This window comes from Lampetra planeri, chromosome 64 (assembly GCF_965212315.1).
Source record: "Lampetra planeri chromosome 64, kcLamPlan1.2.h2, whole genome shotgun sequence".
NCBI classification, from domain to species: domain Eukaryota; kingdom Metazoa; phylum Chordata; class Hyperoartia; order Petromyzontiformes; family Petromyzontidae; genus Lampetra; species Lampetra planeri.
In genome coordinates, this window is record NC_136170.1 from 4,178,820 (window position 1) to 4,250,908 (window position 72,089).

The 72,089-nt window shown below is 53.6% G+C and overlaps 2 protein-coding genes across 4 annotated transcripts in view; both read right to left on the reverse strand.

Moving 5' to 3' along the window:
• Positions 1 to 21,890: 21,890 nt before the first annotated feature.
• DHCR7 (7-dehydrocholesterol reductase) lies at positions 21,891 to 42,601 on the reverse strand. Its single transcript, XM_078619692.1, has 8 exons — positions 42,448 to 42,601; positions 33,060 to 33,184; positions 30,813 to 31,035; positions 30,565 to 30,655; positions 28,924 to 29,137; positions 27,964 to 28,168; positions 27,139 to 27,270; positions 21,891 to 25,956 (listed from the first exon to the last, which is right to left on the reverse strand). Exons 2-8 carry the CDS (start codon positions 33,176 to 33,178, stop codon positions 25,492 to 25,494), a joined length of 1,449 nt encoding a protein of 482 aa, XP_078475818.1. The 5' UTR covers positions 33,179 to 33,184; positions 42,448 to 42,601; the 3' UTR covers positions 21,891 to 25,491.
• Positions 42,602 to 44,707: 2,106 nt separating this feature from the next.
• Positions 44,708 to 72,089, reverse strand: part of NADSYN1 (NAD synthetase 1) — a 138,673-nt gene continuing 111,291 nt past the window's right edge. Inside the window, exons 18-22 of one of the 3 annotated variants that reach the window (XM_078619690.1) lie at positions 66,719 to 66,788; positions 63,881 to 64,009; positions 62,958 to 63,134; positions 59,839 to 59,928; positions 44,708 to 44,820 (exon numbers count right to left, since the gene is read on the reverse strand). In XM_078619690.1, coding sequence (XP_078475816.1) covers positions 59,887 to 59,928; positions 62,958 to 63,134; positions 63,881 to 64,009; positions 66,719 to 66,788 — 418 coding nt within the window. In that variant the 3' untranslated portion in view covers positions 44,708 to 44,820; positions 59,839 to 59,886. Of the gene's footprint in view, positions 44,821 to 57,940; positions 59,929 to 62,957; positions 63,135 to 63,880; positions 64,010 to 66,717; positions 66,789 to 72,089 lie in introns of those variants that run through there. The other 2 variants (XM_078619689.1, XR_013588857.1) reach the window with 2 other exon arrangements.

Genomic DNA, 72,089 nt, shown 5'->3' on the forward strand with positions numbered 1-72,089 from the left:
TTCCTCTTTCCGTTTGTGAAGGTCACATCCGGTAGGTTTTCCATCCGGCACAGGTCATGATCTGCCTTTGTTTATCGGCAGTGGCGACTGAGGGGTATGATGGAGAGCTCCGTGGAGGGGGACCGAGAGGGGCCATGTCATCCCCAATGCCGATGGGGGGCGTTCTCCCTTCTCACTCCCGCTCTCACTCTCTCTCACTCCATCTCTCTCACTCCCTCTCTCTCACTTCCTCTCTCTCTCACTCCCTCTATCTCTCTCTCTCACTCCCTTAGGAATCCCTGAACGAGATCGTCTGGACAGCCCTGTCACCCTGCAGGAGCTCCACACCGCTGTGAAAGGGCTCGCAGCTGGTAAAGCCCCAGGGATTGACGGCCTGCCAGTTAAGTTTTATGCGGCCTTTTGGGATGAGCTTGGCCCTCCAGTACTGGAATTGTTGACGGAGAACCTGCAGAAGGGTGAACTCCCACAGAACTGCAGGAGAGCAGTGGTCTCCCGGCTGTCCAAGAAGGGGGACCTGCGCCTCATCGAGAATTGACGACCCGTGTCCCTCTTCTGCGCCGACTACAAACTCTTCTCCAAGGTGCTAGCAAACTGTCTCAAGACAGTGCTGGGTCAGCTGATCCTGCCGGACAGTCGTATTGCATCCCGGCCGGTGCTTATACGACAACATCGGTACGGTCAGAGACGTAATCTCCCTTGCAGAAGCGCACAACATGGACTTGGGCCTCCTCTTCCTGGATTAGGAGAAGGCCTTTGACAGGGTGAGCCACGAGTACTTGGATAAACTCCTAACGTCGCTCGGCTTTGGCCAGGCCTTCATCTCGCACGTTAGGCTCCTGTACACGGGCACATTCAGCCTCTTGAAGATAAACCAGCGGCTCGGCACCCCTTTCCCTGTGACGAGGGGGGCTGCTGTACACCTTGTCCATTGAGCTACTGCTATGCCACCTGAGACGAAATCTATCTGGCTTCAAGGTCCCGGGACCTGAGAATGCGGTTGTCAGGCTCTCGGCTTACGTAGATGACATATGCGTCGTGCTCAATGACGCGCATGACATCTCCGCGCTTTGCCAGGTGGTTGCACTGTACGAGAGGGCCTCCTCCGCCAGGGTCAACTGGGCCAAGTGCGAGGCCCTGTGGTTGGGCTGGCGAGGCGTTGTTCGCTTTGTGATCCTCCCAAGAGGAGTCAGTTGACAGGCCGACGGAGTCAAGTGCCTAGGGGTTTGCCTGGGGAAACCACATGTCACTCTGAACAACTGGACTGAGCTGGCTGAAACAAATCGAGGCTAAATGACTGACATGGGCACACCTCGCTCCGCAGATGTCCTTTAGGGGCCGAGTGCTCATCGCTAACACCCTGGCAACATCCGTGCTGTGGCACAAGACCAAGGCCCTCCAGCCTCCTGCTTGGCCACTCACCAGAGTCAACCGCTCACTCGCGCACTTCGTCTGACATGGGAAGCACTGGCTCAGGCCGGGGGTTCTTTGCCTGCCATTGGGTGAGCGTGGCCAGGGTCTGGTGGATGTCTCCGCCAGGGTCATGAGCTTTAGGCGCATGGCCGTCAGGCGGCTGCTGTACGACCAGGCAGATCTTCCCTGGAAGGAGCTCTTCCTGATGGACTTGAGCCTGGTCGACTACACGAGGCTGCCAGGTTATTACCAGAGCCTTTTGGACGCGTGGCGGGAGCTTCGAGTGGAGCAGAATGCGTGCGCACTATGACCTCGCACAGTTCCTGAACGAGCCCTTGTTCTGCAATATCCTCTTCCAGGGGATCAGAGAAGAGGGGACCCTGGTTATATGCCTCACATCAGTAGGGCTGCAGGCCCACCAGCGCAAGTGGAAGTCTGCAGCTGAGATCGCCAGCACTGCGGGACTCTGCTCCATGCTCCCCGGGGAGACGTTGGTGCGGGACGTCGCTCCGCGCCATGAAGGAGCTGCGCCTGAAGCTGGAGGCGCCGGGGGATGATGGGCCCCCCTCCTCCTCCTTCCCGGAGTTGTGCTTCTCCTGCACGCAACCCCCTAGCCACAGCAACTCCGAGATGCTACTGAAGCTCCGAGGCTGCAGGAACGTGCCCCTGAATAGCGCCCCAAACAAAGTGCTCTACACGTGATGTGTCAAGGTGCTGCATTCCCGGGACCTGGCCGACCTACCGAACACAACATGCAGAGACCATTTCTCTCCCTCATTGTGGCTGCCCCCCCCCCCAGTGGAAACAAATGTACAAGTCTCCCGTAGCCAAACGCTGCGGTGACTTCCAGTGGAGATTGGCACACCGGACGTTTCCATCGGCCGTGTGGCTCAGCCGAATCTCATCAGGAGTAACAGATTTGTCAATTTTCTGCGGTGCCAGGGAGGATCTGCCCCACCAGTACTTACGCTGCCAGCGGCTCAACCCAATGTTCCGCCTTTTGGGGAACATCTTCAGGAAACTGGGGTGCCCTTATACAACAGCAGCTTCGTATATGGGGTGCCTTACCTGGCTAACAAGCGCCATGACCTCGCCAACTTCGTCTGTGCTCAAGCGAATATGTCAGTGTACAAGCTTTGAAAAAAGATGCTGCAAGGTGACGCTGGTGGCTGCTCTGTGCTTCCAGTGTTCAGGGGCCTGCTCATGGCGCGGCTCTGGCTGGAGTACGCGTACCACACACATGCCGGTGATGTGCGGTCTTCTTCAAACCCTGGGGGGCCGGAAAATCCCTCTGTACCAGCGTGGATGGCACCCTCATCGTCACATTCTAATCTGCTCGCTTTTCGCCGTGGCGTGCGCGATGACCACCATCACGTGACTTTTTGTGTTGGGCGCGGCGCATTTAGCGCCACAGCGCGTGGATTTATAGTGTTTGTTACTTGTTTGCTGGTGACTTTGTATATTTCGTATTGGAATCGCCTCCAGTGCTGTTCCTGCTGGCGGCAATAAAAGTTGTTTAAAAGTCAAAAAGTCTCTATCTCACTCTCTCTCTCTCACTCTCTCTCTCACTCTCTGTCTCTCACTCCCTCCATCCCACGTTCCACGTCTCCCGCTGAGTGTACAAGCGTGTATGTACACACGTGCACACAAGTACACAAAGATAAAGAGCCCCCGTATAGTCTTAACAGACTGTAGGGGCAAGTGCTGTTAGCGAGCACCTATGAGAGCCGGAACGGTACACGAGGTTGTGGGTGGCCAGCACCACGCCCGACCCCGCCTTTGTCTCCCCAGTGGCGATGTTTACACCTCACCAGGTACTCATTTGAGGCTGAGTCGACCTAAGGGGAGGCCCAGAACCGGTTCAGATAATCGTAACCGGTGGTGTTGGCCGTGAGCGGGAATCGAACTTGGGTTGCCGGGTTCATAGTGCAGCGCGTTAACCGCTGCACCACCGCTCCCCCAACACACACACGTGCATAGACACACGTGTACACACACGTGCATAGACACACACGTGTATACACACGTGCACGCACACGTGCATAGACGCACACGTGTACACACACGTGCATACACACACACGTGTAAACACACGTGCATACACACACGTGTACACACACGTACATACACACGTGCATAAACACACACACACGTGTACACACACACTAATCGTTGCATTTGCACGCGTGCATACGCATGCAAAACAGCAGCGGCTGTTAAGATTCCAGTCTTGTGCTGCAGAGACACGAGGATTCTAAAATGGCAATGCGTGTGTGCGTACACACAAACACAGACAAAGGTGCCCCGTGTAACCCACACTGTTTATTTTGGGCAAGTGCTGTTCGCGAGCACCTATGCAGGCCGGCACGGGAAACGAAGGGGGGGGGGTCCGCATTTGTGCCTGCCCGGCCGCCTTTGTCTTCCCATCGCTGCATCAGATACTCATTTGAGTCGACCTGGGGGAGGGCCCGAGACCGTTGGAATCGAACTCGGCTCGTTGGGTTCGTAGTGCAACGCGCGAACCACTGCACCACTGCTCCCCCACCACACACGGGCATCCTCTGATTCGTTCCCAATGGCTCCATTCATTTAAATTGCCCCCGTTCATTCATTCACGTCAATGGCCTCCGTTCATTCATGTCGATGGCCTCCGTTCATTCATTCATGTCGATGGCCTCCATTCATTCATTAATGTCTGTGGCCTCCGTTCATTCATCTCCATTGCCTCCATTCATTCATCTTCATGGCCTCCACTCATTAATTTCCATTGTGTCCATTCATTCGAATCCTCAATGAATCCTTCAATGATGCCAACACGTCTTGCAGAAGAGCCGTCATTGTCTTCCTTCGGAGGTCACGTGTGCGGGGAGCGGTGGCACTGCGCTAACAAACCCCGGCAGAGACCCGAGTTCGATTCCCGCTCACGGCCGCCAACATCGATGACGATTATCTGAACCGGGTCCCTGCCCCCCCCTAGGTCTAATCAGCCTTAAATGAGTACCTGGTGCGGTGTGCATTAAACATCGCCACTGGAGAGACAAAGGCGGCCGGGCGTAGCGCTGGCCACCTTCCTCCTCGCTACGCGCTAACAGCACTCGCCCCAAAAGTCGGTTCACCACGTTCAATCCACTGCTGGATTGATTATTGAACAATTCATGTCCACCGTCTCTCACGATCCACCCAGCTTCTGCCTTACACACGTACTGCAAGGCAACCGCAGGCACCATTACGTAATCGGCATCCAATCCGAATGGGGGATAATATCTGGGCCAGAGAGGACGGGCAGAGTCGCACAGAGAGGTTCTGGAACCATCGGGAGGGTTCCACGAGGGGGCGTGGCTAGAGGCGGAGTTTAGCTCCGCCGGGAGGGATTTAAGGAAGATCGGGGCAGGGCTCGAGGTCGGTGTGGGAAGCCTGGGTTCCGGACCGCGTCGCTGCTCATCCCCTCGCCACGGGCCACGTGACGGATCCTCCAACGGAGCTCACCCCTCCTCCCGGCACGCCGTCAGTCAGCGGCGAGGCCGGGAGAGTGGAGTGAGCCGCAGGGGTGCTCTGAGAGGGACACCTCGTCTACGGTGTTGAAAAGAGGGAAATCACCCGGAGGAGGAAGGAGCGGAGCTGTGCCGTACTACCGTTAATTAAAGAAGCACTCTGGAGGAGTCGTCCGCCATTGCTCACGCGAAGGGGACGCCCGCCATTACGTGCGCAGAGTCGCCCGTACGGCAGGACGCCGCCATCTTGGACAGTGCGGCGAAGGCGGGTTCGGAGCCCGCCATTTCTGACGAGCCGCGTGCGGTGAAGGGTGCGGCAGCCGCTGCTGTCGTACGGGGCAGTGCCGATCGCGGCTGTCGACTTCCTCATGTTAAGGAATTCATTGCAGCCGGTGGTGACTGGAACGCCTTCACCTGGAGATTCAAAGCGGCCTTCCGTTCGGTCCACTGGACGGAGGAGGACGCTGGTCACTCTACCGACCATGTTAGATGACGACGCTCTGGCAGTCTTCAGGTCTATTCCTCCAGAAAAGAGAGCAACAAAGTGAGTATGCCGGGATGGCGGAAGTTTATGAGCCACCTTCAGACACACAGAGGAAGTTTATGCAGCATAAGCGAGGTAATTCAGAATCTCCCCTTGCCTACTTTGATGGCGTTGGCTATGGCCGCCTACCCCGATTTGCTTGTCCGGCGCACGATATTTTTCCCCTCTTGATCTGTCTTTGGGGTTTTGGCAGCTACCCCTGGACGACTCGTCAAAACCTAAAACTGCGGTTCGCACGCCTCAAGGTCTCTTTCAGTTCAACTGCCTTCCGATGGGCTTGAATTCGGCCCCGGCCACCTTTCAGCGGTTAATGGAGTTCGTTTTGACCGGCTTACAGTGGAACACTTGTCTCATTTACTTGGACGACGTTATTGTGTATAGTCGCACTTTCGACGAACATCTGTGGCGATTGCGCTCCGTTTTTGATAGAATGCGCTCCGCTAACTTGAAATTTAAGCTGGCCAAATGTCACTTACTGCAGAATTTGGTACGCTATTTGGGTGATATCATTAGTTCCGAGGGCATTGCCACGGACCCTGAAAATACTGCCTGTGTCCGCGATTGGCCGACCCCCACGAGTTTGGGGGATGTGCGCAGCTTCGTGGGATTTGTGTTATACTACCGTAGATTCGTGCCGCGCTTCGCTATGGTCGCTAGGCCATTGCACGCGTTGACTACTAAAAATAAGAGGTTTAAATGGGGTCCGGAGGAAGAGGCTGCGTTTTCTGCCCTCCATGAACAGCTGGCTAATTCGCCTACGCTCGTGTATCCTGATTTTTAGATACCAGTTCTCCTTGACGCTGATGCTAGCGATACGGGCATCAGCGCTGTCTTGTCTCAAATTAAGAATGGTGTGGAAAAAGTGGTCGCGTATGGCAGCCATGTCCTTTCGCCTGCAGAACGTCGTGATTGTGTTACCCGGAGGGAACTTTTGGCCATTGTTTATTTCGTCTGCAAATACAGGCCTTACCTCTATGGCAGGGAGTTTGTTGTCCACACCGATCATGCGGCTCTTCAATACTCCTTGAAAATCCAACAGCCGGCTGGCCAACTCTCTCGTTGGCTAGAAATTTTGCAGGAATTATCTTTCAGCATTGTTTACCTTAAAAGCTCTCGCCATTCCAATGCAGATGCTTTATCGTGACTGCCACAACCGCCTCGTTGCCCGTGTTTGTCTGGGACGAGTCGTTGTGGACCCATTGCCTTACAGACGAGTATGGCAATGTCTGCAGTCACCGCTTCTGAGCCTCTAGACACGGGTGCACCGGTTGACAGCATGTTGCAGCTTCCTCGCGCCGTAAGGATGCGCAAGCAGCTCCTTGACGACTCCTTAGGGCAGGGGTGGGGAACCTTTTTTCTGCCAAGGGCCATTTGGATATTTATAACATCATTCGCGAGCCATGCAAAATTATCAACTTTAAAATTTGCCTCATATTTCGTCAAACATTGAGTTAATTCACCCCTAATGTGATGGCTGGAACTGCTTCTCTTTGGTGAGGCGTATGATGTTAGCTGGTATTGATGATGTTGCTACTCGCAACTGCTTTTCCAGGTTTGCTCCTAGATTTATTGAATTTCGAGTCCCGCCTGCGGTTGCCTTGGCAGGGCCAGATGGAATGATTTTGCGGGCCTTATACGGCCCGCGGGCCAGACGTTCCCCACCCCTGCCTTAGGGAATCTGCGGCGTCGGGCAGGGCACGCGCAGGTGACTTCCGCTTCTGGCGAGGGTGGTCGGTTGATTCTTCACGATGGCCTTTTAATGTGGAGGCAGGAAACGTTGGATCGTTGGCAGGTTGTCATTCTTTTTAACCTCTGGGGCGGCTTGGTTCGTGCGCTGCATTGGAAAAAATTGTTACACTTTGGAGTTCAGAAGTCACTGTTGACATTGCAACAGGATTATTATTGGCTGATAGCCGATGTCTCCAAATGTATCCAATCTTGTACGGCATGTGCTCAGAGAAAACCGCCACAGCAGAAATGCCACCCGCCGCTGCAATCTATTTCGGTCTCGCGTATCAATGAGTTGGTGGCACTCGTTGTCTTAGGGCCCTTTCTAGTCACATCTAGAGGGAACAAATTCCTTTTGGTGGGTGTTGAATATTTTTCTTGCTGGCCGATGGCTTGACCGCTACCGGACCAGTCGGCGGCCTCCATTGCCGACGCGTTTTTGAACGGGTATGTTATGGATAAAGGTGCTCCCGAACAGCTGCTTACGGACCAGGGTCGGAACTTTTCCTCTAAATTGTTGCGCGAGGTCTGCGATGCTTTGTGCATTAAAAAAATCAGAACGTCGCCATACCACCCTCAGACAGACGGAATGGTCGAACGTTTGAACAGGATCCTGTCTGCCATTCTCTGTCAGATGGTGGATACCAGGCAGGCAGATTGGGATCTGCATGTGTCGAGCGTGCTCACTACGTATAGGATGGCCCCGCACGCTTCCACGGGATTTTCGCCATTTTTCCCTATGTATGGGCGGGAGAACGTACCCCCTATAGATTCCCAATTGGGTGCACCGATTGCTAACACTAAATCTAAACTGCCGGAAAACGTCTGCGGTTCCTTGCCGTGGATTTCTGAGGCACGGGAGGTTGCTAAAATCAACACCGCCAAGACATAAGCGCGCAATGAACGTTATGCGCACAGATCTGACCATCACCTGTTAAGGTCCGTCGGCGACAGGGTTTGGGTACATTGCCCTCAAGTGCCCATTGGCACCTCCCCTGAGCTGCATAGGCCCTGGCACGGACCTGTGGAGGTGGTCGAAGTCAAACGTCTTCATTGTGTGCGTATCCGGGCGGGCCGCCGTCGTTGGTTCGTCCACCGCACGTTGTTGAATCCATTTGTCCCTCCTTGGCTTGCTCCTTCATCCTCACAAATTGAACTGCCGAAGTCTGATGTGTCTGACGAACCTGGGGCAACACAGGTGCGTGATGATCGCTCGGAGGGATCTGTTTTACTGCCCACAGTATCCGAGCCTCTGACTACCGACGTGAGCTGCGACCCCGAGCGGGCCGACCCTGCTGCGAAGGAGCCCTCCGCTCCACCATCGCTCATCCTGCCGCCCGGCGTGCTGACCACAGAAGAGCAGGAGGCAGTTTCTGTCGCTGGTCCAGCATCGCGGACTCGCTCCAAGACGCTTCGATTTCGTTGAATTCGCCACATGCTGTTCTTATACCCTTGTTTTACTGTGTTCATTCGTTGTATTCTCTTGTTAATGGTTACAGCGACAGCAACACGCCCGCCGTGCCCTCGATTCCCGGCACTGGCTTCCGATACCGCAGCGGAATAAGCATCTGCGAGCCAGGTGGAATGTCAACCGAAACCTCGGACAGCGCCTGCACCTGGCGGTCAGGAGCGGACTGGCCCCACGGTGACGGCAAGAAGGAAATTTTCTGGCCCCCCGGTAATTCAATACAATTCTGATCCACCCTTATCTGAATGGGCATTTTCGCCAGGAAATCGGTCCCCAATAAGCATGGCACCGCGAGGGACCTGGAGATCAACACTGTCCCTGAAGCCGAAACACCCCCAACCGATATACTCGCGTCCACCTGACCCACAATGCCCATACTCCCTCCGTTCGCCGCTATGCACGAGTCGTAAACCGGTCGTACCCGCCCCGGCGGAATGGACAGGAGATGGAATATCACGTCGGAGATAATGGTCGCGGACGCACCCGAGTCCACCAAAATGCGCACGTCGACCCCTTGGATCGAGCCTGGCACAGTCGACGACCCAGTAGCGGCCGCAACCACCCTCCGTGCCAATTTCCGCCACTGCGTCAGCGAGCGACGCGGATCTCTCAGCGCCCCCCCGTTAGGAATGTCTCCCGGACCGCATACTGACGGTGATGCATGAGATGACAGGCCTTGCCGGGTGTCTGATGCGTACTGACTTGCCTGACATGGTTGATTTTCCTGCATCGCGTCCCTGGCAGGGACCTCCGGCTGGAGAGGCGGCCGAGAGCGACCCCAACACTCCCTCACGAAGTGTCCCCGACGGCCGCAGTGAAAGCACGACGAGTCGGCTCGTCGTCCGGCTCCCCCTCTGTCTTGCCGATCCCGCAGCGGTGGGCCCGAGTGCAACTCCACTCCCCCTCGAGTAGCCCACTGTGCCGATGCTACCGCCAGCTCCTCAGGCCCCATCTCGCCCCGTACGTAGATGGCTTTGGACGGATCCCACCCGGCGGCACCACCTTCGATGTTGGGGCTCCCCGTCCAGGCCGTCACCTGCTTCCACCGGCGTAGGTTGAATTGCGCGTCCCGGCACTTAGCCGCCATCCGGGAGGTCAGCTGCTCATGGCCGCACACCGGCATGGGGATGCCCAAATCCCTGGACAGCTCCAACATCTTGCCCAATATTAAAGGCTCCAGCAAGTCGGGCTCCGTGTCCGGATATGCGGCCATAGCCAGCTCTAACACAGCGCCCCGGAAAGCCACTGGCGATTCTTCTGGTGCCCGTTGCCGCTGCACGAATCTGCGATGTGCGTCGTCTGGGGGCTCGTAAGCTTCTGCCATTTCCTCGAACACTCCTTTCAGCGTCGTCTTCCTCGCAGCCTTGATGGAGCGGAAGAATATCACAGACTCGTCGTCCAGGAGCGTCGGCAGGACCTCCAAGGCTTCCGCATCCGTCCACTTGGCGGATCGGACCGCCGCCTCAAAACGGCAGGCAAATGCACTCCAATCCCCGCCAACTGAGAACTCCTTAACCATTGTCAGACGATGGCTGTGGGTCCCCGAGTCGCCGTCTCCCGCTGCAGGTGTTCCACGCGGTGGCGACAAGATGGCGTCTCCATGCGGTGGGGGCAAGATGGCGGCTTCCCGTGGTGGAGGCGACAAGATGGCGGCTTCCCGCCGTTCGTCCCCGACCACACCCAAGATGGCGGCGTCTTGCCGCGTGTCGGAGAGGGCGGGAAGCGTCGCACAGGCCCCAATGGCGGACGGCTCGGCCCCACTCAAAGGCTCCCCGCATTACACATATGTAACCAACCGTGCTAATTGGAGGTGCGGGAGAAGGATAACAAACTATAGGTCTCTGTGTGAGTCTATGGTTCTCTGTGAGAGCCTATGGTTCTCCGTGTACTGAGTCTATGGGTCTCCGTGTATAGAGTCTATGGGTCTCTGTGTACAGAGTCTATGTGTCTCCGTGTACTGAGTCTATGGGTCTCCGTGTATAGAGTCTATGGGTCTCTGTGTACAGAGTCTATGTGTCTCGTGTACATAGTCTATGGGTCTCCGTGTACTGAGTCTATGTGTCTCCGTGTACTGAGTCTATGTGTTTCCGTGTACTGAGTCTGTGTATCCGTGTACTGAGTCTATGGGTCTCCGTGTACAGAGTCTATGGTTCTCCGTGTACTGAGTCTATGGGTCTCTGTGTATAGAGTCTATGGGTCTCTGTGTACAGAGTCTATGTGTCTCCGTGTACTGAGTCTATGTGTCTCCGTGTACAGAGTCTATGGGCCTCCGTGTACAGAGTCTATGGGTCTCCGTGTATAGAGTCTATGGGTCTCTGTGTACAGAGTCTATGTGTCTCGTGTACTGAGTCTATGGGTCTCCGTGTACATAGTCTATGGGTCTCCGTGTACTGAGTCTATGTGTCTCCGTGTACTGAGTCTATGTGTTTCCATGTACTGAGTCTATGTGTCTCCGTGTACTGAGTCTATGGGTCTCTATGTACAGAGTCTGTGTCTCCGTGTACAGAGTCTATGTGTTTCCGTGTACAGAGTCTATGGGTCTCTGTGTACAGAGTCTATGTGTCTCGTGTACTGAGTCTATGGGTCTCCGTGTACATAGTCTATGGGTCTCCGTGTACTGAGTCTATGTGTCTCCGTGTACTGAGTCTATGTGTTTCCATGTACTGAGTCTATGTGTCTCCGTGTACTGAGTCTATGGGTCTCTATGTACAGAGTCTGTGTCTCCGTGTACAGAGTCTATGTGTTTCCGTGTACAGAGTCTATGGGTCTCTGTGTACAGAGTCTATGGCTCTTGGCTGCCCGCTGCCTCGCTCGTCTCGACCACGGGGAAACCATCGCCCCGCGCGAAGATGACAATTCAAGGGTGGTGCAGTAGAGGATTCCGATGAACAAGGGGGTCAGGTAGGTTACAACAACAAATACGATACAAAAACACGATACGAGTTGCAAGGTATAGCGAAGGTGAACAAATCTAAATGGCTCATTGGCCCCAATGAGCCATTTAGATCTTCTTTCAGAAGTGTCCTGGATATCGTAACAAAACATTGCTCAAGGAAGTGGGATTATCGCCATCATAGTGTGGAAATGTATAGCCGCTCACACTGCACCAGGTACTCATTTGAGGCTGAGTCGACATAAGAGAGACCCAGGACCGGTTCAAATCATCGTCACCGGTGTTGGCCGCGAGCGGGAATCGAACTCGTGCCGGCCGGGTTTGTAGCGCAGCGCGGCTGACCGCTCCGCGCCCGGCTCTCCGCGTGACACCAACACGGGCCGTTGCGCGTCGTCGCTTTAACATGTTCTCTGTCCATATTTTGTTTGTTGCGGTTGCACCCGACTTAAGAGCCGCATGGCTCACAGGGCTATACCGAATAATTAAAACTTGAATCTTGAAAACGTGCGCCACTCACTCGTGTGCGATTACTGCCCCCTGGTGGTGTGGAGCGGTTACTGAGCGAAACTCGCACGGTGGTCAACCACCGCGCTGCAGCTCACAAATTAACTCACTCACTCATGCACCCACTCACTCAAACACCCACTCACCCACTCACTCAAACACCCACCCACTCACTCAAGCACCCACTCACTCATTCATGTACCGACTCACTCAAACACCCACTCACTCAAACACCCACTCAAACACCCACTCAAACACCCACTCAAACACCCACTCACTCATTCATGCACCCACTCACTCAAACACCCACTCACCCACTCACGCATTCATCCATTCACCCACTCACCCACGCATCAATTCACCCACTCACCACACTGCAGGTCTCCCCCTTCCCCTATACAGACCACGCGAGTAGCGATAGAAGAGTGAAGGGGTGAGCGAGTGAGGGGCCGTCCATAAATGACGTCACGCACCTAGGGGGGGGGGTAAAAAATTTGTGACGATGTGTGACGAGGGGGGGGGTTTGAGAAATGTGACGTCACATCAAAATGCGCAACTGTAATGAAATATAGACGACACGTTCTACTTAATTAGATTGATGTAGGAGAAAACATTTATCAAAAAGTCTGAGTGTAGCGGCACATTACATACGCACTACAATGACAATAGTTTAAAGCGATATGAAGCATGATATTTTGGGGGGGGGGGCACAGCTTTGTGACGTCATATTTTAGGGGGGGGGGTCTGACTTTTTGTGACGTCGTGTGACGAAGGGGGGGGGGGGGGTCAAAAATCGTCCAAAATCGCGTGACGTAATTTATGGACGGTCCCTGAGTCCGTGAATATGTGGGTGTGTGAGTGAGTGGGTGAGTTGGTGGGTGAGTGGGTGGTTGAAGCACACAAAGCCTCGCCGCTGAAACCATCATCACGCGAACTCCTCTCGTCATCCTCACGACAACTTCTGGCTGGCCGTCGAACAAAGACGGTGATCACCGGATCATTGCGTGGCGCTTTCAGAAGCTATATACACTACACTATACACTACATTATACACTACACTATATACTACACTATACTACACTATACTACACTATACACTACACTATACAGTACACTATACACTGCACTATACACTGCACTATATACTACACTATATACTATACTACACTATACACTACACTATACTACACTATACACTACTATATACTACACTATACTACACTATACACTACACTATACTACACCATACTACACACTACACTATACTACACTACATACTACACTATATACTACACTACATACTACACTATACTACATACTACACACTACACTATATACTACACTATACTCGATACTGCACACTACACTATACTACACTATACTACACACTACACTATACACTACACTATACACTACAATATACACTACACTCTATACTACATACTACACTATACACTGCAATACACTATACACTAAACTCTATACTGCACACTACACTATATACTACACTACACACTACACTACACACTACACTTTCCATCGAATAAAGACGGTGGTCACTAGATCATCGCGCGGCGCTTTCAGACGCACTATTTCCACGGCCGTCTGGAACGCTCTTCCCCGCCGATGTTAGTGTAGTGGGTTCTCACACGACAGAGACGGTGAAGTAGAGGCAACAATATTTATTTTAACTCAACGCTTGATACGGGGCAACGTCTACAACACTAAGAAGGGGTAACGGCCCCTTCACTCGTACTACACTAGGAGACACCCCAAGGCTACCTGCCTATCCACCTACGCTCCCAGGTCCTCCGCTAAGGGCTCTAAGGGAGGCTACATGACCTGGCCCAGCCAAGGCGCACCGCTGGCTTGCTCTGCCCGGCCCTGAGAAGGACTGCGGGTCAGAGGAGTCCCAGGGTCAAGCTAGCCGGTCTTCAGTCTTCAACTGGGTCTTTGGACTTTGGCTCGCGAACACTGCCCCTAGGTCTCTGGCTCCCCGTCTCTAATACCAATTCCCCACCGAGTGGCGGGGTTCTGAGGGATCACAGCACACCCCGCAACCCACACCCGTTGGGAGGGGCGTGGGGGATCCAAAGCCCACACAGCCCCCTGCGGGTAAGCCAAGGGTGGTAGCTGTAACCGATGTGTGTTTGTCCCGTAACACCACGACATTAGGAAGCCCACTGGGAGCTGCGCTGCACTTTGAAATCGTCGTCTACATTTGTAATGCGAGCGCAAGCGGGGTTCGCTGCTGGTCTTTGGACCAATCATACGGCCCGGGGTATTGGGGGGCGGAGCCAGTATGGGGGCGTATGTGAAGGTCCCCGCTCACCTCGGGTCCAATCGGAAGCGAGGTGAGTGGGGGCGGAACCTAGGGGCGGTGCCAGCAGGGCGCGATGGGGAGGCGAGATCTGGAAGGTTCGGAAGGGCGTGGTTTGAGGGAGGAGACAGGGTCACGTGGTGAAGGGGATATAGGTGGGAGCCGGAAGGGCTCCAGGTCAGTTGTTGGAGTGAAGAAGGGGGACCACGTTGTGTGGCCGGAGGGAATCCGCGCCATCAGCCACGTGGCTGCAGGGGCTTTAGCACACCGTCGGCCAGCGGTGTGCGGAGCGGGGGGAGCGGGAAATACTGACAAAAGAGCGCGTGCAGGGTGCGTCGCGAGGAGCAGCTGGTCCGGTGTCGGGACCAGCGGGGTGCGGGTGTTAACCCGAATAAAGAGTGACGGAGACCAAGCAGTGCGTGGCGAAGTCTTTTATTACACTGGTGCAAGAAGTGGTTCGAGATGTCAAAGCATCTCAAAAAGAAGAATCAACCAACGCCTTCTTCGGATGACGACGGGGACCTTCCTCCAGCGGTAGCGGTCCCGGACATGGAAGGCGCGGAGGGGACGGCGGCAAGCGACACTGCGGGAGTGCAAGATGTCGTCGCGGGAGCCGGCCCGTCTACATCTTCAGGCGCCGAGGACGGCTGGTGGCACGTGGCGGAGCAGATTGATTCGCTATGGGCCGTTTTGCTGGACTTGGTCACCCTGGTCGCGACGGCGCCGGGACAACCACGCTTCGGGCCTCTGAGGGGAGAAGCTTCGGGTGGGCCCGAGCCATCCGCCATTGCGGCCTCTGCGAGGCTTCCCGCCTTCTCCGACACGCGGCAAGACGCCGCCATCTTGGGCGCAGTCATGACAGACTGGCGGGAAGCTGCCATTTTGTCACCGCCGCGTGGGACGACCGCTTCGGGTGACAGCAGCGGCGGGACCCGCAGCCACCGTCTGAAAACTTTAAAGGAATTTGCCGTTGGTGGGGATTGGAGCGCATTCGCTTGGCGTTTCGAATCATCTGTCCGCTCCGCCAAGTGGACGGATGAGGAGGCCTTGGAGGTCCTGCCAACGCTCCTCGATGACGCATCTTTAAAGTTTTTCCGCTCCATCCCGGCTGCTAGGAAGGCGACGCTAAAGGGGGCTTTCGACGACATGGCAGAAGCATACAAGCCACCGGACGACGCTCATCGTAGATTTGTCCAAAGACAACGGGCACCGGAGGAATCACCCGTGGCCTTCCGTGGCGCTGTGATTGCGCTGGCCATGGTCGCGTACCCCGAGACCGAGCCCGACTTGTTGGAGCCCTTGATACTGGGGAAGATGTTGGAGTTGTCCAAGGACCTGGGCATCCCACTGCCCGAGTAAGGCCATGAGCAGCTAACCTCCCGGTTGGCGGCCAAGTGCCTCGACGCGCAGTTTAACTTGCGCCGTTGGCCGCAGATGGCCGCCTGGATGGGCAATCCGGCCGTTGATAAAAAACCCGTTGGTTGGACACCATCTTCGTCCCAGACGATGCGGGGCCTGGAGATCTCACTGCGGCGGCGGGCCAGTGGATTCCACGGATGGGAATGGTGCCACGTGAGGGGCCCTCGTCGGCGGATCGCCGGGACGCTGTGGGGGCCGGGCGGTGGGCCGACAGGGCATGTTACCGCTGCGGCCGTCTCGGACACTTCGCGCGCGACTGCCGGGGTCGACCTCATCCACCTTTTCGCCCGGAGTCCCCGACCAAGGACGCGCCATCGACGTCGGATGGTGACCCGTGTCAGGCAAGTTGGTACGCACAGACACCCGGCAAGGCCTATCACCTCATTCATCGTTATCTGCGTGCGTTCCGGTGCCTGTCTTAACGAGGGGTCTCTAATTAATTCGCATCGGATGGTGACGCAGTGGCGGAAACTGGCTCGCAGGGTCGTTGCGGCCGCCACAGGGTCCTCTACCGTGCCGGGCTCTATACAAAGAGTCGACGTGCGGATTTTAGTTGATTCGGGCGTGTCCGCCACTATCGTCTCGGACGTCATTTTCCATCTCCCATCCATTCCGCTGTCGCGGGTACGTCCGGTTTTCGATGCCTGTGTTGCCGCTAACAGGGGGAGTATGGGCATCGTGGGTCAGGTGGAAGCACGCATTTTCGTTGGGGATGTGTCGGCTTCGGGGACGGTGTTGATCTCCAGGTCCCTCGCTGTACCTTGCGTATTGGGGACCGATTCCTGGTAAAGATGCCAATTAAGATAAGGGTCGATCAGGGTTGCATTGAGTTACCGGCGGGCCGTAAGATTTTCTTTCTGCCGTCGCCATGGGGCTGGTCTGCCCCGGACCTCCCGGTGCAGGCGCTGTCCGACGTCTCGGTCGACATTCCTCCGGGCTCATAAATGCTCATTCCGCTGCGCTATCGGAAACCCGTGCCTGGGGTTCAGGGGGCGGCGGGTGTGTTGCTGTCGCCGTCCAATGCTGTTACGGGCGGCTGGGCGCTAGTCGCAGCCCGGACGATTGTTTGTCCTGGTCCGCCTCCGTTTTAGCAAGTTTTAAACGGAGGCGCGGACAATGTTGTGGTGCCAGCCGGTACAGTCTTGGCCCATGCCACTACCGCTTTTACAGCCCACGCTGAAGGGGATTGCCAGGGTCTCGTGGCGGGGGTTTCAGCTTCTACGTCACTGGACTATTGATGGATCGCTGGGTTGTGTCAGGAAAACGCATCCCTGACTGTGTACCAGCGGTCCGCGCTTCGCACGCTGCTGTCCAAATATTCCGACGTCTTTAGCAAGGATGATTTTGATCTGGGACGCACCTCGCTGCTTTCCCATCACATTGATACCGGGGATGCTAGTCCCATACGTATGAATCCGCATCGGTTGAGCCTCTCGGAGAGGGATCACGTCCGCGGCGCAGTGGATGATATGCTGGCCGCTGACATTATCTCTCCATCCAACAGCCCATGGGGTGCTCCGGTTGTTCTGGTGAAAAAGAAGGATGGTAGCCTGCGATTTTGTGTGGATTTTCGGAAGCTAAATAAAGTGTCGGTTGCAGACGCGTACCCCTTGCCGCGTATTGACGATTCCCTCGATGCCTTGTCTGGGGCGAAATTTTTTTCGACCCTCGACCTCTCCTCGGGGTTCTGGCAGCTTCCCCTGGACGAGTCGTCGAGGGAAAAGACGGCTTTCCGTACGCCGCAGGGGCTTTTTCAATTTAATTGTCTCCCGATGGGATTGAACGCCGCCCCTGCTACGTTCCAGAGGTTAATGGAACTCGTGTTGACCGGCCTGCAGTGGGACACGTGCCTGATATATTTGGACGACGTCATTGTTTTCAGTCGCACGTTTGAGGAGCATCTTCAGAGATTGGATGCTGTTTTCGCTAGGGTGCGTTCCGCTAATTTGAAATTTAAGCCCAAGAAGTGTCACCTTTTGCAACACTCTGTGCGCTATTTGGGTCACATTGTCAGCCCTGATGGTGTGGCCACGGACCCGGACAAGACGGCGTGCGTTCGGGACTGGCCGACTCCGGCCATGGTGGGTGACGTACGTCGATTTGTCGGGTTCACTTCCTATTACCGCAGATTTGTGCCAAATTTAGCTACGATTGCTAGGCAGCTGCACCTCCTTACGGTGAAGAATCAGCGGTTCAAATGGGGGCTGGAGGAGGAGAAGGCTTTCGCGGTCTGCGCGATCGATTGTCTTCAGCGCCGATGCTGGATAACCCTGATTTCGCTTTGCCCTTAATTTTGGACACCGACGCTAGTGACACGGGTATTGGCGCCGTCCTATCGCAGTGTAAGGGGGGAATCGAACGTGTTGTGGCTTACGGGAGTCGCGTTCTCTCTCCGGCTGAGACACGCTATTGCGTCACCCAGCGGGAATTGTTGGCTATCGTGCATTTTGTCCGCCAATACCATCTGTATCTGTATGGCCGGAAATTCATTGTTCGCACGGACCATGCGGCTTTGCAATACTCCTTGAGAGTTGACCAGCCATCTCGCCAGCTGGCACGATGGCTGAAAACTTTGCAGGAGTTCTCGTTTGACATTCATTATCGTAGGGGTTCGCGTCACGCTAATGCGGACGCGCTCTCCAGACTGTCGCATGGATCCGCCTGCGCGTGTGCCTCGGGCACGAATAGGTGCACGCGGGTTCCACAGCCCCCGCGGCCGGTCATATCCGCTGTGGAGAAGCCCGCAAACTCCACGTGTCCGGAGCCGGTTGATGGGGTTTTGAATTTGCCGCGTTTTGTGTGGGTTCGGGAACAATTGCTCGATGACTCTCTTGCGGCCTTGCGGAGTCAGGCTGCAAAGTCGAAGGGGTGTCCGTAATCTGATGGCATGCCGGGAGCGGCTCTCCGGGACGGGTTGTTGATGTGGAGAGAGGACTTGCGGGGTCGCTGGCGCCTGGTCGTTCCGTTGTCGTTGCGATACGAGTTGATTCGGATTCTGCACGCTGAGAAGTTGTTACATCTCGGGGTGCAGAAAACCTTGTTGACGTTACAACGTGATTATTTTTTGCACGGCATGATGACTGACGTCGTTGGGCACATTCGGTCGTGCCCCCACTGTGCCCGGCGGAAGCCGCCCTAAACAACCGTATGTTCCCCCAGTGCAGTCGATTAAAGTGACGCGGGTGAACGAATTAGTGGCGTTGGACATTCTGGGGCCCTTTCCCCCATCCGCTCGGGGAAACAGATTTTTGTTGGTCGGAGTCGAATATTTTTCGCGATGGCCAATGGCTTGGCCTTTGCCCGACCAGTCTGCGTCGTCTATCATGGAAGCATTCCTGTTCAGGTACGTGATGGACAAGGGGGTGCCGGAACGACTGCTCACGGACCAGGGGCGAAATTTTTCTTCGAACCTACTGCGGGATGTGTGCGACGCATTGGGAACTAAGAAAGATCGGACCTCTCCATACCATCCACAAACTGATGGGATGGTTGAACAGTTGTCGGCCATGTTCTGCCATACGGTTAGCAAGAAGCAGGCCGATTGGGATTTGTATTTCCCGGGAGTGCTCTCCGCTTACCGGATGGCACCGCATGCGTCGACGGGGTATTCACCTTTCTTTTTAATGTACGGTCGCGAGAATGTACCGCCCTGTGGAGGTGCGAGTCCGTTCAGCGCGTGGCGGAAGCGCGAGACGCGGCCCGATTGGCTACGGCCAAGACCCAGGCCCAAAACGAACGGTGCGCCCGGCGCTCTCATCGTGTGTCCCCTTGGCGGGTGGGGGACATGGCCTGGCTCCACTGCCCACAGGTGCCGGTGGGGACCTCCCCTAAATTGCACAAACCCTGGCATGGTCCAGTGGTGCTGATTGAGGTTCCTAGTCCCCAGTCTGCACGCGTTCATGTTGGGTCGCGCCGTTGGTACGTCCACACGTCCCGTTTGAAGCCCTACGTTACCCCTCATGTCGATGCGTCATCTCCTGACGTTGCCTTGCCGGTGTCTGTCGCGTCCAACGTGCCACTGCCCTTGCTTGTTCAACCTGCAAGCGCGCCTGTCGTGCCTCTTGTCGACGGGCCGATGGTGATGCTACCGGACACGGGGATTTCTGCACCGGGTGGGCCTACCACTGCGACGGGAGCACCTGTTTCCGCTGCCTCTTCGACCCTGCCGAGGCTGCGGCTGCCAGGGGCCCCGATTTCGGGCCTGTCAGATGCGCGGGATTCTGCAAAGGACGGGCCTCCACCAGCGGCGGATGATTCAGTTTCCGTCGCTCCTCACACCCCGTCCGAACTGCGGTCTCCAAGGGCGCCAGTTCTCGTGAAGGACGGGCCGGCGGCCCACACTCGTTCCAGATCCCTTCCCTTTCGTTGATTCTATTCGTCGTTAGTGTTGTTTCCGTCATGTCTGTTGTGGCCTGTCGCTCGCATTATTTAATCCTGATTCAGCCGGGATGGCTGGTCCTTTACATCAGGGGGGGGGTCATGTAATGCGAGCGCAAGCGGGGTTCGCTGCTGGCCTTTGGGCCAATCATACGGCCCGGAGTATTGGGGGGCGGAGCCAGTATGGGGGCGTATGTGAAGGTCCCCGCTCACCTCGGGTCCGATCGGAAGCGAGGTGAGTGGGGGCGAAACCTAGGGGCGGAGCCAGCAGGGCGCGATGGGGAGGCCAGTTCTGGAAGGTTCGGAAGGGCGTGGTGTGAGGGAGGAGACAGGGTCACGTGGTGAAGGGGATATAGGTGGGAGCCCGGAAGGGCTCCGGGTCAGTTGTTGGAGTGAAGAAACGGGACCACGTTGGGTGGCCGGAGGGAATCCGCGCCCTCAGCCACGTGGCTGCAGGGGCTTCAGCACACCGTCAGCCAGCGGTGTGCGGAGCGGGGGGAGCGGGAAAGACTGACGGAAGAGCACGTGCGGGGCGCGTCGCGAGGAGCAGCTGGTCCGGTGTCGGGACCAACGGGGTGCGGGTGTCAACCCGAATAAAGAGTGACGGAGACCAAGCAGTGCGTGGCGAAGTCTTTTATTACACATTGACAAACTCGTTTCTTAAGAGCTGATGCTGCTGCTTGTTGTTGTGTTTAGTTTGTTGTCCTTCCCCCTGCACCTCCGGTTAGCGCGGTTGGCTAAGTACGGTGCAACGATCCCCCGTATAGACTTAACAGACTGTTATGGCAAGTGCTGGGTGACCAGCACCACGCCTTACCGCCTTTGTTTCCCCAGTGGCGATGTTTAAACACCGCACCAGGTACGCATTTGAGGCTGAGTCGACCGAGGGGACACCCAGGACCGGTTCAGATAATCGTCCACTGGTGGCCGTGAGGGGGAATCGAACTCGGGTGGCCGGGTTCGTAGCGCAGCGTGCTAACCTCTACATCACTGCTCCCCACGAAGATCAAGGTACACAGAGTGCATGCGATGAGCATGATGTACGTATGTGCCGGGCCCCCCTCTCTCTCAATCTCCCGGTGCGGCAGCTGAAACGTCGCGGGCCAGTTTTGGTGTCATCGGGTTCACTCCCACCACGGTGAAGTCGACGTGCCGTGGTGGGGTAAAGTGTGGGTCACTTCCCACCTCCTATTCCCAAAACATGTCCAGCGTGGAAGAGTAGACCAAACGCCGGCTCCTCTCCAGAGCTCGGCTCTGCTGCACCTCCGGTCGGGGTCGGCCCCCAGTGTTGCCCCTCGGTGAGTGGGTGGGTAGGCGAGTGAGTGGGTAGGCGAGTGGGTGGGCGAGTGAGTCGGTGAGTGGGTGGGTGACTAGGTGAACGAGTGGGTGAGTGAATGAGCGGGCGAGTGATTGGGTGAATGGGTGGGTGAGTAGGTGGGCGAGTGGGTGATTAGGTGAATGAGTGGATGGGTGAGTGAGTGAGTGGGTGAGTGGGTGATTAGGTGAATGAGTGGGTGAGTGAGCGGGTGGGTGGGTGGATGAGTGGGTGGGTGGGTGAATGAATGGGTGGGTGGGTATGTGGGTGGGTGGGTATGTGTGTGGGTGAGTGGGTGGGTGACACCGTGACACTGACACCGCGACACACTGACACCGTGACAGACACCGTGACACTGACACTGTGACACCGACATTAATTGAAAATCCGGATATAAAAAAATGACAACACACGACACCGCCAAAATCTAAAACGTTTATCCGAAAGCAGTTACACTTGATTAGGAAATTCATCAACACCACCACCATCATAACAATAATAATTGTATTATAACTATTATGATTGGAACTGCCACGTGAAACATCGACTCCACACACAAACGTCTGTCCCGCGCACCCCCACGTCACACGCAAGCTGCAGGAGCCACCGCTGGCAGAAGACTCCTCCGCTACGGGGGAAACTTCAGAGCCCTCTATCCGGGTATTTGGCCTACTCTTCCACGTGGGAGAGTAGGCCAAAGAGGTGCGAGTCGCACCCACATTTCACCCCACCCACATGGGTATGATTGGTATCCGTCCGTCGCTCCGACGTCAATTGGGGTCGCCGTGGAGGCGAGGAGATGTTGGCTCCCTCGGCTGGTGTGCAGGGCGTGGGTTCGATCACGACCCTGGCAATGCCTGCTGCTGCTGTGTATTTGTAGTTTGCTTTGCGTGTCTCTCATCATCATCATGACGGTGGTGAGATGTTAACTACCTTCCCTGGTATGCAGAAGGTCGTGGGTTCTATCACGACCCTGACGCCTGCTGCTGTATATTTGGACTGTGCGTGTCTCTTTCTCCCTGTGGTCCTGAAGGTTTGTTCCTCTTGCACATTTAGAATCAACGTCACGCGTTCAGAGCAATTTGTCTGCTGCTATAAACTTTCCACGCGATGATAACGATGATGAAGAGTCCACTTCGGCTGAGCTATCATGTGGTGGCCAGGTCGCTTCTGAAGAAGAGCCGCTACATAGCAACTCAGTGGGGCCTTACAGCTGGTAACATAAACACAACAGTTTAGTTTAGATTCAATGCGCTTTTGGGTTGTTATTTTATCGTTATTTTGATTCAGGTAAGTCTCACCCAGTCTCAAGACCCTCTTGCAGGAGAGTCCTGCTTCACAGGTAAGCGGGCGATGCTGCTGCTGCTGTGACCACGATTGAGTGATTTGCCCGGGGTTATTCCTCGGCACGGTATATCTCAATGAGCAATGGCGCTTCCTCGGTGTGTGGTCGATATCTCAGCTCTGGGCAACCCACCTAGAACAAGGGGAGCACGTAGCCACTATGCGCGCACGCACGCACGCAGACATGCACGCAGACGCGCATACACACACGCGCACGCAAAGACAACGATCCCTCCACCCCCATAAAGCTGCTAGTGAGCAGCACCTCTGAAGGCCGCCACAACACATTCACTCACACTCGCTCACATTCACTCACACACACTCATTCTCACACTGTCACACTCTCTCACACTCTCTCAAACTCTCTCACATTCAGATTCACTCGCACACCCTTACCAACACCAATACCCACCATTCGCCTCGATGTGACGGTGACGTCACCAAAGGCGCATGTGCCAGGCCAGGTGCACTTTGAGGCCACGTGAAGTGTCAAAGGCTCGCTGGCAGGACATCACAGGAACAGACCCAGCAGGTGCCATGGGTTGGCTGAGATGACTGGCAGATGCACACAACTGTACCCCCAACAATGCCGTATTTTAGCCACCCGGTGTTCCGCTCGTTGTTGTGAGCCTCGCTCCTCTGCCCTCCGTTGTTGTTGGAGGGCGACTGCCTCCAATTGCCCAGTAGTGTCCTTCATGAGCCTCCTCCTCCACAGAGGCCGATCTTGACACTGCTGGTACCAGTCATTGGCAAGCTGCTTGGGCATGTGATGTCTGGGTATTCAGGCTACACGACCCAGCAACCGCAGCCTCGCCTGCCAGAGGAGCTCTCCAGATCTACAAGCTCCTCACACAATCCAGCCTGCAGGTTAAACCCAGGATGGATCGTAGGCAGGGCCAGCCTGAATGTGTTTAACTGGCTCACTCAATCACACACACACCCAGACCCACTCACACCCACTCCCGCTCACACCCACTCACTTTCACTCACACATACACTCACACCCACTCACTCACACCCACTCACTCACACACCCTCACTTTCACTCACAAAAGACAAAGATCTCCCCGTATAGATTGTACCAGACTGTTGGGGCAACTGCTGTTAGCGAGCACCTATGAAGGCCGGCACGGTACACAAGGGGGTGGGTGGCCAGCACCACGCCCGACCGCCTTTGTCTCGTCAGTAGCAATGTTGTTACACACCGCACCAGGTATTCATTTGAGGCTGAGTCGACCTAGGGGAGGCCCATGACCAGTTCAGATAATCGTCACCGGTGTTGGCCGTGAGCGGGAATCGAACTCGTGTCACACCCACTCACTCACACTCACTCACTCACACTCACTCACACCCACTCACACCCACTCATACACACCCACTCATACACACTCACTCACACCCACTCACTCCCACTCACTCACACCCACTCACTCACACCCACTCACTCACACCCACTCACTCACACCCACTCACTCACACCCACTCACTCACACCCACTCACTCACACCCACTCACTCTACAGAGGGGGGGAGCAGAGGGGGGGAGGCTGCACAAACTCCAGACAAAAAGCCGGCACCTGGGTCCGGAAACAAACCCCTGGCGCTTCTCGCCACAAGGCGGCAGCATCCCCACCACCACCAACACCACCGGGACAGCCCTAAAAGAGGCACAGCACCGTGACTCTACAAGAGGTACGGTACACAGCACCGTGACCAGAGGTCGCAATCGGGTACCCGATACCCGTACCCTGCCCGATACCCGGCTACCCGTACCCGGCTGTGTACGGGTAGCCGTTTGCGACCCTGGTGCGGCCGGGTACGGGTACGGGTAGGCCGTGAGTCACTGGTGAGTCACCGTTTGTCACTCATTTTGGGTAGGGTACGGGTAGGGAACGGGTACCCGTACCCAGCCGGGTACGGGTACCCATTTGCGACCCTGGTGTGGCCGGGTACGGGTAAGGAATGAAAACCCGTTTGCGACCTCTGACCGTGACTCTACAAGAGGTAGGGCACACAGCACCGTGACTCTACAAGAGGCACACAGCACCGTGACTCTACAAGAAGCAGGGCACACAGCACCGTGACTCTACAAGAGGCACACAGCACCGTGACTCTACAAGAGGCACACAGAACTGTGACTACAAGAGGTAGGGCACACAGCACCGCGACTCTACAAGAGGTAGGGCACACAGCACCGTGACTCTACAAGAGGCACACAGCACCGTGACTCTACAAGAGGTAGGGCACACAGCACCATGATTCTACAAGAGGCAGGGCACACAGCACCGTGACTCTACAAGAGGCAGGGCACACAGCACCGTGACTCTACAAGAGGCAGGGCACACAGCACCGTGACTCTACAAGAGGCAGGGCACACAGCACCGTGACTCTACAAGAGGTAGGGCACACAGCACCGTGACTCTACAAGAGGCACACAGCACCGTGACTCTACAAGAGGCACACAGCACCGTGACCCTACAAGAAGCAGGGCACACAGCACCGTGACTCTACAAGAGGCACACAGCACCGTGACTCTACAAGAGGTAGGGCACACAGCACCGTGACTCTACAAGAGGCACACAGCACCGGAACTCTATAAGAGGCACGCAGCACCGTGACTCTAGAAGAGGCAGGGCACACAGCACCGTGACTCTACAAGAGGCACACAGCACCGTGACTCTAGAAGACGTAGGGCACCATGCGGTACGGCACGGCATCCGTGTAGCTGCGCCAGTCGGCGCCGTACTTGGCCGAGCAGCGGTGCTCGTCGCGCACGCAGCGGTGCACAAGCAGCACCCCGAGGTAGACGGCGTAGAAGTAGGGCAGCAGGTGCCCTCCGCCGCACGCCAGGCAGTACGCCAGCGCGCCCATCAGGTCGCCCGTGTAGTTGAAGTGGCGCGCCAGCCCCCAGAATCCCGACGCCAGCAGGCGGCTGCGGTGGCGCCGCCCGTCGGCGGAGGCGTAGGAGCACTCGACGGAGCGCGGGGGGGATCCCCAGATGAGGCAGCGGCCGTCCGTGCGCCGGAAGAGGTCCTTCTGGTGGTTGCTCACGCGGAACACAAAGTAGCCCGACAGGCCCAGCAGCAGCACGCCCACCGCGGCCGGAGTGGACAGCCGCACCGGGTTGTAGACCAGGTAGAGGCCCTGCAGGAGCACGCGCAGGGTGGGGAGGGGGTTAGGAGGTAGCAGTAGGGGCAGTGAGATGTTGACGACCTCGCCCAGTATGCAGGATGTCGTGGGGTTGATCCCAACCCCTGATGCCTGCTGTATATTTGGAGTTTACGTGTCTCTCTCTCTCTACCCGTGGTCGTGTGGATATTTCTTCTCCGGGCCCTCCAATTTTTCCCCTCCACATTTAGAATCGACATTACTCGTTTAGAGTATTCCTTTCTTGCTATAAATTTCCACACGACGATGATAAGCTGCTTCATTGAGCTATCATGACGTGTGATAGCGAGGGTCGCTTCTGAAAAAGAACTACACAGCTCAGTGGGGCCTTACCTGGTAACAATAAAAAAAATAGTAAAACAACGATTAAAATATGATAGCGGGTTGGGTTGGCAGAAGGGAGTAGGGATCGGGGTAGTGGTAGGGATCGTTGAAGTGGTTGGGGTTAGAGGCGCCTCACTGCCTGAGGCCGATGAAGTCTGACTGGCACAATTCAACATCGACTTACGTCGACTCCTGAGCTGCGATGTGCATCCCTCCGAGACCCACCAGCCAAACACGGCCAACATTCGCGCCCCGTTCCTCTCTCGAGCGACAATCACCGTGCAGTGATCACAGCCCTCCATCACCAAGCGGCAGAGCCATCAACGTTGCCCCGTCGTGAACAAAGTTTCGACCGCTACGGTGATTGATCGCTTAAGTCTACATGCCCCAAGTCGTTTGCTGTCATTGTGGCTTTAGTTTCCAGGTGTAGTCGAGCGAGATTCGTTTCACAAGCTCTGAGTGGGTTACTCATTTCCCACTGTGAATAACGACCGTGATCGTCACTGTTAGCCTGACAGACGCACACATGGATGCACGGATGGATGGACGGATGGACAGACACAGGGACACACGGACAGATGGATGGACACAAGGACGGATGCACGGACAGACGGATGCATAGAAACACGGACGGAACGCACGGATGCACACACAGACGAAAGGTCACGTGGATGGGACGCACGGACAGACACACGGACAGACAGACGGATGGACTCACGGACAGATGGTCAGACACATGGACAGAACGCACGGACAGACGGATGCACGCGCAGACACTCCGAGCGCGCAAACACTCCGAGCGTGCGTGCTGCGTAGCGAGCACTGGCTGAGCACCTGCAGCGTGTAGAGGTAGGGCAGCCAGACGCAGTCACCCCAGCCCAGATACCAGCCAAAGTGGTCGTGGCAGATGTCTATGGTCTTCAGGTACCACGCTTCGTTCCAGAAGAAGTCCAGCACGTAAATGGCCTGGGCGAAGAAAAGCAACCCAGGCAGTGCGTGTCAACCCAACTCGCCGCTTTAGATGCGGCCCGTTGTTGATGTGTTTAGTGATTAGTTTATTGCTCTTCTCCCCCCCCCGTACCTCCGATTAACGCAGTTGACTGCGTGTGGTGGTGCGAAAGAAGTTCAACGCACACACATACAAACTACTATACGCTACACTATACACTACTATAGACTACACAACTATACAATACACTATACACTGCACTAAACACTACACTATACACTACTACACACGACACTACAATATACTACCCTCCTATATACTACACTACTAGACACGACACGAAACACTATACCACTCTAGTACATTAAGAGCTAATTTATTGGAGTGCTTTTTGTGTTTAGCGCACCTGGCTACATACGGTGCAAAAGAAGTTCAACGTACATCCTTCTAAGGAATGAATACGCTGGCTAGGAGATGTTAACTACCTCACCTGGCATACAAGAGGTCGTGGGTTCGATCCCGACCCTGACGATGCCTGCTGCTGTCTATTTCAGAATCAGAATATTTATTTAGACTGCAGGAGGAATCCGATAAGCTACAAAGCTCTTTGTAGGGGCACGAGGTCTGAACTTTACAACAACAACACTATACACACAAACGTGACAGTAGTGCAATGTACACCCCCCGCGTGTCGCCCCGCGTGTCCCTACCTGCAGCACGTTCACGAGCACCATGGAGTTGGTGACGTGTCCGTGCAGCTGCTGCTGCTTGGCAGCGAACGAGAGGTTGATGAGCGTCCAGGCCACGATGCCCGGGCGGCCGTTGAAGAAGAGCTTGAGGTCGAACCAGCGGCCAATGCGAGGGTTCAACTCGATGCCCATCATGAAGTCGTAGAACACGTTGCCCGTGAACTTGCTGCCAGCGGGAAACAACAACAACAACATGAACAACAACATGGACAATTACACAACCAATGGACAAAAACAACAACACAAACAACCGAGCGAGGATCTGTGAGTCTGTGGGTCTCTGTGTGAGTATGTGGGTCTCTGTGTGAGTCTATGGATCTGTGCGAGTCTATGGGTCTCTGTGTGAGTCTATGGGTCTCTGTGTGAGTCTATGTGTCTCTGTGTGAGTTTATGGGTCTCTGTGTGAGTCTGTGGGTCTCTGTGTGAGTCTACGAGTCTCTGTGTGAGTCTATGGATCTCTGTTTGAGTCTACGAGTCTCTGTGTGAGTCTATAGATCTCTGTGTGAGTCTATGGGTCTCTGTGTGAGTCTACGGGTCTCTGTGTGAGTCTATGGATCTCTGTGTGAGTCTATGGGTCTCTGTGTGAGTATATGGGTCTCTGTGTGAGTATATGGGTCTCTGTGTGAGTCTATGGATCTCTGTGTCAGTCTACGGGTCTCTGTGTGAGTCTAGGGGTCTCTGTGTGAGTCTATGGGTCTCTGTGTGTGTCTACGGGTCTCTGTGTGAGTATATGTATCTGTGTGAGTCTACGAGTCTCTGTGTGAGTCTACGAGTCTCTGTGTGAGTCTATGGGTCTCTGTGTGAGTCTATGGATCTCTGTGTGAGTCTATGGGTCTCTGTGCGAATCTATGGGTCTCTGTGGGAGCGACTCACTCACAGTAAGGAGTGGTGAGGTAGTGACCCACCCAGCCAGCGACTCACCAGTCTGCGGCGTTGCTAGGGAAGACGTAGGCCTTGAGCATGGCGAAGGCCGAGACGCCGTATCCCAGCAGGTTGGCGCACCACAGCAGCGAGCCCCAGTGGTCGAAGACGATGGTGGGAGAGAACCAGTGGAAGTAGGTCGCGTTGGCGGCCCACAGCAGGTGGGTGAGCAGCCAGGCCTGCAGGCCGTTCACCTGGTACAGCACCACCGCACCTGCACCACAGGGATGGCGACGGTGATGGTGGTGATGGTGGTGATGATGGTGGTGGTGGTGATGATGGTGGAGGTGGTGATGGTGGTGATGGTGATGGTGGTGATGGTGGAGGTGGTGATGGTGACCACGGTGATGGTGGTAGTGGTGGTGGTGGTGGTGATGATGATGGTGGAGGTGGTGATGGTGGTGGTGACCACAGTGATGGTGGTGGTGACCAAGGTGATGGTGACGAGAGTCGATCAGGGCGGCAGGATGGTGGCAAAGTGGTGAGACTCGGGCCTTGCGGCGAGAAGCGCCTGGGTTCGATTCCTGACTTGGGAGCATGTGGGGAGTCTGGGTGTTCTTACAGTGAGTGTGAGTGAGTGTGAGTGAGTGTGAGTGAGTGTGAGTGAGTGTGAGTGAGTGAGTGAGTGTGGGGAGCGGTCGTGGTAGCTGTTAGTGCTGCGCTACGAACCTGGCGATCCGGGTTTGATTCCCATCCATGGCCAACACCAGTGACGATTATCTGAACCGGTCCTGGGCCTCCCCTAGGTCGACTCAGCCTCAAATGAGTACCTGGTATGGTGTGTAAACATCACCACTGGGGAGAAAAAGGCGGCCGGGCGTGGTGCTGGCCACCAACCCCCTCGTGTGCAGTGCCGGCCTTTATAGGTGCTCGCTAACAGCACTTGCCCCAACAGTCTGTTAAAGGCTATATGGAGAATCTTTGTTTTTGTAGGTGAGTGCGTGGGTGAGTGTGGGTGAGTGTGGGTGAGCATGGGTGAGCATGGGTGAGCGTGGGTGAGCGTGGGTGTGTGCGTGGGTGTGTGCGTGGGTGAGCGTGGGTGAGCGTGCGTGGGTGAGTGTGGGTGAGTGTGCGTGGGTGAGTGTGGGTGAGCGTGGGTTAGTGTGGGTGAGCGTGGGTGAGCTTGGGTGTGTGCGTGGGTGAGCGTGGGTGAGTGTGCGTGGGTGTGTGCATGGGTTAGCGTGGGTGTCTGCGTGGGTGAGCGTGGGTGAGTGTGCGTGGGTGAGTGTGGGTGAGCGTTGGTGGGTGTGGGTGACCGTGGGTGTGTGCGTGTGTGAGTGTGGGTGAGCGTGGGTGAGTGTGGGTTAGTGTGCGTCGGTAAGCGTGGGTGAGGGTGGGTGGGTGAGTGTGGGTGGGTGAGCGTGGGTGTGTGCATGGGTGTCTGCGTGGGTGAGCGTGGGTGAACGTGGGTGAGCATGGCTGAGCGTGGCTGAGTGTGCAGTTGGTGCAGTGCGATGTGAGTATTTAGTTTGTGCATTCACTGGTGATTGTTGTTTGTTGTTATTTGTCGCGGTATTTGTTGTTGTTATGTTTTGTTGTTGTTTGTTGCATTCTTTGTTGTTGTGTTATTTGTCGCCATGTTTGTTCTTATTGTTGTTTGTTTTTGTCGTCGTCGTGAGCGGCGTAGTGCCGTGCGGCTACCTGCGGGAGTTCGTGCCCCCTCCTGCACCCCACCGGCGTAGCCGGGAACCAGCTTGTGGCAGACATCAGGCAGGAAGCGGTAGAGGAATGCCTGTGGCAGACACGCGGGCACACAAGGTCACACAAGGTCACACAAGGTCACACAGCATGTGGACTAATCTCCATCTGTTCCACGCACAGCGTGTGGACACCCCCCTCTCACTCGCTCTCACCTGGAAGGAGATCACCCCCCGCTCGCTCGCTCTCACCTGGAAGGCGACCCACAGGAGGTAGACAGCACCAGCGGTGGACGTGATGGAGGGCGAGCGTGCCCAGACGTCGCGCAGGGTGGAGCGGCCCGAGTAGAGGTGGAGCAGCGGCTCAGCGAGCGAGCACTGGTACTGGTCGCAGGCCGTCACAAGCGCGAAGACGAGCAGTGGGGCGCAGAGTAGCAGCAGCACCACCGCAGACAGGGACAGCCAGTCCACCTCCCTGAGTCACCCACACACAGTCACCCACACACAGTCCACCTCCCTGAGTCACCCACACTGAGTCCACCTCCGACCTAAATTCTGGACCGGTTTCGATGTTCAGTGTCTCGTCAGCAGCTTGCGAGACGCCATGCCGGTGAAGAGCCCGACGGCAGTGAGCAAGTCCCCGTATCTCTTAGAGATGGGTCCTGACCTGCTGATGAGGCACTGAATGTGGAGACCGGTGTGGTGCAGGGGCGGACGTGGGAAGCGGGAGGTGGGGTGGTGCGGTGTGTGTGGTGTGTGGTGTGATGCGATGTGCGTGATGTGCGTGGTGTGTGTTGTGTGTGGTGCGTGTGTGTAGTGTGGTGTGTGTGGTGTGTGTGGTACGTGTGGTGTGTGTGGTGCTTGTGGTGTGTGTAGTGTGGTGTGTGCAGTGTGGTGTGTGCAGTGTGGTGTGTGCAGTGTGGTGTGTGCAGTGTGGTGTGTGCAGTGTGGTGTGTGCAGTGCGATGTGGTGTGGTGTGTGTGTAGTGCGGTGTGGTATGGTGTGTGTCATGTGGTGTGTGTGGTGTGTGTGTGTGGTGTGTGTGTAGGGTGGTGCGGTGTGTATAGTGTGTGTGGTGTGTGTGGTGTGCGTGGTGTGTGTGGTGTGTGTGGTGTGTGTGGGGTGTGTGGTTCATGTGGTGTGGTGTGTGTGGAGCGGTGTGATGCAGTGTGTGTGGTGTGTGTAGTGTGGTGTGGTGTGGTAAGATGCAGTGTGTTGTGGTGCGGTGTGGTGCAGTGTGTGTGTGTATGGTGTGTGTGTACGATGGGGTGTGGTGTGTCTGTGTGTTGCGGTGTGTGTGTGTACGCTATGGTGCAGTGTGTGTATGGGGTGTGTGTACGGTGCGGTCTGTGTGTACGATGCGGTGTGTGTCTGTGGTGTGTCTGTGTGCTGCGGTGTGTGTGTATGGTGCGGTGTGCGTGGTGCGGTGTGTGTGGTGCGGTGTGTGTGTACGGTGTGGTATGTACGGTGCGGTGTGTGTGGTGTGGTGTGGTGCGGTGTGTGTGTACGGTGTGTGTAGTGCGGTGCAGTGTGTGTGGTGCGGTGTGTGTGGTGCGGTGTGTGTGGTTCGGTGTGTCGGGTGGTGTGGTGTGGTGCGGTGTGTGTGGTGCGGTGTGTGCGGTGCGTGCGGTGTGTGCGGTGCGGTGTGTGCTGTTCGGTGTGTCGGGTGGTGTGGTGTGTGTGGTGCAGTGTGTGAGGTGCGGTGTGTGAGGTGCGGTGTGTGTGGTGCGGTGTGTGCGGTGCGGTGTGTGCGGTGCGGTGTGTGTGGTGCATTGTGAGGTGCGGTGTGTGCGGTGCGTGTGGTGCGGTGTGAGGTGCGGTGTGTGTGGTGCGGTGTGAGGTGCGGTGTGAGGTGCGGTGTGAGGTGCGGTGTGTGCGGTGCGGTGTGTGCACTGCGGGGTGTGTGGTGCGGTGTGAGGTGCGGTGTGTGAGGTGCGGTGTGTGAGGTGCGGTGTGTGTGGTGCGGTGTGAGGTGCGGTGTGTGCGGTGCGGTGTGAGGTGCGGTGTGTGCGGTGCGGTGTGTGCGATGCGGTGTGCGGTTTGTGCGGTGCGGTGTGTACGGTGCGGTGTGTGCGGTGCGGTTTGTGCAGTGCGGTGCGGTTTTTTGCGGTGCGGTGTGTGCGGTGCGTGTGTGTGGTGTGTCTGTGTGCTGCGGTGTGTGTGTATGGTGCGGTGCGTGCGGTGCGGTGTGTGCGGTGCGGTGTGTGCGGTGCGGTGTGTGTGGTGCGGTGTGTACGGTGGTGTGGTGTGTGCGGTGCGGTGTGTACGGTGCGGTGTGCGTGGTGCGGTGTGCGCGGTACGGTGTGTGCGGTGTGTGTGGTGCGGTGTGTGTGGTTCGGTGTGTACGGTGCGGTGTGTGTGGTGCGGTGTGTGTGATGCGGTGTGTGTGGTGCGATGTGTGTGGTGCAGTGTGTGTGTGCGGTGTGTGTGGTGCGGTGTGTGCGGTGTGGTGTGTACGGTGGTGTGGTGTGTACGGTGGTGTGTGCGGTGCGGTCTCACCAGGCGCGTCCCCACTGCCCGGCTCCACAGGCTGCGTCCGCACTGTCACCAGGCCCAACGCCGTCCGGGTTCCCAGCCTTGGGCCTCCTCCTCACCGTTGCAGCGTCGCTCGCAGCCATCACGCCCTGCAACATCAACAACGACAACAACAGTCACGATATCAACTACATCAACTACATCAACATCGGCAACAGCATCATCAACATCGCCAACAGCAACATCATCAGCAGGTGAGAAAGAAATTCATCAGACAATCTGTCTCCCTTGAACCACTGCTGGTGAACATGCCCAGATGTGAGGGTCAAGGACTCTCTCTCGGTCGTGGTGTGAGTCGTAAAGGTCACGGCTCAGCTGTCAACAGCTGTCTACAGCTGCACCTTGACCACAGGTGCACAGGGCTCAGCTGTCAACAGCTCACACCCCACTCTGCACCATCTGACTAGCACATACACACAAAGACTCACACAGAGACCCACAACACACATTCAGAAACACACATTTAGCGTATTTGGATACTGTTATTCATTTACCACGTGATAAGATACTTCATTGGGCAATCATTTGTGATAGCCACGTCACTTCTGAACAAGAGCTATACAGCTCAGTGGGATTTCCTGGTACATTTTAAATAGCTTAGTTTCATCTGCATCACCAGCCGTATGGGAAAAATAAGTCTCAATGGTATTGGCCAAGGCCACATCTCCAATGCTGCATGGGGTGCCGCGGTGGTTCGGAGATGTTGACTACTTCACCTGGTATGCGGGAGGTCGTGGGTTCGATCCCAACCCTGACGATGCCTGCTGCTGTCTATTTGGCGTTTGCGTCTCTCTTTCCCTCTCCATGGGCGCCGTCCATAAATGACGTCACGTGATTTTGGACGATTTTTGCCCCCCCCCCCCAGTCACACGGCGTCACAAAAAGACAGACCCCCCCCCCCATAAATATGTCACAAGCTCTGCCCCCCCCCTCCCAAATAAATACATGCTTCAAATCGCTTTAAACTATTGTCATTTAATGTGGCGCTGCACTCTGATGTTGTAGGAGAAAATATGTATAAAAAAGTCTATTTAATTAAGTAGAACGTGTTGTCTATATTGATTTAAAGTTGTGCATTTTGATGTGACGTCACATTTCTCAAACCCCCCCACCCTCGTCACACATCGTCACAAATGTCTGACCCCCCCCCAGATGCGTGACGTCATTTATGGACGGCCCCATGGTGGTTTGCGTGGATGTTTCTCCGAGGAGTCCTCCGGGTGACGACAAGGCACTTCGTTGAACTATCAGTTGTGATGGGCAGGTCGCCTCCTTAACAAAAGAGCCACTGCAGAGCTCATTTGGGGCCTTTACCTGGTGAAGTAAAGAACAATTGGGATCAACCAATTGTTCTTTACGATGAGGATCTTGAGACTCGGCGAGGCTCTCCTTGGTAAGCAGCTCATCATAAATAAATAAATGATACCAACGAGGTGACCTTGCTTCTATGAACCAAGTGGGCTGCTCTTTGAACCCGAGGAGATAACGCTGGGGATCTAATCAGCTAATCAGAGGGCGCCCGGCCCAAGGGGGCATTAACTGAGCCACCACCACCGCCACTACCACCGCCGCCACTACCACCACCGCCACTACCACCGCCGCCACTACCACCACCGCCACTACCACCACCCTAATACCACCCCGCCACTACCACCACCGCCACTACCACCACCGCCACTACCACCACCCCAATACCACCAACCCAATACCACCACCGCCACTACCGCCACCCCAATACCACCACCGCCAATACCACCACCGCCACTACCACCACCGCCAAAACCACCACCGCCACTACCACCACCCCACTACCACCACCGTCACCGCCACCGCCACTACCGCCACGACCACCACCGCCACTACCACCCCTATCACCACTGCCACTACCACCACCGCCAAAACTACCACCGCCACTACCACCACCCCAATACCGCCACTACCACCACCGCCACTACCACCACCGCCAAAACCACCACTGCCACTACCACCACCGCCACTACCACCACCGCCACAACCACCACCGCCACAACCACCACCGCCAAAACCACCACCGCCACTACCACCACCCCAATACCACCACCGCCACCGCCACTACCGCCACTACGGCCACGACCACCACCGCCACTACCACCACCGCCACTACCACCACCCCAATACCACCACCGCCACTGCCACCACCACCACTATCACCACCACCAATACTACCACCGCCACTACCACAACCCCAATACCACCACTGCCACCGCCACTACCGCCACCACCGCCACGACCACCACCGCCACTATCGCCACCCGCCACTGCCACCACTATCACCACCGCCACTACCACCACCCCAATACCACCACTGCCACTACCACCACCGCCACTACCACCACCGCCACTACCACCACCGCCACTACCACCACCGCCACTACCACCACCGCCACTACCACCACCGCCGCCACCGCCACTACCACCACCGCCACTATCACCACCGCCAATACCACCACTGCCACTACCACCACCCAAATACCACCACCGCCACTACCGCCACCCCACTACCACCACTGCCAAAGCCACCACCGCCACTACCACCACTACGACCACCGCCAAAACCACCACCGCCACTACCACCACCCCAATACCACCACCGCCACTACCGCCACGACCACCACCGCCACTACCACCACCGCCACTACCGCCACTATCACCACCGCCACTACCACCACCGCCAATGTAAGGGCCCCACTGCTTAGCCAGGAGTCAGCTCAGCAGGGAGTCGGCTCAGTCAGGAGACTGACACGCTCGCAGCCCATGCATGTGTGTGTATGTACACACGCGCATGTGTGTACATACACACACACAAACATGTGTGTACATACACACACATACATGTGTGTACGTGTGTGTGCAGCCTGTAACAGACTGTTGGGGCAAGTGCTGTTAGCGAGTAGCAGCACCTGTGAAGGCCGGCACAGCACACGAGGGAGTTGGTGGCCAGCACCACGCCCGACCGCCTTTGTCTTCCAGAGGGGCGATGTTTTACCACACCATTCATTTGAGGCTGAGTCGACCTAGGGGAGGCCCTTGACCGGTTCAGATAACTGCCATTGGTGTTGGCCATGAGTGGGAACCGAACCCCATGTCGCCGGTTTTGATTCAATGTTAATAATATACTATAATGCAATGTGAATTATGTACTATAATGCAATGTTGATACTGTCATGGTTCATTATAGAGTTAGAAATACCGCTCATGTTGTACGCATGTTGAATTTCTCTCGCATCGCACGTAGCCAACCCTGATAATCGGATGTGCGGGTGGGAATTGACAACAAAAACAACTCTTCATGTGGCACACATTGCCATGCCCGATCAGCTTCTGGCTCATCATCATCGCGTGGAAATTGATAGCGGCCACAAACTCTAAACGCGTAGTGATATTGATTCTAAACGTGGAGGGGAAAAAAACCGGAGGACCTGAAGAAAAGTCCACGTGACCACGGGGAGACCCCGAGAGAAACTCCAACTATACAGCAGCAGCAGGCGTCAGGGTCGGGATCGAACTCACGACCCGTGTACCAGGCGAGGTCGTGAACATCTCACAGCCACCGCCGCACCCTGCGCTGTGAACCTGGCGACTAGAGAGTTTGATTGTCGAGCATAATCACCAACAGTGGTGACGATTCATCTGAACTGGTCCTGGGCCTCCCCTAGGTCGACTCAGCCTCAAAAGACTTCCTGATGTGGTGTGCAAACATCACCACTGGGGAGACAAAGGCGTCCGGGCGTGGTTCTGGCCACCCACCCCCTCGTGTGCCCTGCCGGCCTTCATAGGTGCTACTCGCTAGCAGCACTTGCCACAACAGTCTGTTTAGGCTATACGGGGGATCTTTGTCTTTTTTGCCTAATCTCTCTTACCGGCACCACGGGAGTCAGAAACACAAACAACTCGCAATGTCTCCTTCATCTGTCTCTCCACATTCAAATAATATAAAGTATTCACATAAACAGATACCCAGAGACTCACACACAGACATATAGACACACACACAGATACCCATAGACTCTCTCACACACACAGACCCATAGACGCACACACACACAGATACCCTTAGACACTCATAAAGAGACCCATAGACACAAAGACCCATAGACACACAGTGACCCATTGACTCACACAGAGATCCATAGACTGTACACAGAGCCACACACTCACACAGAGACACACACTCACACAGAGACACCTAAACTCACACAGAGACACACACACTCACACAGAGATTCACAGACTTACACAGAGACACACAAACTCACACAGAGATCCACAGACTCACACAGAGACACACAAACTCACACAGAGATCCACAAACTCACACAGAGACACACACAAACTCACACAGAGACACACACACACCCACACAGAGACCCATAGTCTCACACAGAGACCCATAGACTCACACAGAGACACACAAACTCACACAGAGATCCACACTCACACAGAGACACACAAATTCACACAGAGACACACACACACTCACACAGAGATCCACAAACTCACACAGAGACACACACTCACACAGAGACACACATACTCACACAGAGACACACACACACTCACACAGAGACCCATAGACTCACACAGAGACACACAAACTCACACAGACTCACACACACACCGACACAGAGACACACACACACTCACACAGAGACCCATAGTCTCACACAGAGACACACACACACCCACACAGAGACACACACACACTCACACAGAGACCCATAGTCTCACACAGAGACCCATAGACTCACACAGAGACACACAAACTCACACAGACTCACACAGAGTCACACACACACACTCACACAGAGACCCATAGACTCAAACAGAGACACACACACACTCACACAGAGACACATAGACTCACACAGAGACACACAGAGACACACACACAGAGAGACACACACACACCCACACAGAGACACACACTCACACAGAGACCCATAGTCTCACACAGAGACCCATAGACTCACACAGAGATCCACACTCACACAGAGACACACAAATTCACACAGAGACACACATACACTCACACAGAGATCCACAAACTCACACAGAGACACACACTCACACAGAGACATACATACTCACACAGAGACACACACACACTCATACAGAGACCCATAGACTCACACAGAGACACACAAACTCACACAGACTCACACAGAGACACACACACACACTCACACAGTGACCCATAGACTCACACAGAGACACACACACACAGAGACACACACAAACTCACACAGAGATCCACACTCACACAGAGACACACAAATTCACACAGAGACACACACACTCACACAGAGATCCACAAACTCACACAGAGACACACACTCACACAGAGACACACATACTCACACAGAGACACACACACACTCACACAGAGACCCATAGACTCACACAGAGACACACAAACTCACACAGACTCACACACACTCACACAGAGACCCATAGACTCACACAAAGACACACAAACTCACACGGAGACCCACACACACTCACACAGAGACCCATAGACTCACACAGAGACACACAAACTCACACAGACTCACACACACTCACACAGAGACCCATAGACTCACACAGAGACACACAAACTCACACAGACTCACACAGAGACACACACACACACTCACACAGAGACCCATAGACTCACACAGAGACACACACACACCCACACAGAGACACACACACACTCACACAGAGACCCATAGTCTCACACAGAGACACACACACACTCACACAGAGGCCCATAGACTCGCACAGAGACACACAGAGACACACACACACCCACACAGAGACGCACACACACTCACACAGAGACCCATAGACTCACACAGAGACACACACACACCCACACAGAGACACACACACACTCACACAGAGACCCATAGTCTCACACAGAGACCCATAGACTCACACAGAGACACACAAACTCACACAGACTCACACAGAGTCACACACACACACTCACACAGAGACCCATAGACTCACACAGAGACACACACACACTCACACAGATACACATAGACTCACACAGAGACACACAGAGACACACAGAGACACACACACAGAGAGACACACACAAACCCACACAGAGACACACACACTCACACAGAGACCCATAGTCTCACACAGAGACCCATAGACTCACACAGAGACACACAAACTCACACAGAGATCCACACTCACACAGAGACACACAAATTCACACAGAGACACACACACTCACACAGAGATCCAAACTCACACAGAGATCCAAACTCACACAGAGACACACACTCACACAGAGACATACATACTCACACAGAGACACACACACACTCACACAGAGACCCATAGACTCACACAGAGACACACAAACTCACACAGACTCACACACACTCACACAGAGACCCATAGACTCACACAGAGACACACAAACTCACACAGACTCACACAGACTCACACAGAGACACACACACACACTCACACAGAGACCCATAGACTCACACAGAGACACACACACACCCACACAGAGACACACACACACTCACACAGAGACCCATAGTCTCACACAGAGACATACACACACTCACACAGAGACCCATAGACTCGCACAGAGACACACAGAGACACACACACACCCACACAGAGACGCACACACACTCACACAGAGACCCATAGACTCACACAGAGACCCATAGACTCACACAGAGACCCATAGACTCACACTTCTCTCCATCTGTCGGCCCGGGCTCTCAGACCCCCCCCCGTCCCCAGCTCCCGCTGTGTGCACGTGCGCGTCGAACGCCGGGAGGTTGCATTCACCACAAAGGCAAAGCTCCCCCCTAAAGGCTAGGCAGGCTGTTGGGGCAAGTGCTGCTATAGCGAGCAGCAGCGCCTATGAAGCCTGGCACGGCACACAAAGGGGGGGGGGGGCAGTACCAAGATGGATACTCCACGCACCGCGCCAGCTACTCATTCACTGCTGGGGAGACCTAGGGGAGGACCGGTTCAGGCAATCGTCACTGGTGTTGCTGGTTATGAGCGGCTCTCCATAATGACATTACACACCCGCCCATTACACACTCACACACCCATCACACACACACCCATCACACACACACATCACACACACCCATCTCCCACACCCATATCACACACCCATCACACACACACACCCATCTCACCCATCACACACACACCCATCACACACACACATCACACACACATCACACACACAGCACACACACACCCATCTCACCCATCACACACACACCCATCACACACACCCATCTCACACACCCATCTCACACACTCATCACACACATCTCACCCATCACACACACACCCATCTCACCCATCACACACCCCCATCTCACACACACACACATCTCAGACTCCCATCACACACACACACACATCCATAACACACACACCCATCACACACACACCCATCACACACCGATCACACAGAAACCCATGTCACACACACACACCCATCACACACACCCACCACACACACACTCATCTCACACACACACCCATCTCACTCACACACCCATCTCACACACACACCCATCTTACACACCCATCTCACACACCTATCTCACACACCCATCTCACACACCCATCTCACACACACACACATCACACACACCCATCACACACACACATATCACCCATCACACACACCCCCATCTCACACACACACACATCACACACACCCATCACACACACACACACCCATCTCACATACGCATCTCACCCATCAAACACACACCCATGTCACACACACACACATCACACACACACTCATCTCACACACACACCCATCTCACACATCACACACACACACCCATCTCACAAACACACATCTCACACACACACATCTCACACACACACACATCTCACACACACCCATCTCACACATCACACACACACACATCTCACACACACCCATCACACACACACCTATCTCACACACACACCTATCTCACACACACAGACCGCACACACCACACACACACCACACATACACCACACACACACACACAACCCGCACACACACACTCATCCTAAAAACACACACATTCACTGTCAATGTTTACAGTTTAAACACGCACCCATCACATGCTCCCATCACCCCCATCACACGCTCCCATCACCCCATCACACGCTGCCATCACACCCATCACTCCCATCACACGCTCCCATCGCTCGCTCCCATCACTCCCATCACCCATCACACGCTGCCATCGCTCCCATCACACGCTTCCATCGCTCCCATCACACGCTCCCACCCATCACTCCCATCACCCATCACACGCTGCCATCGCTCCCATCACCCCATCACACGCTCCCATCACACGCTCCCATCACCCCATCACACACTACCATCACTCCCATCACCCATCACACGCTCCCATCACCCCATCACACGCTCCCATCACCCATCACACGCTCCCATCACCCCATCACACGCTCCCATCACTCCCATCACACAGCTCCCATCACTCCCATCACCCATCACACGCTCCCATCACCCCATCACACGCTCCCATCACCCATCACACGCTCCCATCACCCATCACACGCTCCCATCGCTCCCATCACCCCATCACACGCTCCCATCACTCCCATCACACACTCCCATCACACGTTGCCATCACCCCATCACCCAGCTCCCACTTACATCACACAGCTCCCATCACCCATCACCCCATCACACGCTCCCATCACCCGCTCCCATCACCCCATCAAACGCCACTTACATCACTCCCATCACACGCTCCCATCACCCATCACACAGCTCCCATCACCTATCACACGCTCCCATCACCCCATCACACGCTCCCATCACGCCCATCACCCCATCACCCAGCTCCCATCACCCCATCACACGCCACTTACATCACTCCCATCACACGCTCCCATCACTCCCATCACACGCTCCCATCACCTATCACACGCTCCCATCACCTATCACACGCTCCCATCACCCCATCACACGCTCCCATCACTCCCATTACCCCATCACACAGCTCCCATCACCCCATCACACGCTCCCATCACTCCCATCACAGGCTCCCACTTACATCACTCTACTCTGCAGTTGCTAAGCACAGGCCCGCAAGGACCACACATCGCCAAGCGTGCGAGCAACACGCAACACGATCGATTGCGCGAGATTCTTCGCATCATCATCATTGTTGTTGTATCACGATACCAGCTTGACAATGGCGGGGCCGGCCAGCAACAAGCAGCACTAACTCAATGGGAGTCGTAAATAATGTGAAGACGGCACGCGAGCTGCGCTTTCTTCTCTCACCTGCTTCGCCTTTCCCTCTTCGTCTCTCCGCGTCGTCTCCCCGCGTGTCTCCAGCTCGTCTCCACGCGCGCCTTTGTCTCTCCTCCGCCGTGGGGCGTCGAGTTCTTATCAGGGGGCCGGGGCTGAGGCTCTGATGGGGCGGGGCTAGCGGGCGTGGAGGAGGGGGCGGGGTCAACGAGGGCGCCCCGCCCGACCGCCCCACGTGACCCTGGCGCGCGAGCTCCTCGCTTGCCCACCCCCCCACCCCCATTGGCTGGCACCGCTCTCCTCACCGCTCGCGCGCTCATGAATATGCAAATTGCAGGAGGGGTCGGGGAAAAACAAAGATAAAGATACCCCGTGTAGCCTGAACAGGGGCAAGTGCTATTAGCGAGCGCCTATAAAGGCCGGCACGGCACACGAGGGGGTGGGTTGCCAACACCACGCCCGGCCGCCTTTGTCTCCCCAGCGGCGATGTTTACACACCGCTACACCAGGTACTCATTTGAGGCTGAGTCAACCTAGGGGATGCCCAGGACCGGTTCAGATTGTCGTCACTGGCGGTGTTGGCCGTAAGCGGTCGCCAGGTTCGTAGTGCAGCGGAGCGCTCACGCGCATTGCGCATGCGCAGTGAGCGTTCACGCGAGCCCCCCCCCCCGAGGCGGCCATGTTGCCCAGGGAAGTGTCCACGTGAAGCTTAATGCCACGCGACTTCTTCAACTTGCAGACCCCTCGTCAGCGCCCTACCTTACTAGAGACCAACTTGGACATTATTGGTCACCCCGTGCCCATATCAATCTCAACGTTCATCCTTCAAAGTCCCATCACAAGGGAGAAACACAAATAGACATTTATTTTTTGCCCCAATTGAAACGGCTGTACGAGATGGTTAAACCGACATTGGTTCAAAGAAGCCCAACTGCTGACGAGACCCCACATGTCAAACAACGTTTCGCTGGTGTTGAAACCAATGCTAGTGAAATAGCATCTCTCAGAAGGTGATGTGGCTAAGTGGGAATGTGTAAAATACTTGGATAGATTTCGTTTTATGTGGAGGGACAGCTACTGCAGCTAACGAGGTGAATTGCCTATCCAGTTATCCTGGCAATGTTCTTGCAGCGACTTATAAGCATAGACCAGGGGTCGGCAACCCCTTCAAAGAAGAAGAGGCGCCATTGTTATTTTTGATCTTTGAACAAAATATTTCGCATCACACGCAAAGCTGCTTCTTTGTGTGGGTCTCTGTGCAAAGCCCGCTGAGGTATTAACTTGTTTTTCAGAAGTGACCTCCACAAATGATAGCTTAACAAAGTGGCCCATCATTTGGACATTTACAGCAGCAAATTAATCTACAATCTCCATGCATGTTTCTAAATGTGGAGGGAAAAGCCAGAGGACCCGGAGAAAAAATGCCACGCGACCACGGGGAGAGAGAGACACCGCAAACTCCAAATATACAGCAGCAGGCGTCAGGGTCGGGATCAAACCCCCGAACCTCCGGTATGCCAGGCAAGGAAGATAACATCTCACCACCACCTTGTAATAAAGTAGGCACTGATAATGGGTTGACAGGTATAAATTGGCGACAACAAAATGCACACCAATCGAACTACCATTGTTGAAGAATAACTAAGGGGGAGTTGAGGGGGAACACACAAACTAAATGGACCCAATAATGGTAGGTTTTTACCCTTTTAACTGGTACAAAACAGTTTTGTACCAGTTAAAAGGGTAAAAACCTACCATTATATTTTGCCACTGGTAAAAGAGATCTCATAGTGTAAATGGACCCAGTTTATTCCATCACCTGTACGGTGTAATGACGCCAGAATGTGTGTTGTCGTCTGCTCTCTACCTGCTGTGTTTGTGCCCGCACCTCCGATGGTTGAGTGCTGTATTTGTCTGTGTATGGGTGATATGTTTACCTGTCTTGTACTTTTCACACCTATGGGGCTGTCCATAAATGACGTCACGCACCTAGGGGGGGGGGGGGGGGGTCAGACATTTGTGACGATGTGTGACGAGGGAAAGGGGGTTTGAGAAATGTGACGTTACATCAAAATGCGCAACTTTAAATATAAACAACACGTTCTACTTAATTATACTTTTTAATAAATGTTTTCTCCTACAACATCAGAGTGCAGCGCCACATTAAATACGCACTACAATGACAAGAGTTTAAAGTGATTTGATGCATGTTTTATTTTCAAAATGGAAATATGGTTTTCGGGGGGGGGGGGGGGGCAGACCTTTGTGACAAAGCAAGCTGTTGCTGTTCAGCCGTCGGTGGTTGATGGCGTTGTGATCACCAACATCGAGCACATCGCTCTGGGGCTGTATCTTGCCATCTTGCGAACGAATTGTGAAGAGGAGCATTCTGTTTCGAAGCTAAAACTGATAAAGAAAAAATGTCTCCGATCAACCACAGGACAGCAACAACAACACCGCCCTGTCGTCCCTTGCACGACTCTCGATTGAGAATGAGATTGTGCCAAAATCACCATTTTAAGATTTTCTTTGCTAATTTTGCAATGAAAAAATTTCAAAAAGTTTATCTCCGGTGTAAAAATTCTCTCACCGTATGAAAAAACTGATTGGCATTGACAAGACTCTTTGTATATACAATGTGTTACATATACATATTGAAGAAGATATCTTGGCTACATTTTTTATATCATACATGCAAACAAAAACACGGTCACATTTTTCCTCATACAAAAAATAACACGGTCACATTTTTTTTTGATAGGCCCTTTAGTTATCGTTCGCCCTAGGCAGAGTTCCTACTGTGGCCTATTGGATAATACGGCCCTGGTGGGTCGGTGAGTGGCTGAATGAGTTAGTGGGCGAATGAGTGGGTGAATTAGTGGGTGGGTGAGTGGATGGGTATGACGAGTAGAGGGTTGAGTATTTATGTAGTGAATCACTTCTGAGACACATAGTCGGAGGCAACACACGTTTATTCTACACCTTTGCACACTGCTCACACACGGGTCAGAACAGCCAGCACGCTGTCTGACCCACGATGCCGGAGACGAAGCATCTTGGGTTCTATTCCACCGACAGACAGCCCTTATCCAGCCTCGGGACTTCCCTTTTATGCCCCCCGGCATGACCTGGCTCTGCCCTCGGCCACACCCCCTTCTGGAACCCACCAGAAGGTTCTGGGCTATACCTCACGTGTCCCCTCGGTCACCTTTGGCCCCACATCCTTCACCCCGGCCTATCACGAGCTCCACCAGCCGGCCGGGGTGCCACGTCCTCATGTCCCCTTCTTGCCAGCAGCCAGCGCCACGCGCCCGTGTGACCCACTCCGTGGCATTGCTCTGCTGGCAGAACGGCTGCCACGACCTGCTCTCCGGCAGGTCGGCCATTACGGCCACATTCCCTCTCTCTGTCAGTAACCAGCGCTACGCGCCGGAGTGACCCATTCTATGTCACTACATCCATACTGCAGTGGTTCTCAACTGGTGGGGTACGCGGATCCCCTGTGGAGACAGTACGTGACAATGTGTCCCAGAGTGTTATGTGAGGTGATTTATAAATGTGTGGGATTATACACGAGTCATTACATACTACACTAAACTGCTATTTTACCAGGTTTTATACTGGTGTAATGCGGGCGTAAACGGCTTCGCGGATATAACGTCATGGGGGGGAGGAGTTAGGTCACGTGTGAGAGAGGGGTGAGGTCTTAAGGGAGAGATACCGGAAGAGACGGGAGAGTGTGGGAGATAGAGTTAGAGTGAGGCCACGTAGGGCGGAGGTCGAGGAGTGGCGAGATCGCCACACACACGGAGAGTAAGACTTGGCACCGTCGGCCAGCGGTGACCAAGCGCGGAGGAACGACGGGCAGCGGTGGTGCTGCAGTGAGGGCAGCGGTAGAGCTGCAGTGAGGGCAGCCGGAGGACTGCACAGGGGATTCTGCAGCGGAGCTGCAGAGGTGTGGAGGCTACGGGAGCGAGGGCAGCTATGGAGCTGCCAAGGGGAGAGCTCTGAGCGAGGGCCGTGTGGGACAAGTGTAAGAACCCGAATAAAGGACAACGGAGACAGACCCAGGATCGAGTCCTTTATTACACTGGTAGGAACCTCCTGGTTACACCAGCCCACAGGGGATTAGTGTCCGTCCGTCGTGCAGGGAGGGGCTGGGTGGGGAGGGTGGGGAGGGGCTGGGTGGGGAGGGTCGGGAGAGCTGGGTGGGGAGGGTGGGGGGTGGGAGAGGTGGTGCTGGGTGGGGAGGGGCTGGTCACCCGGTGGTGCCCTTATAAAACTCAACGTTTCACCCACTCATGCCGGCTTGTGCCCGCCCTCACAGTCGGCCATATTTGCGGAATACACCACGCCGCAGTTGACCCTGGCCATTGACCGAGCAACCCAACATTCCTACCAGCTCCCTCCGCAGGAATGTGTTTCCACCAGATTTTTTATTGACACCCATCTCACACACACACACACACCCATCACACACACCCATCACACACACCCATCTCACACACACACCCATCACACACACCCATCACACACACACCATCTCACACAAACCCATCACACACACACCATCTCACACACACCATCTCACACACACACCATCTCACACACACACCATCTCACACACACACCCATCGCACACACACACCCATATCACACACATCTCACACACGCCATCTCACACACACACCCATCTCACACACACCATCTCACAGACCCATCACACACCCATCATACACACACCATCTCACACACACCCATCTCACACACACACCCATCTCACACACCCATCCCCCACACACCATCTCACACCCATCTCACACACACACCATCTCACACACACCCATTTCACACACACAACCATCACACACCCATCTCACACACACACCCATCACACACACCATCTCACACACACACCCATCATACACACACACCCATCTCACACACACCATCTCACACACACACCCATCATACACACACCCATCTCTCACACACACACACACACCATCACACACACACCATCACACACACACCCATCTCACACACACCCATCTCACACACACCATCTTACACACACACCATCTCACACACACACCATCTCACACACACACCCATCGCACACACACACCCATATCACACACATCTCACACACGCCATCTCACACACACACCCATCTCACACACACCATCTCACAGACCCATCACACACCCATCATACACACACCATCTCACACACACCCATCTCACACACCCATCCCCCACACACCATCTCACACCCATCTCACACACACACCATCTCAAACACACCCATCTCACACACACAACCATCAGACACCATCTCACACACACACCCATCATACACACACACCCATCTCACACACACCATCTCACACACACACCCATCATACACACACCCATCTCTCACACACACACACCATCACACACACACCATCACACACACACCCATCTCACACACACCCATCTCACACACACACCCATCACACCCACACACCCATCTCTCACACACACACCCCATCACACACACACACACCCATCTCACACACACCATCTCACAGACCCATCACACACCCATCATACACACACCATCTCACACACACCCATCTCACACCCCCATCCCCCACACACCATCTCACACCCATCTCACACGCACACCATCTCACACACACCCATCTCACACACACAACCATCAGACACCATCTCACACACACACCCATCATACACACACCCATCTCACACACACCATCTCACACACACACCCATCATACACACACCCATCTCTCACACACACACCATCACACACACACCCATCTCACACACACCCATCTCACACACACACCCCATCACACACACACACACACCCATCTCACACACACCATCACACACACCCATCTCACACACACACCCATCACACACACACCATCTCACACAAACCCATCACACACACCATCTCACACACACCATCTCACACACACACCATCTCACACACACGCCATCTCACACACACACCCATCTCACACACACCATCTCACAGACCCATCACACACCCATCATACACACACCATCTCACACACACCCATCTCACACACACACCCATCTCACACACCCATCCCCCACACACCATCTCACACCCATCTCACACACACACCATCTCACACACACCCATCTCACACACACAACCATCACACACCCATCTCACACACACACCCATCACACACACACACCCATCATACACACACACCCATCTCACACACACCATCTCACACACACACCCATCATACACACACCCATCTCTCACACACACACACACCATCACACACACACACCATCACACACACACCCATCTCACACACACCCATCTCACACACACATCCATCACACACACACACACACATCTCTCACACACACACCCATCTCACACACACCATAACACACACCCATCTCACACACCCATCACACACACACACCCATCACACACACACCATCTCACACAAACCCATCACACACACACCATCTCACACACACACCATCTCACACACACACCATCTCACACACACACCCATCGCACACACATCTCACACACACCATCTCACAGACCCATCACACACCCATCATACACACACCATCTCAGACACACCCATCTCACACACACACCCGTCACACACACACACCCATCATACACACACCCATCTCTCACACACACACACACACCATCACACACACACCATCACACACACACCCATCTCACACACACCCATCTCACACACACACACCCATCTCTCACACACACACACACACCATCACACACACACACCCATCTCACACACACACACCCATCTCACACACACACCCATCTCACACACACACCATCACACACACACACACACGGGGTGCGGTGTCTCACTCGACACGGCCACGGCTCAAGTGGTACCATTTATTTGTCTTCACTGTTCACAGCGTCGCCCTCAACCCAACTGCTGAAGTCTGGCCCAGGGGCACTCCCTCCCAGAGTGGCAGCTGTCCCCGTGTGGCACAAGGTGTACGCAGCACCAGAAACCCGTAGACTCACAGAGACCCACAGACTCACACAGAGACCCTGCAGACTCCCACAAAGATCCATAGGCTCACCACACAGAGACCCTGTAGACTCACAGGAGACTCAACAGAGACCTGTAGAAGCATAAACAATCAAGGCTGCGATTTCCTGCTCACATGAGCAGCAATGATGATGCATTGGTGGCCGTCACCTGTTTACAGCCCTGCAGTCAGCAGCGTGAATTCCACATTGCCTTGGCGGGGACAAAGTGGTGTTCATTTGATCGACCCTGGACGAAAGGGATGATGATGATGGGCTGAGTCCAACCTCTCTCCCCCAAGACCGGGAGTTGAACTCACTCCCTTTCCCGCTTGCTGCATGGCCGCTCGCCCTACCATGGAGCCTTCACCCCGGGAGTGTTCTCTCTCTCCGTTGGGGTATAAATTAAAATACTCACTACAATAAGATCCCTGGTCATTAACAAAAGCACACCGTGTGGTGTGGTCGCTCGTCGCGACCGCGTCGTGGCGCGCCCATGGGAAAGCACCAGGACGGGACAGCCGCCATTCGCCACTAAGTGGCGGTGACGTCACCACGGCGCTTGTGCCAGGCTATGTGCACGTTAAAGCCACGTGAAGTGTCGATCGCCCGCTGGCAGGAGGTCACGGGACAGACCCAGGTGCCATGGATCGATTGACTGAGATGAGTGGCCGATGTCCCACCTGTGCCCCCTACTGTGCCAACTTGCTGTGCTTTAGCCACCCGGCGCTCCGCTCGTTGTTGTGAGCGTCGCTCCTCCGCACTCCGTTGTTGTTGGAGGGCGACTGCCTCCAACTGCCCAGTAGCAGCGTCCTTCACGAGCCTCCTCCACAGAGGCCGATCTTAACACCGCTGGTACCAGTCATCGGCAAATCCACTCAGCTCCACATCCTCTTGTACCACATCACTCCGTCTCCTCTCTAGCCCGTGCCGCACCCGTTTAGGATATGACAGACACACACATGCAGATCCAATTCCCGAAAGAATGTCAATCCACAACAAGTCACAGCTAAAGAATACTCAGGGTGATTCCCTGTCGTTTTTTACAATCGTGTCTTTAAAAATCAGCTATTTTGTACAGCAGGATTTTCCCTGGGAATAGAATTGGTTTTGTTTGGGTTAGAATGCGTAAATATAAATGTTGTGTCGTTAAACCTGCCACCACCATCCGACGCAGTCAATCAGTCAATCAGGTTTGTGACGTAAACGAAACGTGGCCAAATAGTTACTGATAACGGCACAATTATAACATTCAGGTTACAGAAACATGAAGCAGACAGAGGGGGTGGCCGTTGTACCAATGTGCGGACAAAGAAGGATACACGACTCCATTGGGCAATGTGAGTCTATGTGTAATGTGAGTCTATGTGCAATGTTAGTCTATGTGCAATGTAAGTCTATGGGCAATGTTATTCTATGGGCAATATTAGTCGACGCTGACTCTTATTTGTACTAATATACAGGAAGACAATTCTGGCTGTTGCCTGATGATGCTGGCGAATTACTGGCGAAACGTCGCGGTACTCGAATAGTATACTACACTACTATGCACTACACTATCATTGTAAATGTTATGGTGGGTTTACTCTCCAACACACAACCGGTTAGTACTGAACTAGTATACTACACTATACACTACTATGCACTACACTATCATTGTAAATGTTGTGGTGGGTTTACTCTCCAACACGCAACCGGTTAGTGCTGAGATAGTATACTACGCTATACACACTATAATTGTGAATGTTGTGGTGGGTTTACTCTCCAACACACAACTGCTTAGTACTGAACTAGTATACTACACAATACACTACACTGCACACGACTATACGCTACACTATAATTGTAAATGTTGTAGCTGGTTTACTCTCCAACACACAACTGGTTAGTGCTGAACTGGTACGGAATTGGCCACGTGTTGTTTACTTGACAAACCTTTACTGATTGGCTGTGTCGGGCGGTTGCGGGTTTAACAACAAATTGCTAATTACGCAATCTAACCCAAACAAACCTCCATTATGGACAGATCCGATTAGGGAAAGAATATAAAGCCACGCAAATCACTGCAAAGAATACGCACAGTGAGTCTGTGTTGCTTTTAAATCGCGTCATAAAACTCACCATTTGCACTGCAAGCATTCCCTTTAACTTAAGATTTTAAAAAAACCAATTCTGTTGTCCGATTGGATTACTCTTCAATTATTATTACTAGTGTAATGCGGGCGAAAGCGACCTTCCGGATGTGACGTCACGAGGAGGCGGAGCCAGGTGACGTGGGTGAAAGGTAGGGGGTCCTTAAGCGGGTAAACCGGAAGGAGAAGGCAGTCGGGGTGTGAATGGAAAGGTGTGGGGCCACGCGGGCGTACGAGCCGAGGGGGCACCGTCAGAAGCGGGAGCCAACCCTGGGAACAGTAGGGAGCTACTGGGAGGTGTAAAGCTGCAGATAGAGATAGGCAGTAAGGCTGTGTGTGAGGAGCAGCGGGGTGGCTGCCAGGAGTCGCAGGAGCGACGAGAAGGCGAGACAGCACGAGGCCGTCAGAGCTGCAGCAGGAACAGCCAAGGGAGCTGTGTGAGAGTACAGCAGCGGAGCTGCTGTGGGGCTGCAAGAGCGACAAGAACAGCAGCGGGGCTGCTGATGTGGACTGGAGTGACATCGGAACCAGCACAGAGAGAATAAGAGAGACAGCCGTGTGGGGACGCAGTACGGACCGAATAAAGGACACTGAGCCAGATATCGTGGTCAAGTCTTTTATTACACTGGGGTCAGAAGTGAAACGGCATGTCTAAGCAAGTAAGGAAGAAAATTCCCCCGGCGCCAGCATCGGCTTCTTCGTCCGACGACGACGAATTCCCTCCGACCACGGATTTTGCTGGGGTGGTGGAGGAGAGCCCTGCTGAGGCGAGCACGGGGACGGGCGTGGAAGATGTCGGCGCGATGGCGGGTCCGTCAACAACATCGGACGCTGAGCAAAGATGGCAACAGGTGGCAGAACAACTGGAGACACTCAAGGACGTCCTGGCGCATCTGTGTCACCTCGTTACGCCAAGGACGACGATGGAACGAGAAGGTGCTCCACGGGCCGCCACGTTGCCTGCCCTGCCGCCGCCATTGGCCACGCGGCAAGAAGACGCCATCTTGCGCGCTCCGCGGCGCCAAACCGCCATCTTGGCCACGCCGCGGGCCGACGCCATTTTGAATTTACCTCCACAACAACCATCATTGGAAGACGGCGTGAAGAGGAGTCGGAGTCGCCACCTTACTACGGTTAAGGAATTCTCTATCGGGGGCGATTGGAGCGCTTTCGCCTGCCGATTTTTGGCGGCGGTTCGTTCAGCAAGATGGACCGATGCGGAGGCCTTGGAAGTGTTGCCGACTCTACTGGACGACGAATCTGTGCGATTTTTCCGTTCCATAACGGCCGATAAGAAGAAGACGTTATGTGGAGTTTTTGAGGAAATGGCCGACGCCTATGAGCCACCTGACGACGCGCATCGGCGATTCGCTCAACGACAACGAGCACCCGAAGAATCGCCCGTGGCGTTCAGGGGTGCGGTGTTGGAGCTGGCCATGGCAGCATATCCTGACACGCCACAGGATCTGCTCGAGCCCCTCATATTGGGAAAAATGCTGGAGCTGTCTCGGGATCTGGGGATCCCCATGCCTGTGTGTGGGCATGAGAAGCTCACGTCCCGGGCGGCAGCAAAGTGTCTGGACGCGCAGTTTAATCTCCGTCGCTGGAAGCAAGTGACGGCATGGACGGGTGGGCCCGTCAAGGAAGGAGGCGCGATGGGGTGGGACCCCACAAGGGCGATCTATGTGCCGGATGAGCGGGGTCCACAGGAGCTGACGGCTGCCTCCTCTCCATGGCCGGGACGCGGAAGGCCGGGGCCGCGCGCTACGCCATCGGGACGGGGCCGCCGGGACGCAGGACCTGCGCTTCGGCGCAACGAGGCCGATTGCTTCCGCTGCGGCCGTAGGGGCCATTACGCCAAAGATTGCTGGGCCCGCTTCCCGGGTCCGCCGCAGCAGGAGCCCACAACACCGGACAAGCCGACCAAGGAACCTCCGAAACAGGCATGTCGGCACGCACCAGACACTCGGCAAGGCTTTACACCTCACCCACCACCTGTGTTGCGCGATCCTATTGTTGTTGTTAAAGAAAGGCCATCGACGGGGCCTTGTCATTCAGTTACGCAGTGGCGCAAATTGGCACGGAGAGTTGTCGCGGCCGCTACGGGTTCGTCCACTGTACCGGGGTCCATACAAGGTGTGGACGTGCGCATTTTGGTCGACTCGGGAGCGTCTGCGACTATTATATCGGATGTCATTTTCCATCTGTTGGGCATTCCGCCGGGGGCTGTGCGTCCGGTTTATGGGTCTTGCGTCGCTGCAAACGGGGGTAGTATGGGGATTGTGGGCCAGGTGGATGCTAAGATATCTATAGGGGATGTGTCGGCTTTGGGCGTTGTGTTAATATCGAGATCTTTGGCGGTTCCTTGCTTACTAGGCACGGATTTTTTGGCTAAGATGCCCATTTTGATTAAAATCAATGAGAATTGTATTGAATTGCCGGGGGGCCGTCGAATCTCGTTTCTGCCGTCGCCCTGGGGGCGACCTGCTTCGGCCGTACAGGTGCAGGCGCTGTCCGTCGCATCTGTGGACATCCCACCTGGTTCACAGATGCTTATACCCTTGCGGTATCGGAAGCCCCTGCCCAATCGGCTAGGAGCATTAGGGGTCTTGTTGTCACCATCCGCCACGATAACAACGGGATTGGCGTTAGTTGGGGCACAGACCATCGTCCGGCCGGATCAATTACCGGTTTTACAGGTGCTTAATGCGGGGGTGGAAAACATCCGTGTTCCGGCCGGTACGGTTGTGGCACATTGTCGGGGGCTAAGTTCTTTTCCACACTGGACCTCTCTTCGGGATTTTGGCAGCTTCCCCTTGACGAGTCCTCACGGGAGAAGACCGCATTCCGTACGCCGCAGGGGTTATTTCAATTCAACTGCCTCCCGATGGGATTGAATGCGGCCCCTGCTACGTTTCAAAGATTGATGGAGCTCGTTTTGACGGGGTTGCAGTGGGAGACGTGTCTTATATATTTGGACGATATTATTGTGTTCAGCCGCACATTTGAGGAACATTTAACGCGGCTGGAGACAGTGTTCACGAGGATGCGCTCTGCCAATTTGAAATTCAAACCAAAGAAATGCCACCTACTGCAACGGTCCGTCCGTTATTTGGGGCACATTGTGAGTGCCGAGGGGGTGTCCACGGATCCGGAAAAGACGGCGTGTGTCCGGGATTGGCCGACTCCGGCCTCTGTGGGGGATGTTCGACGGTTTTTGGGATTTGCCTCGTATTACCGAAGATTTGTGCCGGGGTTTGCGACGATTGCGAGGCCCTTGCATCTCCTTACGGGTAAAGGACGGAAATTTGTTTGGGGAGAGCCGGAAGAGGCGGCCTTTCGGAGTCTGCGCGATCTATTGGCTACGGCCCCGACATTGGATTATCCCGATTTTGATCGCCCTTTCATTCTCGATACGGACGCGAGTGACACAGGTATTGGGGCGGTATTATCACAGTCTAAAGGGGGCGTAGAGCGCGTCGTGGCGTATGGTAGCCGAGTCTTGTCGCCTGCGGAAACACGCTACTGTGTCACTCGTAGAGAACTTTTGGCGGTTGTTTTTTTCCTACGGCAATTTCGACCGTACCTTTACGGTCGTTCTTTTATTGTGCGTACGGATCATGCGGCCTTGCAATATGCACTTAAAATGGACCAGCCATCGGGACAGTGGGCACGTTGGTTGGACACGCTGCAGGAGTTTTCCTTCCAAATTCAACATCGGAAGGGAGTGCGCCATGCGAACGCTGACGCACTTTCCAGATTACCAGGACGCGCCCCTTGTAAATGTGCGTCGGGGACGCATAGGTGTTCGCCGATTCTCAACCCCCCTCAGCCGCTCACGTTGGCCGTCGGGAAGTCGGATACTCCGATGGAACCGGGACCGACTGATGGGGTTTTGAATCTGCCGCGGTCTGTCTGGATTCGGGAACAGATGATGGACGAGTCGTTGTTGTCCATGCGGAAGCGGTCTATGAGGGACAAGGGGAGTCCGAGTTCGGCTGTGGGGCCGCGAACCGCTCTCTGAGATGGTCTGCTTATGTGGCAAGAAAGGTTCCAGGAAAGCTGGCGTGTGGTGGTACCAACGTCCTTGCGATTTGAGTTGATTAGAACTCTCCATTGTGACACACTATTGCATTTAGGGGTGCAGAAGACCTTGTTGACGTTACAACGTCATTATTTTTGGCACGGCATGGCGACAGATGTCGTAGGGCACGTGCGCGCGTGCCCTGAATGCGCCCGGCGTAAGCCGCCTAAACATCCTTACGTGCCGCCTCTCCAGTCGATTCAGGTGTCTCGAGTCAATGAATTGGTGGCACTGGACATATTGGGACCCTTCCCACCATCGGCGAGGGGTAATAAATATTTGCTGGTAGGGGTCGAGTATCTCTCCCGTTGGCCGATGGCCTGGCCGTTGCCCGATCAGTCGGCCGCGGCCATCACCGACGCCTTTTTGTTTGGGTACATTATGGACAAGGGGGCGCCGGAGAGACTCCTCACGGACCAGGGCCGAAATTTCTCTTCTAAATTATTGGCTGAAGTGTGCGCAGGCCTTGGGACTAAGAAGATACGGACATCTCCATACCATCCGCAGACGGATGGTATGGTTGAGCGGCTGAACAGGACATTGTCTGCCATGCTTTGCCATACTGTGAGTGAACAGCAATCGGATTGGGATCTGCACATCCCCGGAGTGCTTTCGGCGTACAGGATGACGCCCCATGCGGCTACAGGGTATTCGCCGTTTTACCTTATGTATGGTCGGGAAAACGTGCCTCCGGTGGATGTGCAATTGGGTACTGGGGTGAAGGGACCTCGTAAACCACTCCCTGAATACATTCAGGACACGGTTCGCCGGGTTACGGAGGCGCGGGAAAACGCCCGCGTGGCTACGGCCAAAGCCCAGGCCCGGAACGAGCGGTATGCTCGGCGGTCTGAGGGGGAGTGCCCCTGGAAGGTGGGAGACCTGGCCTGGCTCCATTGCCCGCAGGTGCGGCCGGGGACCTCTCCTAAATTGCACAAACCTTGGCATGGTCCTGTGCGCCTCATTGAGGTTCCCAATCCACAGTCGGCGCGCGTTCAGTTTGGTTCTCGCCGTTGGTTTGTTCATACGTCGCGGTTGAAACCATATGTTGCTCCCCTACGTGATGCGTCATCTCCCAATGTTGCCTTGCCGGGGTCTGTTGCTGCTGACTCTGACTCTTCCCCGCCTGCGTCCATTGATCTTGCTAGAGCGCCTGTCGTACCTGTTCCAGACAGGCCGACCGTGACACCGCGGGGGAGGAGTGGGCCTGCTCGGAGGGCGCCTGCGAAGGCTGCGGGACCTTCAAGCCCGGCGACCCTTCCGACCCCGCTGCAGGCGCATTCGCCGAATATGACCAAGACTGATTCGTCAGGGACACGAGATGTCGGTGGACTTCCAATCGCAGCAGGGGAATTACCCCCTGTCATTTCTCGTGTTCCATCGCGTCCCCGTTCTACAAGTGGGCCGCCGACCGTCCGGGACGGGCCGGCGACCCGCACTCGTTCCAAATCGCTTACGTTTCGTTGATTGTATGTTGTTATTGTTCTTGTTCTTGCCGTCGTATTTATCGCATGCTTTCGTACGTTCGTCGATGTTACTTGTGTGTTGTTCTTGTTGTTATATTGCATGCTCAGTGTCCTTTAAGGGGGAAGGTCGGTTCACCGCATTACGCTTTGGTGTTGTTCAGCCGAGGTCGGCTGGGTTTTTTCTATGGGGGAGGGTGGTGTAATGCGGGCGAAAGCGACCTTCCGGATGTGACGTCACGAGGAGGCGGAGCCAGGTGACGTGGGTGAAAGGTAGGGGGTCCTTAAGCGGGTAAACCGGAAGGAGAAGGCAGTCGGGGTGTGAATGGAAAGGTGTGGGGCCACGCGGGCGTACGAGCCGAGGGGGCACCGTCAGAAGCGGGAGCCAACCCTGGGAACAGTAGGGAGCTACTGGGAGGTGTAAAGCTGCAGATAGAGATAGGCAGTAAGGCTGTGTGTGAGGAGCAGCGGGGTGGCTGCCAGGAGTCGCAGGAGCGACGAGAAGGCGAGACAGCACGAGGCTGTCAGAGCTGCAGCAGGAACAGCCAAGGGAGCTGTGTGAGAGTACAGCAGCGGAGCTGCTGTACTCTCACACAGCCCCACAGCAGCGGAGCTGCTGTGGGGCTGCAAGAGTGACAAGAACAGCAGCGGGGCTGCTGATGTGGACTGGAGTGACATCGGAACCAGCACAGAGAGAATAAGAGAGACAGCCGTGTGGGGACGCAGTACGGACCGAATAAAGGACACTGAGCCAGATATCGTGGTCAAGTCTTTTATTACACTAGTATCATTCGCTTTCATCATCGTGCTTCATTTTATTGGAATTTGGGTAGTAGTAGTCAGTGATATCGCTGTTATTATCGGCTTCCTATTTCACTTAGATTTCATCTGCATTTGTGAGTGTAGCGTTATTTTTACGTTACAGGTAACGCGTGTTACGTCACCTGGGTACGTGTTACGTCACCTGGTAACGGGTGTTACGTCACCTGGTAACGTGTTACGTCACCTGGTTACGTCACCTGGTTACGCGTGTTACGTCACCTGGTTACGTGTTACGTCAACTGGTAACGCGTGTTACGTCACCTGGTTACGTGTTACGTCACCTGGTAACGCGTGTTACGTCCCTGGTTACGTGTGTTACGTCACCTGGTTACGTGTTACGTCACCTGGTTACGTGTTACGTCACCTGGTAACGTGTTACATCACCTGGTTACGTGTTACGTCACCTGGTAACGTGTTACGTCACCTGGTTACGTGTTACGTCACCTTGTAATGTGTGTTACGTCACCTGGTTATGTGTGTTATGTCACCTGGAAAACGTGTTACGTCACCTGGTAACGTGTGTTACGTCACCTGGTAACGTGTTACGTCACCTGGTTACGTGTTACATCACCTGGTTACGTGTTACGTCACCTGGTTACGTGTGTTACGTCACCTGCGCACGCGGTGGGCGCCAATTTGGGCCAATCGGAGCGCTGGTTAAGTGGGGCCGAGCGCATCGCCCTTGGCCAATCAGCGACGCCTGTTTGTTTGCGAGCGCGCGGCGTTTACACCTCGACTGGCTTAGTTTCACATTCTACCTTTCATGTTTTTTTGGCAGTGGGGCAAAAAAACATCTCGCTCTCTCTTCCTGCAGTTTTTCAACTAACCAAGTGATTGCAATGACCGCCCCACTCCACCCTTCCTAATTTGAATTTGCTAAAAAAAGTGAAAGTGATTAGCCCTAAAACCAATTCAGGAAAGTAGTTATTATCATGAAGTTTGGATTCTAACAGTTGAATATGCAATTCCTATATTCGATTAACGGTATTTCAGCTTAAAACAGAAGTTTGCGTGGAACGGATTAAAAACGTTACCCGAGGGGCCACTGTACTTCAAAAAGAAAGGCGCTTTGTAAAAGAGAGACTATTATCATTATTATGTTGAGTGTGCGGGGAGCGGTGGCGCAGAGGCTAGGGCACCGCACAATGGAAACCCGGCGACCCCGGATCACCAGGGCGATGGCCGACATCAGCGATACCTGAACAACGACCTCCACTCCCTCCCACCAACACGCACTGACCAGAGTGGTGAAGTATGGCTAAAAAAACCCCCGCATGCGGCCGACACGTCGCGGTGAGGCCTTCATCATCCAGTGACGTGAAAACGGCCATCAAGAAAAACGCTTGGGAGCTAAAACCCGACATGCACCAGGGGTGATCACAGAGCCAATATTAAAACATTATTATTATTATTCCGCTTGTGTGTGTGTGTGTGACATAGGGGTGTAACAAGGGTGTGTGTGTGTTATCGGTGTGTGTCTGATGGGTGTGTGTGTGTGAGATGGGTGTGTGTGATAGGTGTGTGTGAGATGGGTGTGTAGATGTGATGTGTGTGTGAGATGGGTGTGTGTGTGTGAGATGGGTGTGTGTGTGAGTGATGGGTGTGTGTGAGTGATGGATGTGTGTGTGAGTGATGGGTGTGTGAGTGATGGGTGTGTGTGAGTTATGGGTGTCTGTAAGATGGGCGTGTGTGTGGGAGAACATACAAACTCCACATTCACTCACCCACTCTCTCACGCACTCATTCACATTATCAGTCGCTCGCACTCACTCCAGAACAGGGGGAGAACACACAACCTCCGGACAGAAAGTGGCGCCCGAGTTGAGAATCGAACCCGGGCTCTTGTCCTCACTGCGGCCCTGCCCGGTGTGATTGTGCACATTCAGGGCTCCGTTTTGTTCTGTTCTGCCTCCAACTTCTTCACCTGCAACACACAGACCACGCTGCTCAATGGCTTTGTCACTCATGGTCTCCACAAGGACGCCATGTACGCACGGTGACATTCTTTCGCACCATACGTAGTCACCCGTGATATGTGTGTATGTGCATTTGTTTCCCACCGTACGTTACCAACCGTGCTATGTGTGTATGATAGACTTCTTTTGCACCGTACGTGGACAACCATGCTGTGCGTATGTTGAACTTCTTTCACACAGTACGTAGCCAACTATGCTAACCGGAAGTGCGGAAGGACAACAAACTGTGTGTGAGTCTGTGGGTCACTGTGTGAGTGTCTATGAGTCTCTGTGTGAGTCTACGGGTCTCTGTGCGAGTATACAGGTCTCTGTGGGAGTCTATGAGTCTCTGTGTGAGTCTATGCATCGCTGTGTGAGTCTATGGGTCACTGTGTGAGTCTACGGGTCTCTGTGTGAGTCTACAGGTCTCTGTGGGAGTCTATGAATCTCTGTGTGAGTCTATGGGTCTCTGTGTGAGTCTATGGGTCACTGTGTGAGTCTATGGGTCATTGTGTGAGTCTATGGGTCTCTGTGCGAGTGTACGGATCTCTGTATGAGTCTACGGGTCACTGTGTGAGTGTCTATGGGTCTTACTATGAGTCTATGGGTCTCTGTGTGAGTCTACGGGTCACCGTGTGAGTGTCTATGGGTCTCTGTGTGAGTCTATGGGTCTCTGTGTGAATCTATGGATCACTGTGTGAGTCTATGGGTCACTGTGTGAGTCTATGGGTCTCTGTGTGAGTCTATGGGTCTCTGTGTGAGTCTATGGGTCTCTGTGTGAGTCTATGGGTCACTGTGTGAGTGTCTATGGGTCACTGTGTGAGTGTCTATGGGTCTGTGTGTGAGTCTATGGGTGTATGTGTGAGTCTATGGGTCACTGTGTGTCTATGGGTCTTTGTGTCTATGGGTCTCTTTATGAGTGTCTACGGGTCTCAATGTGAGTGTATATGGGTTTATGTGAGTGTCTTATGGGTCAGTGTGAGTGTCTATGTGTCTCTGTGTGAGTGTATACGAGTCTGTGTGAGTGTCTATGGGTCCCTCTGTGTCTATGAGTCTCTGTGTGAGTCTATGGGTCTCTAAGTGAGTCTACTGGTCTCTGTGTGAGTCTACGAGTCTCTGTGTGAGTCTATGGGTCTCTGTGGGAGTCTATGGGTCTCTGCGTGAGTCTACGAGTCTCTGTGTGAGTTTATGGGTCTCTGTGTGAGTCTATGGGTCTCTGTGGGAGTCTATGGGTCTCTGTGTGAGTCTACGAGTCTCTGTGTGAGTTTATGGGTCTCTGTGTGAGTCTATGAGTCTCTTTGTGAGTCTATGGGTCTCTTTGTGTGAGTCTATGGGTCTCTTTGTGAGTCTATGGGTCTTTGTGTGAGTCTATGGGTCTCTTCGTGAGTCTATGGGTCTCTGTGGGAGTCTATGAGTCTCTGTGTGAGTCTATGGGTCTCTGTGTGAGTCTATGGGTCTCTGTGTGAGTCTATGGGTCTCTGTGTGAGTCTATGGGTCTCTGTGTGAGGCTCTGGGTCTCTGTGTGAGTCTATGAGTCTCTGTGTCTCTGTGTAAGTATGTAGCCAACCACGCTAATCGTAACCTCCAGCGACACCTGCGCAGCATAGACAGAAGCACCCGGCTTCAATTGCCAACTTTGGCGCTTTTCTGCGTGAAGTTTGTGATGATCGTCCCTTGTTATCTCGTCAGTGTGAAAGTGAGTGTGCATCACACAAACTCCGGTCATCCTCGCAGCAGCGGCTTTTGGCTGGTCATTGAACAAAGACGGTCATCGCATCGCACGGCGCTTTCAGATGCACTTCTGCGACCGTCTGGAACGCTCTTCCTTCTGATATTAGCCACTGGGAGCTGTGCACTTTTAAATCATCGTCTAGATTGACAACCTCGTTTCTTTAAATCTGCTTTTCATGTTTAGTTTGCTGTCCTTCCCCCACATGCTCCGATTATCACGGTTGGCTATGTACGGCACGAAAGAAGTTCAATGTACATATGTACGTATATTCTCCCCCTGTTCTGCATGGGATTCCTCCTCCTGTAGCTAAACCCCCAATTCTAAAAACATACCTGCAAATTATTCATTTAGGATCACCAATACCCGCCATTTGCCACTAAGTGACGGTAACGTCACCACTAGGCCTGTGCCAGACCAGGTGCACTTTGAGGTCACGTGAAGTGCCAAAGGCTCGCCGGACGGAGGTCATGGGACAGACCCAGCAGGTGCCATGGGTTAGCTGACTGAGATATACTGGCAGATGCACCACCAGCTGTGCTCCCCTACTGTGCCAACTTGGGATCACACAGCAGCAACAGCAGCAGGAGCAGCAGGAGCAGCAGGAGCAGCAGCAGGAGCAGCAGTAGTGGTAGCGGTAGCGGTAGCAATAGCAACAGTAGCGGCAGCGATAGCAGCAGCGGTAGCGGTAGAAGTAGCGACAGGAGTAGCAGCAGTAGCGGCAGAGTTAGCAGGAGCAGCAGTAGCGGCAGCGGTAGCGGCAGCGGTAGCAGCGGCAGTAGGGGTAATAGTGGTGGCAGGAATAGCAGCGGCAGCGGCAGCAACGGTAGTAGCGGTAGCAACAGCAGCAGTAACAGTAGCAGTAACAGTAGCAGTAGTAGAGGCAGCAACGGTAGTAGCGTTAGCAGTAGCGGCAGCAGCGGTAGTAGCGGTAGTAGCGGTAGCAGTAGTAGCAGCAGCGGCAGCAGCAGCGATAGTAGTAGCACTAGCAGTAGTAGTGGTAAAAGCGGTAGGAGTAGTGGTAGCAGTAGTGGTAGCAGTAGTGGTAGTAGCAGTAGTAGCAGTAATAGCAGTAGTAGGGGTAGTAGCGGTAGTAACCATAGCAGTAGCGGTAGTAGCGGTAGTAGCAATAGTAGCAGTAGCAGCAGTAGTGGCAGTAGCAGTAGTAGTGGTAGCAGTAGTATAAGTAGTAGCAGTAGTAGCGGTAACAGTAGTAGCAGTAGTAATGGTAGCAGTAGGAGTGGTTGTAGGGGTAGCAGCGGTAGCGACCTCGCGGTGGATGCGGTTGAACTGCCAGGGCCAGGCGACGTTGTAGAGGAAGGGTCGCAGGTCAAAGCGGTTGTCGTCGGGGCCGTAGCTTTCGGCGTGGTAGGCGGGCGTCAACGTCGTCATCTTGTGCCGGTTGAGGGCGTACGAGCGGAAGAAGTGCTTCACCCTCTCAGCCACCTTCGTCGTCGCGACCACAACCACAACAAGAACGAGGATCACCATCGACGGACGTCACCTTCACTTAAGTCAGTTCGTTCTATTTAGCTTATTCTTCTCTCTTGGTCTTTCCTTTATCCTTATTCTTACAAGGCGCCTTGAGATATTAGCGGAAGGCAATAAATATTAGCTTTTATGTATTACTTTAAATATTTGTTAGTAATAATGTTTTCTTATATTTTATATTTATTATATTTTTGTTTACCATATCAGTCCTTATTTTTTTTTGGGCAGCGGGCCCTCACACGATACTCAACACGCGATACCCCTGAACCACCCCCACGCCCAGAGCCACCCCAGCGCTATGACCCCTGAACCACCCCCACACCCAGAGCCACCCCCACCCCTTGACCCCTGAACCACCCCCACACCCAGAGCCACCCCCACCCCTTGACCCCTGAACCACCCCCACACCCAGAGCCACCCCCACCCCTTGACCCCTGAACCACCCCCACACCCAGAGCCACCCCCACCCCTTGACTCCTGAACCACACCCAGAGCCACCCCCACCCCTTGACCCCTGAACCACCCCCACACCCAGAGCCAACCCCACCCCTTGACCCCCGAGCCCCCCGTGGCTGCTGCCCTGTGGTCTCCATGGCGGGAGTGGCTGCTGCCCTGTGGTCTCTGTGGTCTCCGTGGCGGGAGTGGCTGCTGCCCTGTGGTCTCTGTGGTCTCCGTGGCGGGAGTGGCGGTGCATCACCGACCTGCGCTGGAGAGCAGCGCTGGCTCCACGCGGTGAGCAGCTTGCAGAACATGCTGTAGGGGCCGCACTTGTCAATCTTGCGCAGGCGGCCGAACACGGACAGCTCCGCGTAGCTCATGCCCATGTCCTCCTGCGTGGGTGTGTGTGTGCGTGTGTGCGAGTTGGCACAGTAGGGGGCACAGGTGGTGCATCGTCCAATCATCTCAGTCAGTTAACCAATGGCACCTGGGTCTGTACCGTGGCCTCCTGCCATGTACATAGCCTACCACAAGCACCATCGGGATGTCATCGCCACTTAGTGGTGAATGGCGGTTGTTGTTGTTGTTGTCTGCAAGCGTGTACATGTGTGTGTGTGGGGTACGGTAGTGTAGCGGTTAGCAAGCTGCGCTACGAACCTGGTGACCCGGGTTCGATTCCTGCTCACGGCCAACACCGGTGACGATTATCTGAACCGGTCCTGGGCCTTCCCAAGGTCGACTCAGCCTCAAATGAGTACCTGGTGCGATGTGTAAACATCGCCACTCGGGAGACAAAGGCGGCCGGGCGTGGTGTTGGCCACCCACCACCTCGTGTGCCGTGCTGTTCGCTAACAGCACTTGCTCCAAGTATGTTAAGGCTATATAGGGATCTTTGTCTTTGTTTGTTATGGGGAGTGGTAGTGCAGTGGTTAACACGCCCGCGATGACCCATGTTCGATTCCCGCAGTGACGAATATATATCGCCACCCGGGAGACAAAGGCGGCCGGGCGTGGTGCTGGCCACCCACCCCCTGTTGCGGCCCTATGTTAGAATGTTTTGGCCAAATCTGTGAATGAGGTTTTGTGTCGTTAACCCCATCGCCAACACCACCACCACCCGGCACAGACAATCAGTACGGGGTTTGTCACGTAACGCAACACGTGGCCAATTGAGTTGCTTAGTTCAGCACTAACCGGTCGTTGTGTGTTGGGAGAGTAAACCCACAACAAAGTTGACCAAGGAGCTGGGGACGTTTCGCCGGTAATTACAACAACGACCAGCCTCGTCAGGCAACAACAGCGATCTAACCCCAAAAAAGAAAAAAAAATCTCTTTCGTAGATAACTATTAGTCGTGAAAGCCTGAACCACTACTTCCCACTACTGCTGCTGCTGGGCATTAAACCGTGCCCGAGTTGTCCACAGGTGCGGGAGGAAAAGCAAAGTGCCCGGAGAAACTCCCCCACGGGTGCAAAGGGGGAGGAGGTGCCGCCCAATCCCACCCACAACCACCGTTTCCCTGCGATCTGTGCTCCTACATTTGTTTGGCCAACTCCAACCCATGAGGCCTGATGCCGATGATGACAATGATGACGATGATGATGACGACGATAAGGATGACGACGGTGACGATGATGACGATGATTATGATAATGACGATAATGATGATGATAGTGATGATGTTGCTGATTATAGTGATGACGTTGCTGATGACGATGATGACGATGACGACGATGATGATGACGACGATGATGATGACAACGATGACGACGATAATGATGATTATGGCGATGATGATGATGATGACGAAGACCAGGCTTCACTGCAACAAACTTTCCTCCTCTCCACACGAAGCAGTCACTTCGTTTCCGCTCCTGCCTCGAGACTCACTTTTTGTTCCCCTAGCTCAGCCCACGCCCCCCCCCCCCACCTTTAATCGCCCCTCCCTCCTCATCACCACCACCACCACCATCGTTCCTGCTCCCTCTTCATATTCTCATTAAATTGCTGCCGCTCATTCAATCAATTCATTCATTCCATCCATTCGTTCATCGTCATTTGCTCTCGTCAATTTAGCTTCTATCTAATTTACGCATCATTGATTTGGTGGCTAAGAGATGTTAACTACCTCACCTGGTATGCAGGAGGTCATGGGTTCGATCCCGACTCTAATGCCTGTTGTATATTTGGAGATTGCGTGTTGTCGCTCTCTCTCCCTGTGGTGGTCTCGTGGATTTTTCTCCGAGTCCTCCGATTTTCCCCCCTCTGCGTTTAAAATCAACATCACGCTTTTAGAGTATTTGGCCGCTGCTGTAAATGTCCACGTGACGATGATAGCGCTAAGCCCACTTCGTTGAGCCATCATTTGGGATAGCCGGGTCACTTCTAAAAGAGAGCAACAAAGGCTGAGTAAGGGCCTTACCTGGTCCTCCGGGTTTTTCCCTCCACATTTAGAATCAAAGTGCATTGAGAGCATTTGGCTGCTATAATTTTCCACAAGATAAGGCACTCTGTTGAGCCATCATTTGTGATGACCAGCTAGCTTCTGATAAAGAGCTACACAGCTCAGTGGGGCCTTAGACCTGATAAAATAAAAAAAATAGTTTAGTTTTAAAATAGTTAAATTAATAGCAAGTGTGTGTGTCTGGTGAAGTGTGTGTGTGCGTGTGAGCGTCATCCCAAGTTGGGAGAGGCGGTGCAGCGGTTACACCAGTGGGTAAGGCGTGTGGGAGACTAAACTCCTCTTTTCAAAACAGTTTTGTATTATTTTACCAGGTGTGAGGCTGCTATGATTGTCCACGCGAGGACCGTAAGGCAACTCGTTGGGCTTTCATTTGTGAGGCCAAGGTCGCTTCCTCAAAAATACATCGATAGTAGTGGTGCCTGACATCTGGTCAAAGAAAAAAAATGGATTCGCCCCAATGACTTCCTCGCATCTGGGTGTGCGCGTACCACTCTTAATTGTCCGTGAAGCTCCTCTCAACGCGCCGGGTGAATTACGCTAAGACTGCCTGATGGGTCACTGGCTCAGCGACGAGGTGAGAGGTGGAGGTGGTGGTGGTTGGGTAGTGGTGGTGCGGTCTCTCTCTCCCTCTCTCTCACCTCGTCCGTCTGAGTTGTGTGACCGTCTGCCAGCGGTTCCAGCTCAGCCGTGGGGGGTGCCTCCAGGATGCTGGGAACACCACACGGTCTGGCTCACGGCACTTACACGACACGTTGCTACAGCTGTTGCTGTCACAGCAGCTCAGCAGTCAGTGTGAAAGACCCAACACAGAAGATCGCTTGGGTTTGATCTTCTACGAAGCTGCTCACGGTCCACCCAAAACTGCATCCACTGCACAAACCATGGCAGCAGAGGCGGATAGCTGATGCACAAATGTAAAGTTAAAAACTCTCCAGGAGTAGTGGTGCAACTGTGGTCATCTATAACAGACCGTACAGCGTATAAACAAGAAATACGAAGGAGACATCACGGCATTGATGATAATACACGACTACTCTGCTTGCTCCTGACGCGGTTATCTGACTTGTCCACTTGAATGTGAAATTGTAGTTATTGCGCTGCACCTACATCAGCCGTACGAAAGAAGAAGTGGTCAGCTCACCCCACTTTCTAAAATCTATAAAAAAAATTGTATTTTACCAGGTGTAAAGCCCCAGGTGTAAGGTTATTCATAGCAGCAGTGCTATTCTCAACTATTTTATTTTACCAGGTAAGGCCCCACTGAGCTAGAAAGCTCTTTTTCAGAATCGACCTGGCCATCACTAATGATAGGTCAACGAAGTGGCTTATCGCATGGAAATTTATAATACTCTAAATGCATGTTGATTCTAAAAAATCCACATGACCACGGAGAGAGAGAGTCACACACAAACTCCAAATATAGAGTAGGCGTCAGGGTCGGGATCGAACCCACGACCTCATTATATTAGGCAAGGCAGTTAACATCTTGCCACCGAAACACCCAAAATGTTCCGTTGACCTGAGGGTTATATTTATGGTTCACCAAATTTTCCAAGACCATGAAACTTTTCAAGAAATAAACTAAGCCTACATTTTAACTGTGATATAAGAAATAATATACAACAGGTCGTGGGTTCGATCCCGACCACGACACCTGGTTGTATATTTGGAATTTGCGTGTCTCCCCGTAGTCGAGTGAATTTTTCTCCGGTTCCTCCGGTTTTTCCCTCCACATTTATAATCAACACCACACGTTTACAGAGTACTTGCGGGAAGTACCCGGCATTGTCCGGGGGAAAAATATATTTCAAAACTTGTCTTCTCTTAAAAGCATAACATATACATACACAAATACGAAGCTATTGTGAAAGTCCGGCATTCCGTTTGTCTGTCCATTTGTCCGTCAACAAAATTATAAGAGGCTTGCAGAAGTCCAAAAAGTAATAAAAAGTGGGGGTAAATAGTTGATTTAAAAGGTTTCCGAAAATTGTCCACCCCCCAGTCTCAAAAAATATTTTTACCCCCCTGCAGGCATATATACCTACACATCCTACACACAATAGAGTGAGTATTTCTAGTGACTCTATAGTAATGGCTGGGCTCTACAGTAGTATCTGGCTCTACAGTTGTATCTACTGACTTACAGTAGTATCTATTGAGCACAGTAGTAGCTACTGACAGTATAGTAGTATCTACCGACTCTATAGTAGTAACTACTAACTCTATAGTAGTATCTGCTGACTCTATAGTAGAAACTACTGACTTTGCAGTAGTATCTAATAACTATAGGAGTATCGACTGAATCTATAGTAGTATCTATTGACTCCATAGTGGTATTCCACCAACTACAGTAGTAACTACTAACTCTATAGTAGTATTTGCTGACTCTACAGTAGTATCTGCAGACTATATAGAAGTATCTGCTGACTCTATAGCAGTGTAGTGGGTTAAACTGAGTCGCAGACGTTGTCTTGAGAGCAACACAATTAATTACATCAACCTAGATTTGAAGTTTTCGTGACTGCAGGGATCCATACTCTTTGGTTCTTTTGGTAAAGTCACGTAGGTATAAAATAAAATTAATTAAATCACGACATTTCGATTGCAACACAAGCAACCATCATCAGGTGGAAACCCACAGCAAGAACATTTCTTGCTGTAGTTTTCCCACCTGATGATGGTTGCTTGTGTTGCAATCGTCACGTCGTGATTTAATTTATTTTATATTATTACATCAACTCAACACAACATAACGTAACCTACACTCGGGTGTTGAATTACCATCTAACCACGCTACTGCAAAACTAGACACGGTCCCGCTATCCCGGTCCGGACCACGAGCTGGATCCCGGACCGCGTGGCTAGAGGCTTCTTCAACCTGACGTGGATTTTCACTCACTAACAGTTAAGAACCCGGAGCCCCTCACGGAGGGCCCCCGTTATATCAGCCTGGGCTGGGGCTGGCTCCGCCCCTCGCCCCGCCCACCTTCTAGATCTCTCGAGCTCTTTCCCGAAGGCTCCCGAGAGCTCCTCTATACCACGTGACCCCTCAGCGGCCCCCGGGGGAGCGAGGGGAGCTTTCAGCAGCCTGGGATAAGTTAGCCACACTTAGAAACAGAACCAGTGTATAATAAAGTATTTAATAAATACGTTGCCTCTTACAACAGTGTGTGCGCTTCAGTTGACACACTACAGTAGTATCCACTGACTATAGTAGTAACTACTAACTCTACAGTAGTATCTACTGACTATAGTACTATCTACTAACTATATAGTAGTATCTACCGACTTGATAGCAGTATATACTGACTATAGTAGTATCTACTAACTCCATAGTAGTATCTACTATCACTACAGTAGTATATACTGACAATAGTAGTATCTACTAACTGTAGTATCTACCGACTTGATAGCAGTATATACTGAGTCTATAGCAGTATCTACTAACTCTATAGCAGTATCTGCTATCACTACAGTAGTATATACTGACTATAGTAGTATCTACTAACTCTACAGTAGTATCTACCTACTCTACAGTAGTATCTACTATCACTACAGTAGTATATACTGACAATAGTAGTATCTACTAACTGTAGTATCTACCGACTTGATAGCAGTATATACTGAGTCTATAGCAGTATCTACTAACTCTATAGCAGTATCTGCTATCACTACAGTAGTATATACTGACTATAGTAGTATCTACTAACTCTACAGTAGTATCTACCTACTCTACAGTAGTATCTACTATCACTACAGTAGTATATACTGACAATAGTAGTATCTACTAACTGTAGTATCTACCGACTTGATAGCAGTATATACTGAGTCTATAGCAGTATCTACTAACTCTATAGCAGTATCTGCTATCACTACAGTAGTATATACTGACTATAGTAGTATCTACTAACTCTACAGTAGTATCTACCTACTCTACAGTAGTATCTACCGACTCTATATTCGTATCTACCGACTCTATAATAGTATATATCGACTCTATAGCAGTATCTACTATCTATACAAAGTGCCGTGGTGAGGCCTAGTCCAATGGAGAGCCGCTGGGCTCGCCTAGATTGCCCAGCCGGCCAAGGTGGCAACTTGGTCAGCTGGGGCTGGGCTGTCCAAGCAAAATATCGAGGAACGGGAGTGTGTTATTCACCTACATTTCCGTGGTGAACTGGATGGCCGGGTTTGTGAATTGAGATGATTTAGAAAATCATTAAGTATATCTTTACCATGTGGCCAGACAACCAAAGTGTCATCAAGATATCTCAACCAAAAAGATGGTTTTAATGTACTCGAGACAAGTGCTCTTGTTTCAAAGTTTTCCGTGTACAGATTTGCTATAGCAGGAGATAAAGGAGAGCCCATTGCGGAGCCTTCCTTTTGTTTAAAGAAATCACCTCTCTCTTGACTTGAAGCTTTCGTGACTGCAGGAATCCATACTCTTTAATTATTTCGGTAAAGTCACGTAGGTAGAAATAAAGTCAAATAAAACAAATCACGACGTTTCAATCGCAACACAAGCAATCTTCATCAGGTGGAACGACCACAGCAAAAAAATGCTGAAGTAGGCGAGAGAGCTGCCGTGGCAAGAGGTTATATAGGTAAGAAAGGGGGGAGGCAAGGGGGGGGGGGGGAGAGAGAGAGGGGGGGGGAGGGTGTGGGGTAGAGGAAGGGGGGGGGGGCTGCGTAAGCACTAGGGGAAGAAGACGTGAGGCTGGGGGGGGAAATGGGCAGGGCTAAAAGTGGGAAGCTGAGTGTGGGACACGGGGGGAAGGAGGGTGGGACACGGGGGGGGGGGGGGGTGAAATGTACTAGTAAATCGGCAGGTACAATGGAAACAACCACAAGCAGTTAAGGCATTACCTGGTTAATAACATCCTTCCAATGATTTTTCAATTTGTATCCATCTTTTCAGTTGAAGTAATGTATATGTTTATATATCTGGATGGCTTCATGAACAAACCTTTGAAGGTTTGCAGTGTACCTTGGTCTCGGAAAAAACAATATCATGCGAGCCCACAGCATTATAACAATGGTCAGCTACGGCAGAGGTATTGGTCCTGCTGTGTTTCAGATCTGCCTTGTGTTCGCGAACACGGTCCGAGACATGTCGTTTCATTTCCCAAACGAAACTGCTACTGCAGGTACAACTCAATTTGTAGACTCCAGGGTATTGCATGTCAGGAATGACATCCTTCACAGATGGGATTAGATCACAAATTTTGTGTACTGCATTGAATCGGACCTGAATCTTGTGTTTGTTTAAAATTTTGGAAATCTTTTTGGTAACACCGCTATGTATGGTAAAGTCATGGTCTTGAATGGCTTCTCAGGAGATTGTTTCTCCATAGTTGGAGAAACAGCTTTGCAAATAATGCGGTCCGAGTACACATTCATCTTGAGGGCTTGGTGTACGTGTTCCAGTTCACTGGCTAGGTGTTGTTGGTCGGAGATGCAGTGGGCCCTATGGTGTAGTGTTTTGATGAGGGAATTCTTCTGGGCCGGATGGTGGTGGGAATCAGGTTTTAGATAGGAATCTGTGTGGGTGGTTTTCCTGTAGACAGAGTGTCCCAACAAGCCATCAGGCCTCTTCTCAACCAAAACATCCAGGAATGGTAGCTTACCATCCTTTTCCACTTCCATGGTGAATTTGATGGATGGGTATATGGAATTGATGTGGTTGAGAAATTGGTTCAATGTTGGCAGGCCATGTGGCCAAATGACGAAAGTGTCATCTACGTATCTCTTCCACAAGGATGGACGTAGGGTGGATGTCTGGATGGCATCTGTTTCAAATTTCTACATGAAAACATTCGCTATCACTGGTGATAAGGGGGAACCCATGGGGCTACCTTCATTTTGTTTGTAGAAAGTACCATTCCAGGTGAAGTAAGTGTTGGTAAGGCAGTGCCTAACCAAAGTTGGTAGATCAGGATTCAGTCCATGTTGGACCAAGTCTTCAATTATTGTTAAGGTGTCACGTACAGGAACCTTGGTGAACAG

Coding starts and splice junctions, on each gene's coding strand:
- DHCR7 (XM_078619692.1), bottom strand. CDS start 33,178: ATGGCTGCGAGCGACGCTGCAACGGTGAGGAGGAGGCCCAAGGCTGGG. Junction 29,138..30,564: donor GGGGGCACGAACTCCCGCAG/GTAGCCGCACGG, acceptor CCTGTGGTGCAG/GTGCGGTGGTGCTGTACCAG. Junction 25,957..27,138: donor CCTACCTCTACACGCTGCAG/GTGCTCAGCCAG, acceptor GTGCTCCTGCAG/GGCCTCTACCTGGTCTACAA.